Below are 72,089 nucleotides of genomic sequence, written 5' to 3'. Positions count from 1 at the left end.
ACCGAGTACAAAATTCAACATCATCGTTCTTCGCCTTATCGCCCACAAACTAATGGGGCAGTCGAAGCAGCCAACAAGAATGTCAAGACTATCATCATGAAAATGACAACCAATTACAAAGACTGGCCCCAGAAGCTACACTTCGCATTGTGGGGGTATCGAACTTCAATTCGCACTTCAACTGGTGCAACCCCATTCTCATTGGTCAATGGAATGGAGGCAGTACAACCTATCGAACTGGAGATACCTTCTCTAAGGATAGTCCTCGAAAGCAAAATCCCAGAAGCTGCATGGGTACAAGAAAGATATGATGTGCTAATCATGCTCGATGACCGTCGACTTCAAGCTGCTCACCATGTACAAGTCTATCAGCGCCGAGTGGCCAGACATTTCAACAAAAGGGTAAGAACCCGAAACATCAAAGAAGGCGAGCTTGTCCTGAAAGCCCTTCGCAAGAGCATCATGGACCCAAGGGGAAAATTCAAACCTAACTGGGCAGGACTATACATTGTCAAGAAAATCCTCTCCGGGGGAGCAGTCAAATTAATAGATGTCGATGGAACAGAATTCCGATCCCTTACAAACCTCGATCAACTCAAGAAGTTCTATGTCTAAGTTCTATGTTCAAATTCAAAATCCAATTCAAAAAGGTCATGTAAGGTTAGAACTACGTCCGGCCTGATTCCTTAACGGGACACGTAGGCAACCTCATTCTGAGGCCTGGCCACTTTAATACAAAAAGTTTATCAAAATTTCCTCAATTAAGGGCATCCTAAAAATCAAACTCAAAATTCAAAATTCAATTGTTGTTGTCTTTATTCCAAATGTGCCAATTCAACGCAAAGCATGTTCAAGCAGAATTTAACACAATAACTCTTTATTTGGCTCTAATGCCTTCAAAGTTAATTCAAATACAAGGTTGGGATCAGGTGAAGCAAAGTTCAAAAGCCTTTTCACTTCCTAAACACATTTTCTAAACACATTTTCCAAACACATTCTTAAAACACAATTCCTTCTAGTACAACTTCAAACACATTTAGCCTACAAAGATCTAGGGTCGGGAGACTATGATCTTGAGTCCTGGCACCTTGAGTACTATCCCCTGGCTCTTCCTGCAATCAATCATCAATCTTCCCCTTGCCCAAGAGGCGGGAGAAGGAACTTGCTAGTCTTCCAAGACGGGAGGATGACGAACCTCCTTTGGACTCGAATCGGTCAAGCACCGGACGGGCCACACTCCCGTCACCTTCCTCATAATCAATTGATGCAGGGCGTCTAGCCCTAGAACCTCGGACTCTAGCTGGTCCGAAGAGAGAAATGTCCCTCTGGTTTGGGCCTTTCATCCATACAATATACCCTGCAGATAGAGTAACTGGCTCAGGTGGGAACTGAATACTCAAGAATGGTTTGGCAACCCAATACCTCCTTCAAACTTCAAGTCGATCTGCATTCAGCGCAACAGGTTTCGGGTTCTCTTCAACACAATCCGGGACTTTTTATTTCAAACCATACTGTCTCATCACTCGGACAGGCGAGTAGAAGACCAACATTGTGAGGCTCGGTACCCTCAAAGTAGTAGAGCCGGGTGCATACCTCATAGCAGTAATTCCCCACCAAGGAACTACCCACTTTATACAAGATTCGATCCCAGAGAGTGCGCATCGCCACTCATCCAATGAAAGTCGGCCATACCTCATGGGCCGCACATTGAACCCTTTCCTATTATAGCTTTCCATGTTCTCCGGTGGTGCCACCAGCATGAGCCTCTCCATAAGCCAGACCTTGGGGAGCATACAAGAAAAACATTTAAAATTCAACATTCAAAATACAAGTACAAATTCAATATACAAGAAAGCTCCATATCCTTACTTGGAGTAATACCGGACTTCCCGATGGCAAAGAAGAGGAGTCCGACTTCAACATATCAAGGCCCATCAATGTTTCGCCAATCACGAGTGGCATTGGGTCCTGGCCACTAGCAAACTGCTCTACAATCACTATTAGGGAGGCATCACCGTTGCCAAACCCCTGCTTCGAAAAGAGGAAGCGAGCAAAGATACAAAAACTCAAGGCCCTCAAGTGGAAAGCCTTGGGAACATCAAGCCCAGCAAAACAATTGACAAGGAGGGACAAATCCACCCCTTTGCCATATACAACAGCACTCAAAAGTGGGGGCTTCAAGCCTAAATATCTTTCAAAACCCAAGAAAAAGTGTTCTTCAATACTAGGCATGCATGGCTCCGGCATAATGGGCCACCCCAATATGGCACTAGACTCTTCAGGGAGGGGACATACCTCATTATTTCCAAAGCGGAAGACATGATGAGTCGGATCCCAAGCCTCCGGAGCAGAAAGAATGAAGTGCACATCAAGCTTTACAAACCGGAAGGAGGCGAGCACTCCAAGATGCATGTCATCGAGCTCCCTTTTCTTTAATTTGCCTAGCGAACCAAGCCAAGAGTTCAAGGCATTTTCAAAAGACATGGCCATTTTTTTCTCTTCTTTTTCGTGAGGAAGCAATATGCAAAGGAAAGCAGGGAAGGATTGATGCAAAGAATGATCCGAAAAAATCCCTATTTATACAAAAGCCGGCTCTCATCACAGTACGCCGGCGCCAGGCGTCGAGGCCTGCGCCAAGCGCAGGGGCCTACAACGAAGGACGAGGCCACCGACCCCTTTATGATTCCAAGTACGCACTCTATAGTGCTTCGGACAGCAGAGTACAGCCTCAATTATTCGAGAGTCCAAAGCCACAAGCCGCGCAATTTCAAGCAGTCCGAATCAGCACCTCGGGTCGATGTCGGGTCAATTGTTCAAAATTCAAGCATTCTCGGCGTCCTAAGTCGAGTCTGCGTATGCATAAGCAAAACTTGAATATACTTTGACTTGCGCTTTTTCTAACCAAAAACCCTCAGTCAAAGTGGGGGCTTATAGTGGGTATGTACACCCGAAAAAATGGGCAATTTTTTTTCGAATTTTTTGCAATTTTTTCATGCGTGCATATAGCTACAAATTTCAAAGGCACACACAATGCATACAAAGTTCAATTTTCAACTATACAAAAACCAATATTCAGCCATACAAGATCCACAATTCCAAACCTTGCAAAATTCAAAGCCATACAAAAGTTCAACTTTACAATTCAACCATACAAATCCATACAAATACAATCCATACACAATCAACCAAGGCAAGCTGGAACTCGCTACCATGCAGGGTCAGTCCGAGTCATCATCAGCCGTAATGTCAACCACGGGCTCCTTGTTCCTGTTCCGCCTCCTAAGGCGCTCCAAATCCCGATCCAGCTCTGCCCTAGGGTACCAGGCTTCTGCTCCGAGATACGAAGAGCACCGGGAGAGTGATAAACTCCCTGCTGAGGGGAAAGGTACTGATAAGGCTGCGGCATCGCCATGAACTGGCGCTGCGCCTCAAACATCTGGGCCTGACGCATCCTTTCCATCTCCTGCCAGTAAGTCCAAGGATCCACACACCAAGGATGAGGGTCGCTCCCTCCGAAGTAATAACGGGAGGAGGAACAAAAGGCCTCGAACTGCTCGCACCCCCAAAAGAATGCATGGTGGGATCAACATATACAAAAGGGGCAGCTCCCCTATCAGCATCATAATGCCTCTGATAAGTACCAGCTGTTAGGTTATGATACATATGACAATTCATAAATCATGCGGAAAAACCATAAAGCCAGGAAAGCATATTATTTACACATAATCATTTAGCATAGAATAGATGCATACATGTTGTAGCGTGCCTTCCCTAGCTGCGCCCGAACCGAACAAGAACAAGTCTTTAGGACTCCAAATGTCGTCCCTCCGTAGATAGTCCACAGTACGTCCGGATCCGCCTCAAGTTAGACCAACTAGAATCGCCCTTAAGGTGCTTAGGAATTTCGGCTAGTGTTTGCAAGTGTATGGCTGATTTTTATTTCAAAAACTTACCCTTTGAATACTTCAATCGTACCCATAAATTGTGACCCTAGGCACTTATTTATAGGAGTATGGAAAAGGAATTGTAATCCTACTAGGATGTGGATTTGTTAATTAGAACTTTATTAGGACTCTAAATAACAAAGCAAATCTAATAGGATTAGGATTTTGATCTTTGCACAAATCCTAATAGGATTAGGATTTCCCGCACACGCATCGTACAAGCCGTGCACCCGCGCAGGCCTTGCGGCCCACGACAGGCGCACAGCCCATGTGCGGTGCTGCGCGCGCGCGCGCCCTTGGCTGGGCCTGGCCTTGCGCTGGGCCTGGTCGAGGCGTGCGTTGCTGCGTGCGGCTCGCTGGGCGATGGCCTGGCTTCGTGCTGGGCCTTCGTCTAGCGGGCATCGTCCGATGCTAATTCGTACGATACGCTTCCGATTAAATTCCCGATTCTGGAATTCATTTCCGATACGAACAATATTTAATATTTCCGATTCCGGAATTAATTTCCGTTTCGAACAAATATTTAATATTTCCGTTTCCGGAATTATTTTCCGATTCCGATAATATTTCCGGTTCTGACAATATTTCCGTTTCCGGCAATATTTCCGATTCCGGCATATTTCCGATTCCGGCAATATTTCCATTTCCGATAATATTTTCCGATACGTACCATATTTCCGTTTCCGGCAACATCTACGACTTGGATAATATTTATATTTCCGATACGATCCATATTTCCGTTTCCGGCAATATCATCGTTTCCGGAGTATTCATTTCTTGCTTGTGACGATCTCAGCTCCCACTGAAACCAAGATCCGTCGATTACGAATATCCATAGATATAGTATTTAATGCCATTAAATACTTGATCCGTTTACGTACTATTTGTGTGACCCTACGGGTTCAGTCAAGAGTAAGCTGTGGATTAATATCATTAATTCCACTTGAACTGAAGCGGCCTCTAGCTAGGCATTCAGCTCATTTGATCTCACTGAATTATTAACTTGTTAATTAATACTGAACCGCATTTATTAGACTTAACATAGAATGCATACTTGGACCAAGGGCATTATTTCCTTCAGTCTCCCACTTGTCCTTAGGGACAAGTGTGCATTTCCTAATTCCTTTGTCGCTCGATGCTTGCTCTTGAACATAAGGTAAGAGTTATCATCCTTATTATGTCCAGAGGTGTTTCTCGGTTTCGGAGTTCAACTGATCAAATAAACAGATAATCATAGCCTATGATTCACCCGAGCACGGCCATGCATTTCACAGTTTCTAGCTCTCCGAGTGGCCTTGTACAACTTTTAAGCATCTCATCCCGATTTATGGGAGGACAATCCCAATCTTGCGATCTTGAGATTAGACTTCGTTTGATAGGTGATTACCTGAGCGTTGCCTTTATAGCCTCCTTTTACGGTGCGACGGTTGGTCAACGTCAAAGCAACCAGTTCTCAAACAAGTAATCTCAAATCACTCAGGTATTGAGGATTTAGTGTCTAATAATTTTAATGAAATTTACTTATAACAGATTTTCATCTCTTACAGTAAAGTTTCATAGGTCTGTCCGATACTAGTCTTCCCAAAGTAAGTATCTATGCAAATGTTTATGACATTGCCATGTCCACATAGTTCAAGAAACAGAACTACTAGTCATCTTGCATTTTAGTCGTCTAACGTTTTCTATGCGTCCAATTTTATAGAAAACTCCGACCAGGGACCATTTTCAACTTTTAACATTCAAGTTCACTTGATAGACATTTCTTAGTCACAGGACTGGTCCTGACAGTCTATCTTGAATATATCGTCAAATTGAAGGGACTCATCATTTAATACTAAACCAAGATTAAATGGAATATGAAAATACATTTCATATATGATAAATGTTCAACCCCAATGTTTTACAACCATGGGCCTCTAACCCATCTTTAAAACATTTAATGGAATTCAAAGTTATGCTTGATTTCCAGTGCTACAATGTGAGTGTTGCTTTTCACTTGTTGCATAGGTTTAGTTATCATGATTTGCCAATCTTAATATCCTTTTCATCGAATGTTCTTCGAGATAGGATGATAAGATCGTTTGAGTTTGTTTATTATGTGATCTAGTCTTTCTTACTTTGATAGTGGTTCTACGCATTTTGTAATGAAGAACCATCAAATCAGCAGACAGGTGATCTACACAAGTTCAGTGAAGAACTCTTTAAAACAACTCTGTTTTATTGCTTTTTAGGCAATAAGTACTTTTACTTCAACTGTTTAGGTTGCTAGTGATGCTTTGTTTGGATTTACTTATCCAAGCAGTTCACAGATATGTGGAAGACTTTCCAGCTGTATCTTTGGAACATAGAAATTAATATTTTAATTTCCCACGCAACAACTCATGGTCTCCAACCCATGTTGCCATTTCAAAACACGATGCTCTATAGCTCGTCCTTATCAATGGTTAACTCCAAGGGAATCTTGCTTGATCCTTTGCCAGTGTTTATGCGTGTAGAATCAATATTTAGCATATCTTTATTTCCTTGAATCAAGAACTATTCCTATGTACCTTTTCAAGTACCATAAGTATTCTTGATCTCAATCTAGTTGATCTTTACTTAGATCAATAGAGATTGGTATATGTTCGTCATGCCTAAAGTCATACGATAAGTTTTTGGCGATCCTCATATTATATCATACATGATAAATTCTTTTGCAGAATAATTCCCAATTGAATTCTATTCATGTAACTTTAGCTCATTCAATTTCAGTAGATACTGAATCCAGCTAAATTCTTTGATATATAATATAGGTTAAGAATCTTACTTAGATTCTTTGATGTTTAACTTAGTAAATGCTTATACATAGTTCAAACATCCTTTACTTAGACTTATTCATATGGGTCGAATATCTCCAATGGAGTCTTTCGTGTTTGATTTAGTAAATTCCATTACTTAATCTAAAACAATATTATAAGATCTTTGTAACCAGATCTTAATACCCAGTATGTACTAAGTTTCGCCATGGTCCATCATTGATGAATAATTTCAAATCTAAGTCATTAGCATTTGAATTTCATTTCACAATAGAGAGATATGTGTGTGATACACATAGGACCAATTAAGTTTTATGTACTCCCACTAAACTTCTTATATATTTATAAGAATCATGTATATTTTATGAAACTAAAATACTTATTAGCTTCACTAAAATACAATTCCAATTCCAATTGCTTGCTTAAATCTGTACTTAGATTTCATAAGCTAGCATTTCTTTTCAAGCATTTATTTGGATCCACAAATCCTATGACATGTCATGTGCATAGTTTCTTCCAACCTTTGATTGAGGAATACGTTTTGTCATCCAATTGCCATATGTACCAATATGAAATCATTGCTTGAATTATAGACTTGAGCATTACGATTATGCATGAGGTTTCAACACAATTCATGCCAGAATTTGCTTGTAATAATCTAGCTTTGTGTGTGAACACAATTCCATGTTTGATGGTTTTATCCTTAAAACAAACTTGCAACCAATAGGTGTGAAACTATTCTTGCAAATCAAGAAAATTTCAATTTTGTCATCAAAACATTGAGTATGTTTTATGGTCTCTAACCATTTAAAACATTTGAGTCTATGTATGGCCTCTAACCATTTTAGGGAATCTATATTTCGTCATAGCTTTCTTACAAGTCACAAACTCATTAATCTACATGATAATAGTTTGACTGCAAGTTGTAGGTTTCTTTACTATCTAATAGAAGAATTGCATAGTTTCAGTGACCTGAACTCCATGTTTCTTCACTATCTAATAGAAGAATCTTATAGTTTCAGTGATTTGAATTCTATGCCTACTTGGGTATAGAACATCAAACAATAGAATATCAATAGCCACTTGAAAGTCCTTTGAATATTCTGTTCTCCTTGAAGCACTTATAAAGTCTTCTAAGAGATGTCTATTCTTTAAAGCCACTTCTAAAGTCCTTAAAGAATAAGTTCGGATTTTCTGAAGCACTTCGAAAAGCCTCCAGGAGGCCCGTTTATGTTTGTTGTTCGCCTCGAAGACTTTCGAGGTCTATTTTCTCCCACTTGTCATTTTGGAAACGAATCTCCAAAAGGACATCATTTCGAGCAAACAAACATTATGTTCTCAAAAAATTCGTGGTAGAAACAATACCCTTGTGTCTCATTTGAATAAATCACAATGAAATATATATCTATACTTGGGCCTTAGTTTGTTGAATAACAAACACTAAGCTCCCACTGAGTTTAGGAACTCTTTAGATATATTATGAAAAGATATTCTGAAATTACTTTTCAATAGCTTTGACGAATTTGGCTTAGCTTGGTGGTAGTTGACCATTTTGTTTAGAAATTATAGGAAAAGTCTTTATGATTCATCATTAATCGAATCAAGTACTAATTGACTTCGATTATTCCAACTAAGATATGCCATATCTTATGGACCTAGATTGTGAAATTACAACACACAATCATTGATGATCATATTTGGTCTCAAGTAATCATCAACATGATCTAATCCTAGATCTTTATGATTTCTTGCCAAGTGGATTTTATACTTCTGAATCTTTGAACTAGCCAGACAGATTCAACTTATATCACATTTGAGTAAATAAACCTATATTTACTCAAATCCATGTGAAATAAAGTCATAAACCTTTCTTTAGCTTTGAACTCTATTGTCTAGGCGTTCTAACAATGGTTCATATCTTTTGTTACTTTCAACAAGTAAGACTAGTTGTCTTAAATTGATCTAGAAATCAATCAACTTTCAAAAGTCTATCAAAATAGAGCTTTTGAATGTTAACTTGTTGATATGGTCTAAGCAACCGTGCCAAAGATTAGTGGAACTCAAATCAAGGGGTTGATTTGAACCTAGTAAAGTTTTTATTGTTAAAGAGTTGTTTGTTTTAATCAAGCATATTGACTCATCCCGTAAATGACCATTTCATTCAAATAAACAAACAAACAAGCATTGTTTTTGTTCTTCTGAATGTGAGTCTTTCTGTGTTTGAAGCAGAAATTTAGGTATGCTGATTATGGAACAAAATAGTCATTAAGTTCCAGCCTTGAAAGGACTTAAAACAAACTAATGTAGAATTGCCATGCTTCATTTCCCACTTGTAGGCCATTAGTGTAGCCTAGCTTCCATTGTTTGAGTTATTACCGAAGTAAGAACCTCAAGCGGTATATGATACCAAGGAAGTTTGATTGCTAGGTTACTTCTCTTTAAACATAAACTTATAGGTAGAAACGGAATCGTAAATTCCTTTCATTTGTTCCTTGTTTTCCTATTTCTTGTACCCTTTCTTATAGTCTTAAGAATTGACTTCTCTAGTGTTGACTTTTATACTTTGTTAGACATGTCCAATGTCATTTTATCAAAGTTCTTACCATTTATGTTGAATATTCTGTTTCAACTAGATGATTTTACCAGAAGCTTCTAAAGTTCTCTAAGCATCGATCTATTCGAATGTCTAGGGACTAGACTCATTCGAGAATTAAATGGAAAAAGGATTTTAGGTTGTTAACCATTGGTAAAGCTGAGCGTTTAAACTCAATGCTTTATGATCTCAAAACTACATTGTATTTTGAATTCACAAGCACCAATCGGTTTGCCATTCGACTTTGATACTCGAAAACAACCATAAAAGTCGATATAAGAAACGTACATTTTAAATTACTCACTTTCTCTCATTTCCGTGAATCGTTCTTGGATTCACTACCAATCGAGGAAATTTACTGTTACCTTTCTAAAAGGATTTACTGCAGTGCAAGATATTTAATTATAAACAATAATTAAAATATACAGTGAAGCATGCAAAGTCTAAACATTTATCATGAGTAATAACTTGAAAATTAAAGCAATCATGCAATTTAAACAAGTTATTGGCATTTTATTCGATTTTATTGTTCCGGCAGGTGTGAATAAAATGATTCCAAGATCCTAAAACCATTGAAGAATTAAGCACAGTTTGTCGACTCAATTCTAAAACATCTTAGGTAAGCAAAAACCTTTTGCTAATAGTCTAGAAACTATTCTTGGTTGATAGGCACGTCTAAGAACTTATTAGGTAAACCTATCGATTTTGCCACGACATAAAAGGACTCCTTACTTATATCGTTGAGTTTCACCAAAACTAACATGTACTCACAATTATTTGTGTACCTTGCCCCTTTAGGACCAATAAGTAACACCTCGCTGAGCGAAAACTATTACTAGATTGATGTAAAGGATATCCAAGCAAGTGTATATTTTGGCATGGCACCTTTTAACTCAATTTTTAAGTTTGGAACTTAAGGCTCTTACTATGTTGGTTAGATTTTAAGTGAACTAAAATCCTTAATCATGCAACATAATCAAGCTTTGATCTCATGCATTTTAAGACATATTTAAAAGCAATAAATAACTTAAAACATGCATAAGATAAATGTGATCTAGTATGGCCCGACTTCATTTTGAAGCTTTCAACTTCAAAGTCCGTCTTGAAAATCTCCGTGGGAGGCACCATTTTCTTCAAATAGGATAAGCTATAATTAAAACTAATTACAACTATATGATGGTACACAGACCATATTTGAATTGAAAAACAACTTTGGTACTTTAGACCAATTACATTCAAATTAATGGTACGCAGAGCATATTTTCTATCCTATTTGGGCCATACTAGTCACTTCATAACCTGCAAAACAGTACATATACAATATATACCATTCACCCATTCATTAACATGAATGGCCCACATAGCTGGTTAGTAAAACACATTATGCATCACATAAACATTTGCAGCAATTAATCAAGGGCACCAATAATCTACAAATTATTCAGTCCTTATTAATTCTAATCAAGTTGTTTTAACCTTAAAGATTTGTAGACCTAATCAAGAGTTTATGACTAAAAAGGGCTCCCACTTAAACCAATAAATTCATATGCTTTACTAATTTTAAACATATAAATGTATTTCTAGTCTAACCGGAAACATACAAATTTAATTAAAATTTAAAGCTCATATAAATTTATAATTGAATCCAAAAAATTTAATTTAATTTCAGTCGTATTTAAATTAATTCATGATTTTAATTTTAGTAAAATAATTAGAATAAATAAAATTTATTATAATTACAATATTCAAAATTAAAATCCAAGAAAATAATTTAAATTATTAATTTTAAAATTAATTAAAATTACGTAAACTGAAATTTTCAAATTAAAATTTCAAAACGATCTAATCGCAACGCCACAACCCCACGCAACGCATGCCCATGGGCCACACGCACACAGCCATCGCTGGCCATGTGCGCGCAGCGCATGCGCTGCGTCGCATCGCTGCTGCTCCCCATCGCAAGGCGCGCGCCAGCGCTCGTCGCAACAAGCACGCTGCTCACCATCGCTAAGCGCAGCGCTCGTCGCACGCACACTTGCGCTCGCTGCGCGCGAGGCTCCGCACGCTTGCGCGAGGCAGTGCGCGCTGTGGCGCAGCTCGCTTGCTGCCCACACGCGACTGCCGTGCCTTGCTTTCGCCCTTGCCCACTCGCCCATTGCACACAGCCCACGACACAAGGCAGGGCAGCTGCCTTGTGCTCGTGCACCATGCCCTTGCTCGCTGCATTCGTACCGCATGGGCGACGAGCTCCCTTGCTCGTCGTCGCATACCCGCACTATACAACACCCCTTAAGGGTAACACGTAGCGTCCATTGCTTTGTGCGTGCAAGTTATATTAGCGAATCGCATAAAAATTAAGAATTTATTTTCAAAATTAATGACAAATTAAAAAATAATATTAATTTCATAATTTTAGGGCGAAAAATCGAAAATTTATTATTTAATTGATTTCCGATTAACATGGATTCAAGTCTAGGTCATAAAAATTTAAAATTTAACATAAATTTACAATTTTTTATGGTGGTTTTTAATCATAGGTATCTAATTAAATTATAACTAATTATGAAAATCAAATTAATTCTAAATTATTCCAATTTTCAACAAATTAATCATAATTACAAATTAGATTGCATAATTAACAAGGCTAGGCATTCAAACTTGTTAAACATATACAGTAGGTCAATCAAAAATTCAAGATTTATCAACAAGAATCGCAAATATTTAATTTAACATCTTAAATTTACGAAATTTTGCATTCGAAAAACTAAAACCTCCGAAAAGTCATAGTTAGGCTTCGAATTTGAGAATTCTGGGTTCGGCCGAAAAATAAAATTTTTGTCAAAATTTTAGAATGCCTTTTACATGCGGAATTGACACAAAAATCACTCGGTTTGGATGAGTAACGAAGAAACTGCCGAAAAACTGCGTACGTATAATTAAATAAACGCAATTTGCAATTAATTAACAATTACGAAAATTAATCACCCCTTTTAATTCTTGCAAATTTGTAATATTTAACCATGTTCAGGCAATTTAGATTATGAAAATAATAAGAGGCTCGTGATACCACTGTTAGGTTATGATACATATGACAATTCATAAATCATGCGGAAAAACCATAAAGCCAGGAAAACATATTATTTACACATAATCATTTAGCATAGAATAGATGCATACATGTTGTAGCGTGCCTTACCTAGCTGCGCCCGAACCGAACAAGAACAAGTCTTTAGGAATCCAAATGTCGTCCCTCCGTAGATAGTCCACAGTACGTCCGGATCCGCCTCAAGTTAGACCAACTAGAATCGCCCTTAAGGTGCTTAGGAATTTCGGCTAGTGTTTGCAAGTGTATGGCTGATTTTTATTTCAAAAACTTACCCTTTGAATACTTCAATCGTACCCATAAATTGTGACCCTAGGCACTTATTTATAGGAGTATGGAAAAGGAATTGTAATCCTACTAGGATGTGGATTTGTTAATTAGAACTTTATTAGGACTCTAAATAACAAAGCAAATCTAATAGGATTAGGATTTTAATCTTTGCACAAATCCTAATAGGATTAGGATTTCCCGCACACGCATTGTACAAGCCGTGCACCCGCGCAGGCCTTGCGGCCCACGACAGGCGCACAGCCCATGTGCGGTGCTGCGCGCGCGCGCGCCCTTGGCTGGGCCTGGCCTTGCGCTGGGCCTGGTCGAGGCGTGCGTTGCTGCGTGCGGCTCGCTGGGCGATGGCCTGGCTTCGTGCTGGGCCTTCGTCTAGTGGGCCTCGTCCGATGCTAATTCGTACGATACGCTTCCGATTAAATTCCCGATTCCGGAATTCATTTCCGATACGAACAATATTTAATATTTCCGATTCCGGAATTAATTTCCGTTTCGAACAAATATTTAATATTTCCGTTTCCGGAATCATTTTCCGATTCCTATAATATTTCCGGTTCTGACAATATTTCCGTTTCCGGCAATATTTCCGATTCCGGCATTATTTCCATTTCCGATAATATTTTCCGATACGTACCATGTTTCCGTTTCCGGCAACATCTACGACTTGGATAATATTTATATTTCCGATACGATCCATATTTCCGTTTCCGGCAATATCATCGTTTCCGGAGTATTCATTTCTTGCTTGTGACGATCTCAGCTCCCACTGAAACCAAGATCCGTCGATTACGAATATCCATAGATAGAGTATTTAATGCCATTAAATACTTGATCCGTTTACGTAATATTTGTGTGACCCTACGGGTTCAGTCAAGAGTAAGCTGTGGATTAATATCATTAATTCCACTTGAACTGAAGCGGCCTCTAGCTAGGCATTCAGCTCACTTGATCTCACTGAATTATTAACTTGTTAATTAATACTGAACCGCATTTATTAGACTTAACATAGAATGCATACTTGGACCAAGGGCATTATTTCCTTCACCAGCACGGGAACCCTGTCCCAAATCCAAGCTCGGTCCATCCTGCCTTAACGAAGTCTCCACCTGGGGCTCCCTGTCAACGGAACCTCTGCAACCTCGACGGCGCTCCTATAAAAAATACAAGTTTCAAGAATCAGACATCCAAGTTCAAGTTTCTAGAGTACAAAATTTCGACGTCAATGAAAGCACCTCTCTGTCCCGGCCAGAAAGCTTCTGGGTCAGCTTGGCACAATGCCTCTTCGAGGAATTAATCAATCAAAAGCATCCAGCGACGCACTCTTACCCGAGGCGCCTGCATACAAAATTCAAGATCAATTTCCAGATACAAGATTACAACCAGTTTCAAGAAAATGCAACAGTTCTTGCAGATGCATAATGCTCCGGTACAGCATCATACGACCTCCGGTGCGGAGGTGAAGCTATAGGAATGGTCACCTCCACTTGCTCCCCATCCGAGTTCTCATAGCGGACAACCCTGTCAGCATAGGGAATGTCCTCGGGGTCGACCTCCTCCTCCTGCAAACATTCATACAATGATTCGAGAATACAAGAATACAAAATACAAGATACAAGAATACAAGAATACAAGAATGCAAGATACAAAATTCAAAATCTCACCGGCACTACGAAGCGTACAAGTGGAGCAAGCCTCCTCAAAAGGTCCTCATAACGGCCCCTCCTATCTACAAAGTTCCCCCAAGGGAAACAAACAGCATCGCCCCTAGCATTCAAATAGAGCTGGGCAAGTTCTTCGTCTGGCACCAACATGGACTCTGGTGGGTCCTTGGGGACAAGCCTGTCCCCCGTACTATGCTGAAGGGACACTCGCTCCCCCAAGTACCACATATGGCGATACACCCCCGGGAGCAAGACCCGCCGCCCGGACAAGAAGTGGGCACGAGTAGCCGGGACAGGTATAGGCGCGTCAGCAAAAGGACGCCAAACCACCTACAAAGAAGACAACTCAGGCAACTATACCAGTGCAAATACAAAAAGACAAAACAGTACAAAAGGTTTACCTCATCAACGGGTAAAACCCTCCAAGCTCTGCGGGAGGCCTCCAGAGGCACCCTCCTGCGCACCGCTCCTATCCAAGAGGCAGCATACGGGTAAGCCGCATCTCTAGTACAAGCCGGCGCCAAAGTCGGGAAGTGCTCGTACATCCAAATCTTTCAAGAAGCAAACAAAGCATCAGTCAAATTCAAGATACAAACATACAAGTACAAAATACAAAGTACAAGGAGTCTCAAATACCTCCAGCACACTCCACAAAGAAGCAATACTCGGGTCACTCTCCGGCGGAGTTCGGGAGGCCCACTTCATCTCATACAAAAGGTGGCTATATACCAAACCACCCCAGTTGTAGCTCGAAACGGCCCTCAAGTCCTGCAAAGCTGTCAGGAAGCCAATATGCAGCCGAATGTTCCTGCTCGGGGCCATCACTCTACTCATCAGAGCCAAGAGGAAGAGCCGAACCCTCTGCTCCACAGATACGTCCACGCTACGGATCGCAGCCATGATCACCGTCACAGAAGAGTGGGTGTCATCATTCACCAAGTCAACAACAGGGCCGAGCAAGTCCCTGACACCAATCGAGTGCCATTTCATCTCAGAATCAAAAATCATGTTCCTCTTAGAGAAAGGAAGACCCGTGATCATCGCAAACTCAAAAGGGGTGATGGTAATATCCCCCCATGCCATATGAAAGGTGTTGGTGGTATCCCACCACCGCTCCAGCAAAGCCTGTAGCCGGGGTTTGATGCCTGTTCTCCTCTGAGTATCACCCATGGCACGCCAGAAGTCGACTAGGCCCGTCTGCAACCAGATCTCCATAGCCTCCGCGTCAGCATGAACAGCCGGGAAAACTTTGTGAAGGTCCGCCAAGGACCAAAAAGTGCGCAACGGATCTCCATCGGCCTATGGATAAGCCGATCAGTTCAAAACCTATACAAGTTCAAAAATAAAGCATAGTACAAGACTCACCAAACCAGCCCGAGGCCGCTGAGACAAATGAAACTCCGGTCGAAACACTAGATCAGAAGGACTCCAGCCAGTGCCAACGAAGGTGGGTACTCTCCGGAGCACCATACCCTCCTCCGGCACGTTTGTTGCAGCTGCTTCATCATCCAAAGCATCCTCCATAGCAGCTCGAACCACCGAACGTTCGGCGAGCTTGCTTCGAGTATGATGAGGCATACTAAATCATGCAGAATACAAAATGTCAAGATTCTAAACTGGGGGCTATCTTATACTAGCCCGTACAAAAGTCAAAGATTCAAAAATCCCTAGTGGCAGTACTAATTCAGCCAGAGACCTCTAGTTCAACATACGAATTCTACACCAACGCCTAGGCTATCCATGCCAAAGCAGGTATACAAGTTCTACACCAACATATTCAAAGTTCTACAAACAACATCTAGGCATCCTAGCCTATTCTCTCCCGAGACCCCGCAAGGTCGCCAGTGAGACCACTATCTACAAATGCCAAGTACAAAGTTCAAGGAAAATTTCAAAAATTCAAATCTACAAGTTCCAACAGTTCAAGTTCAAGTGGCTATCAAACAATTTTCTACAAGATTGAAGAAGCCTAATATCATACAAGCATCATTCCAAAGTACAAGAAAAATCAAAGCTACATGCAATCCTAGAGATTATTTCATAAGCAAAACATGAAATACTTACATGGACAAGGAAAGAACAAGACCAAGGGGAGATTATTCAACCTTTGAGAGAGAATGAAGCAAGAGAATTCAAGGGAGTGTTCTTCAAATGGCACGGCAAGGGGGCTTTTTATAGCACAACCCCGCGCCGAACGCGGAGCCCAGCGCCCAGCGTTGCCCTGCTGTATGCGCAGGAATCTTCAGCGCATGGTCTTCCGTACTGATTGCATGTCCTTTGCTGCTACGGTTTTCCGCACCAGGCATCAAACATCAAATCATGCTATCCTCCGAAAATACGGGTATATACCTGTATCTCCAAACACAAACAGATGAGCACTTCAAGAATACAAAGTCCAAAAAATACAACGACTCAGGCGTTCGACTCCCAACGGACCCAAGCTCCAGGAAAGTCAGTCGAGATTTCAAAATCTTAAGAGCCAATAAAAGCTCTTATCCCCAATGTAGCACATCCCCAAGCGGATCAATTCCGAGTATTCAAAATTCAAGATTCAAAATTCAAGAAATTCAAGATTCAAAATTTTCGATGCCAAGCTCCGTCCTAAACCAAAGGCGGAAGAGCAGTACAAGTACAAATCGGAGTCGTCACAACCGCACGGAGGTAGACTCTATCCTTTTTCCTAACACCTGTTTTGTGCAGGTACCGGCGTACAATGAATGGTCTTGATTGCAGAACAACTTGACCGTTCTCCGTTCCATGTCGAAAACTTTGACTTGCGCTTTCCTAACCGAACGCTCAGTCAAAGTGGGGGCTTTTGTAGACACCTAAATCGTGTCTCCCCGTTGGGATGATGACGATACCATTATCCTTATTAGGCGGTTGGAGCAACTCCGTGCGGAAATCCCAATTGCTAAGAACATTTCCAAAATCCAAGAGCCAAAATCCAATCCCCGAGGTCGTTCCCATTCCGGAACTCGGTACAAAATACAATTTCCAAAAATCAATTTCAAAATCCAAGTACAATCTCACCCAATGGACTATCCCATTGGTTTTACAAGGCCTTTTAATTTCCAGTCAAAAAGACACTAAGCAATCCAAATTCGGGCGCCGACCCACAAAACCGAGCAAGTCGAGCCTCGTCCCGTAAAACCGAAATTCAAAAACCCGAAACGGCTTGTTTTTAGACGCAAACCAAGCCTTAATCCCCAAGCAATAACTACGTGCCAACTTCTTACAAAGGTACACCAATACAAGACAAAAGCAAGGACGTAGCCCGCGTCCTTGTTTTCGCGGCTTCTGCGCCACGTCAGCAGCGCTGGGCGCTAGCAGCTGCGCTCTGCGCTGGCGTTTAGCAGCAAACTCTCCTATTTAAACCCCTAATTCTGAGCATTATGGGGAGGCAAAAATCAAAACACAACGTCGTAATACAAAAATTGCCACTCAAATCAAAATCCAACTATCCTCCAAAATCTCATACAATATTTCAAGTTCTAAGCAATTGGGAGCTCTAAAAGGAATTCTTGCCTAAACCTAACTAGGTAATTCTGAATCCCACCCTAATCAATCATGTTTCTTTGATTTTCTCTTTCAAAAATGATTAGTAAGTTTGCATTTTTAATCTTAAAAATGTCACTTACCACAATCATACATCTCTTATAAAATATATCCAAAATTTATGTGATACAAAAGTGCAAACTTTCAAGATTCAATGATGTTTATGGTTGTTTGTAATCACTTCCTTGAATTAGAATCATCTTCAAAATATGGAGTAATCAAAGATGATACCTTTCTAATGTTTAAAGGTTTAGTCTTTGAGATTCAAGACTCCACTTTTCAAATTTCAAGTTCAAGTTTCAAGATCCAATAATGTTTAGGGTTGTTTATAATCACTTCCCTAAACTAGGATCATTTCAAAGTAAGAGCACATCAAAGATTAAGCTTTTTCAATGTTTAAAGGTGCGATCTTTGAGATTCAAGACTCTTAAGTTCAAAATTTCAAGTTCAAGTTCAATATTTCAAGTTCAAGTTCAATATTTCAAAGTTCAACATTTCAAGTTCAATATTTCAAGTTTCAAACTTTTCAAGTTCAAGTTCTATGTGCAAAATGTAGGATACTTTGGGGTGAAATACTCATCCTAAAGTTGACATTTTTTAGCTTTGAATCCGTGTCGGACGCACTTATTTTTAAGGAGTCGTTTAGCGTTTGGATCTCATGTGCTTAAGTTCAATTTCAATATTGCAATTTCAATTCTGCAATTTCAATTATGCACCTTTCAATTCCGCAATTTCAATTCCGCAATTTCAATTATGCACCTTTCAATTCCGCACCTTTCAATTACGCAATTTCAATAACGAATTTCAATTCCGCACTTTCAATTATGCAACTTTACTTGCCTAGTCCCTTCTAGGCAATGTGGTTTCCCACCTAGTCCATTTCTAGGTGGTGATGTATTTTACTAATTCCGCACTTATTTTCAATTGTGATGTTGCTTACTTGTTTATCGCTTTCATCACCTTACATGCTAAATACAACAAAATACAAGGTTACACCACGCTTAACAAAGATAATTTCTTGGACAAACCGATCTTAGGTTCCCTTAAATTAACTTTAAAGCAAAGTGGTCACAATACAAAGTAGAAATTCTATTTGTTCTAAATTCAAACCCACATAGTCTAAACTAGGGTATTTTCGAAAATGTTGTGTCACGCACTTGAATTATTTCTAAAGCTCGTGGAATAAGCATCCCGTTCCCTTGCCCGGATCTCTCCCATCCGTTTCTAAGATTCAATGCCTTATCCGAATAGAGTCAACTTTTTGGTCTTTCCAAACAAGACCCTAAACAATGTTTGGTGGCAACTCCTTCAAAATACAAAAATACAAAGGTTGTAATACCGCCCCGTAGGAAGGGAAAAAGGCAAGCGAAAAATACCCGCCTACAGGTATTCTTACATGTTCTATAGCATTTTCCATTGCCTGATCTTGATTAGTGAAGATAGTTATAGGTGCTTTTTCTCCCATAGACTCTAGAAATGCTTCCAATAGCCACACAAAAGTGTTTGATTTTTCATCAGCAATAAAGGCACATTCAAACATCACATTACTCCAGTGATTGTTGACGCCTACAAACGGTATACAAACTAAATTGTACTTGTTTGTTCTGAAAGTTGTATCAAACACACACACATCACCATAAATATCATAATCTTCTTTCATCATTCCATCTCTCCAATACATGCTTATAACTTGATTTTCCTCATTCAACTTAACACAATAAAAAAATCTGGTTCTTCTTCTCCTTTGCGAATTAACATATTCACCACAGCTTCTGAATCTTTTCTTTCTTTTGTTTTCATCTTCAATCTACTTGAAAATTTCATGTGGTCGGTTAATGTGTGGCCAAGGACTTTCGGGTCACCGGATTAATTACACATATATCTGTATGAATCTGCTGGTTGTATTCATGATAAAGCGAGCCCTTCAATTACTTGTGCCTTATCTTCATCAATTTTTCTTTGTGATCTGTAAAGGAAATAGTTAAGCAATGAATTCCCTTAGTTAAGCAGTGGAAGAAACTAGTCAAGCAATAAATTGAATTAGCTAATCCTGTAATATAATTGGTTGAACAATTTAATCAATTAGTTAATAAAAAAGATTAAATAGTACACGTTTAGAACATATTAGTTAGGAAACTGAACCAATTAGTTAAAGAGATGCATTTAATTATTTGTAACTATGAAAGTGTTGCAGTGACAATCTTGCTAAATCATGATTGTGTTCAATAAGATGATGCTTAATTTCAAACATTCCATTACTTTTAACTTCAATCTTATCTGCGCATTGCATCCCATTCTAGTAATTTCTTGCTTTCTTGTTTGGTTTGATTCTTTTTTGGTTTGCTTTCAGATGGTAAAGATAATTCCTGGTTGTTTTTTGTTTTTTCTTCCCTTCGTTTTCCTTGCTTTGAACAACAAAAGTATTGTTCCTTGAGCTCTACAGTGTTTGGAACTCTCCTTGTTGTAGCTTTCCTACTGAAAATCCGATCAGCACTTAATGTTTTTTATAAAGGGAAATATTTCATCAAGGGTCTGTGCTTCATATCCAGTCAATGATCCTCTTATTTCATCCTCTGTTAAGTTGTCAAATTTATTTTTGAAACATGTAAAATTAAAAACAAATTAGTTAAGAATGTATAGAAATTAGTTAAAATATTAAAGAAATTAGTTACACAAATAATGCAATTAGTTTTAGTTACTTAACTAGTAATCAGCTATGAAATAATTGGTTACAAATTTCAGTTATTTAGTTAAAGAAACAATATAATTAGTTAACACATTAATGAAGTTAGTGCATATTTAATTAAAAAGTAAACAGCTCTGGAGGAATTAGTTACAAAATTCTAATGTTTACTTAAATTTACATTCGAATTAGTTAACATATGAAACGAGATAGGTAAAATTAGTTTAAATTGCTTAACAAGTTAAGGGTTATACTTAGTTAAAAGTTAACAGTTTCATATACGTAGTTAAACAATTAATGTAATTAGTTAACACAAGAGAATATTTAGTTACAGATGTTTTTAAAAAAAATTTAATCATTTTAGGAGCAATTAGTTACAAAATTCATAAATTTAGTTAAAGAAAACTAAAATTATTTAACATATGAAAGTATTTAGTTAAATTTCCGATTGATTAGTTTATTACTTGAGGCGTTAGCTGATGTACTTCCAGATGTTGTGTATGACGTCGTTTCTGATGTTCTTCCAGAATTTGTGTCTAACGTGACGTTGTTTCGGTTGTTGCAGAATTTTGTGTTTCATATTCAAGTAACAAAATCACTGGTTCCGGAGCTTCAAATCTAGCCGGAGCAGGTGATTGAAATCTATCAGGGGTATTAAATTGAAGAGGATTGTTAAATCTATCAGGAGCAGCAAATCTAGGAGGAGCAACATATGTAGGAGGAGGAAAACATCGATTACCAGTAGCAAATCTAGGCGTTGCAGGTGGAGGCAGAAATTATGGAGATCGAAATCCTTGAACTGTAGAAAATCGAGGTGGAGGAAGAAATCGTGGAGAATGAAGTCGTTGAACTGTACAAAATCGAGGCGGAGGAAGAAATTCAGAACGAGGATGGTATTAATGGAGGTTTTCTCCGCTGTAGAAAGTTGACGAACTCCCTAAATTGGTGGACGGTACGGCAGAGATGTTAAAGTTATCATGTGAAAACGACGGTGAGGACTCCATGGAAATCGACTATGGCGATAAAACTAGGGTTCTCGGCAGCGGAGGAGGAGATGAGATTCACTTTTAGGAGATTAGGGTTTCGCGTTCAGAGAGAATTTTGAGAGGAGAGAAGATGAAGAAACGGGTTTGTAGAAAAAGTGAGAGGAGAGAGAGAAAACAATATTTATACCGCGCGTGGGTGAGTCACCCGGTCTTTCCTGCACGCGCCTTAAGGTGGTCCTACCGAAAAGTTGTTGTATTTATATTCATATTCTTTTATAGTGAAAAGAGAATATATATATATATATATATATATATATATATATATATATATATATATATATAGGGGAGGGATCCGGTAAGAACACTTTCACACTCTCAATGTTCTAAATTTAATCAAGCATGTTTTAAATTTAGTTAACCATGTTTTAAAATTATTCAAAAATATTTTAAATTTGTTCAACCATGTTCTAAAATTATTCAAAAATATTTAAAATTTGTTCAACCATGTTCTAAAATTATTCAAGCATGTTCTAAATTTGTTCAACCATGTTCTAAATTTATTCAACCATGTTCTAAATTCATTCAACCATGTTCTAAATTTGTAAGCTCGTGTTTTAAATTTATTCAAGCATGTTCTAAATTTATTCGACGATGTTCTAAATTTGTTCAACCATGCTCTAATTTTTTCAAACATGATCTAAATTTATCCAAGCATGTTCTAATTTTATTCAACCATGTTCTAAATTTTCAAGCTCATGTCTAAAAAATTAATTCAAGCATGTTCCAAAATTATTCAACCATGTTCTCAATTTTCAAGCTCTTGTTCTAAATTTATTCAACCATGTTCTATTTTATTCAACCATGTTCTAAATTTTTTCAACAATGTTCTAAATTTAGAACATGGAACCTAGTCAACACGTATACATATATACATGTTCTAAAATTTCAAGCTAATGTTCCAAATTAATTCAAGCATGTTCTAAAATTATTCAAGCATGTTCTAAATCCAATCAACCATGTTCTAAATTAATTCAAGCATGTCTAAAATTATTAAACATGTTATGAATTTATTCAACCATGTTATAACTTTATTCAATCGTGTTTCAAAATTTATTCAATCATGTTCTAACTTTATTCAACAATGTTCAAAATTTATTCAAGCATTTCTAAATCCATTCAAGCATGTTATAAATTTATACAACCATGTTCTAAATTTATTTAACAGTGTTCTAAATTTATTCAAGCATATTCTAACTTTATACAAGCATGTTAAAACTTTATTCAAGCATGTTCTAACTTTATTCAAGCATGTTCTAACTTAAATCAAATATGTTCTAAATTTATTCAAGCGTGTACTAGTTTTATTCAACCGTGTTCAAATTTTATTCAACCTGTTCAAATTTTATTCTAACATGTTCCAACTTCATCCAACAGTGTTCTAAATCCTGTTATACGCTCAAACGAGATCTGATGCGTGGCCACCAAAATTGAAATCGTTTTTTTATTTTTGAATTGAGAAATTGATTGATTTAAGAATCGAAGAATCGGCTGATTTTATAATCGAAAAAATCGATTAATTTTAGAATCTCAGAAAATCGAAATTGATTGATTTTAGAATCGAAGAAAGGACGAGGATGCGAGAAGGAATGGATTTTGAATTGAAAGTGCTGATTCAGGAATTGGAGAAGGAAGGAGGAGGATGCGATGTCGCCGGATTGTTGCGAGCAGCAAACTGAGAGCGGCGCCGTCAAGCTACGAGCGGCGAACGGCGAGATTGAAATCGATTTAGGCGAGATTGAATTGAGAAATCGATTTTGGCGAGATTAAAATCGATTTCTTTTAAATTCAATTTCGAAGAACTTCAGCGAGATTGAATTAAGAAATCGACTGAATTGAATTTAAACGAGATTGAATTTTTTTTTTTACCTGATTCGCGAACCACAACTACCGCCACCACCATTTTTGGTTCTTTCAAGTTCGGCGACCAACGATGGAAATGCTGGGAGCAGCGGCAACGGCGGCGGCGAGCGGTGGCGGCGAGCGGCAGCGGCGAGCAACAACGGCGAGCGGCGGCGGCGAGCAGCGAACTGAGCAGCAAGAGAAGTGTTCGAAAAGGAGAGAGAGAGGAATTGAAGAGAGAGAGAGAGAGAGAGAGAGAGAGAGAGAGAATAACAGTGAAAGAATAATTAAATTGGGATATTTGTTCATAAAAATTACAAAAATGCCATTACCATATAGTGTTCTTTCCGTAAGGAAGTGTTCTTACCTAGTAAAGTGTTCTTACGAGAGTCTTATTTATTTAGGTGGAGCAACGAGATCAAGTTCCGGAGTCTACTTAAGAGGAACGAACTAAAGTTTTTAGCATTCGAAAATATGGAAAAGGCTTCTCGAGGTGACTACATTGAACATTTTATCTAGGTAGTGAAAAGTATCATAATGAAAGAAAATATTTTGTTGAATAACAATCGTACGTTTTCACAACAATGAATATTGCCTAGAGAAATCTACCTAATAACAAAGGCCAAACCTTTCACACACTACAAAAAAAGGTTCTATTTATGACGGGAAATCCCGTCATTGACCCGTCATAAAAGACCAATTATGACGGGATTACCTGTCACAAGCCCGTCATGAAAGGGGGGCGTCGTAATTGACTACCCCGTCATGACCCCGTCGCAAAAGCTTATTGTGACAGGAAAAAATCTCGTCGCAAAAGCCTATTATGACATGGAAAAATCCCGTCACAAAAGGCCAAACATGAGGGGCTAACCTCCCGTCGCAAAAAGCTAACTATGACAGGGTCACTCCCCGTCGCAAAAGGCCATGATAATGATTCTTATAGAACCTTCTAGCTTATCATGCACCTGCTAGTTATGAATCAATACAAATGATTACTACATACATACTAATACCATCAACAGATTATAAAAGTACCATCAAGTTCATTTCACAAAATCCAAATCTACAACAATGGCCCATGATTAAAACTACCACAACCAATTGTCTGATGCCCAAGAAATCAAAAATAAGACCACAATAACACTTGGTCTGATTACTGCAATTTAAATAAAATTCAAAGTTTGCAGCAGATAGTAGAAGCAAGGCACATTAGCCCAGCAGGAAGCAAGGAAGCACATAGCAGCACCAATCTGAGAAGTAACAGCATGTCAGATACTGCATATTTTTGACAAAAAAAATCACTCAGAACATGCATTTCTGTAAATTGTCAATGATCTGTAGATATACTTCAATGTTTTCTATAAACTATAAAGTCATAAAGACAAGACGAAGTCTTCTCATCGACACTGCATTTTACACAAGCACTCCAAAACCAATACAATCTCACTATGTTAGTGTATCAAGAACAAAATATTTCAGACTTAGATTAATTAGCAATATTTTTTTTGATGGAATGACACTAATTTCATGTCAGATTGATGGAATGACACTAATTTCATGTCAGATGTTTAAGAGATTCAGAAACATTAGAGTCTAGTAAAGCCTTTTTCAAGTTTGGTTTTTTCAGCCCTATTAACTGATACATTGGTCATCAAATGTATAAGTTAAGAATGTGGTAAATAGTCCTGTTGCAGAATCAAGTATATTAGTAAAGTGAGATCGACATCTTAACAACTAAGATCCCATATACATTAATCTGTAGGCCCAACTTCTAATAACACTATACTATAGCCCTTAATCTACTGGCCCAAACTATCAGATAGACAGGACAAATAAAGCAGAGAAAAGGAAAGGGCGATTAGAGTATTCTTAACTTAGGAGGAGGCCAGGAGTGCATATTCTTAACCAACGAATACTAAAGCAGATGTTTAGATGAAGAATTCAAGAAACAAACATACTGAAATACCAACCTGAATTTACAGTTGCAGACAAAGGAACAGCAGAAAACAGGTACCACAACTCATATATAACATGTGACAGTTCTTTGTACCATAAAAAAAGTAAAGCAAAGAAATTAAACTTCACAAGATTATGGAGAAAATGCATATCGTCATCAAATTTAAAGAGGAATCAATCACTTGATTAAAAGAGGGAGATTTGTAGTATTTACCTTACTTATCTCTAAAAGCATCTAGAATGGCCTGAAGTTTTCCCTCCATCTCTGGATTTTCTTGAATTGTCTTCTTGATCATTTCCTTTAAGAATTAAAAATCAAGTTAGTTGCAATATCCCATAGGGTTTCACATTTTCAAAATCCACTTATGGAACTTAAGAAAACCCCACTTATGGAACTTAAGAAATAGAGAGGAAGGAAGATAAACTTACGTGTCTTTCCACAGTTTCGGGCTTGTCTAAGATAATTCCTGTTTTGTGAGTGTCGAACCAAAACTTGGAGGATTTCCAGAACTTCCACCCTACAAAAATTCAATAAAATATATCACACTTCTAGAAAACAAAGTAATTGATGTAAACATTATAACAACTAGTACAATTACTTGCTTATACCAACTAGTACAATTTTTTATAACTAACTCTACCTGCGGAGGAAATACCAGAATCTAGTTAGACCACACTGATCAACAGTTCAACGCCAAACTCCAAAGCAAACAATTAACTGTTTACCGTTGAGCATATGATTATCCAAATTCCTTTGGGTATATATTCAGAGACTAAATAAAACTTCTCCTCAGTCCAGCAATATCCTAATGAATGAGCGAAGTTTGGATGTGACAATCTTCCCAACAAGTTCAGCTCATCCTACATTTCCAGAGACAAGAGTATGTGATAGATTAAATCTAACTCATTCCAAGTTATTCAAAATGTAGCAGCAATCTTTAAATCACAATGCAAACCATAATATATGTAATTACCTGAATTCTTTGCTGTTCTTCAGTCATTGTAAATTGGCGAACTTTGTATTGACACTGTTACACACCAATCTACCATATGCAAAGTACTCTTACCTAAGGCCTGAAATTCCAAATCAAATTTTAATTCACCTTTCCCCGAAAGTTTTAATCGATTTAACATGTTTAATTATGTAGTATGCCCTTCAAATTCAATTCTATTTCATCCTCATTTGCATTACCAAATCTTGGAAATCTTACTGTAGTTGTAATTACGTTTTAAACGACGTTTGTAGCATATTGATTGGGTCTTTTATAAAAATACCCCTTTGTGAGCAATGCAGATAACCTGTTTGATAAAATTCCCAAGTAAATTTGGGTCAGGAATTGGGAGCATATATTATTAAACATATTGGGTTAGGAATTGGGAGCATATATTATTAAACAAAAGGTTGAGGCCGAGAGCTCAATTAGTCAATTCCCACTTCTTCTAATAATATAACTATATATCAATGTTGATTAGTCAAATTTAAAACATTACTGCAGCCATTACCAATGAATCAAGACTTTAAAATAATGCTAATTCTACACATAAATTCAAATGGAATTAGGAGAATAAGAGATTGAACATAATTCACCATACTTATAACAGAGACTCTGCTATTGTATGGTTTAGAATATTCACTATGAACATGAACATACTTTTCTGATAGAACTGATGGCCTGATAGCCGTAATTTTGTACATATCCTAAATGTTCTGATTGAGTATTGAACTAATTTACAACCATAATTACCAAACAACTTGCTGCTTAATTTCAGATAAATCCAAAAAAACCTTCTAACAACTTTAATTGCAGATTATTAAAGCTAGAATTAACCAAACATCAAATTCTAGAGCAAAACAAACCACCAGATAACTAGGAGATACTAATTCGCCACTATAATGAGAAGCAATTTAGTAAAATTTGCCGATAAATCAGATTGAAGTTACAAATTCTCGGAAAAATCAAATAAACACAAATAAAATTGGAGTGACAGATTCTCAAACAAATTCAACTGGAGAGCAAAAAAACGACCATATGAGAGAGATTATATACCTGATAATACTTGAATCATTAATTTGGAGAAAACCTAATTAAAAATGCATCCGGATTTAAACTTGATAAAGCTCGATTTTAATCAAATAATCTCTGATTTGCAGCAGAATTGGACAAATAAAACTTGAATAAGCTCGATTTTATGGAGGAATTTCAAGAAATCCTGCGATTTTCATCGGTTTCTACGGAGGAGCTTCATCGCCTTCGTCGCCTTTGTTAGAGGGAGCGAAAGGAACAAAATGAGGGAGGAGAGAAAATATGACATTGCTGTAGGTTTTTAATTATCTGCGGGTAAAACTCTATCACAAAAACGACGGGATTTGGGTCTGTCGTAAAACCCACCACAAATAGCGACGGGATTTGGGCCCTATCGTAGAACCTATCACAATAACGACGGGATTTAGGCCCTGTCATTAATGGGTTGTCGTTAATAAACTGTTTTTTTGTAGTGAGAACATATGTGCATAAGCAAAAGAACATGACACTATGGCAAAAGAACATGCGATATAATATTTCACTATTTTATTATAAAAATAATATATTATTTTACTATTTATTAAAAACCTAAATAAAAAAAATACTCGTGTTCTTTTCTCGTAACCAGATGTTCTTTCAATTATATACCAGTGTTCTTAATGTGCACCATGCTCTATGTGCATCATGGTCCACCTTCTAAATTACGGATGTCGCAATTCCAAGCCTCCAATTAATTGAACTGTATTTCGTTACCCATGTCGGTGAATATCCATAAGTAGTCTAACTTTCTTTTTCTTATACGTTTAAGGAGAGGCTGTAATTTGTTTTATTGTGCGTATGGAGAAAGGGAAATGACAAAATTAATTAGATATTTCGTTTCCAACTCTCGAGTACCTCGTAGCTTTAACCAACCAATTTAGTTCACATTTATATGAAAGGCTATAGGAATATAGGATATGAATTTTGAAGTGGGAAATCATTGAAAATTTGGAATGTACTACGTACGAGTATTAGTTTTGGACGGTTAGGACCATATAATTATGGATATGTTTGTATTTGCCGGAAAATCATATGAAGTTTTGAACCACAAAACTTACAATTCCACTTGCATGGACCCGGTCCACCATAAGATTACCATGAACCAGGGTAATTAGGTAATTTTAACAGTGAGTAAATTATAGAAACTGTAGGTTCTGTAAAGTAACTATATCTCCGGAATAATAACTATTAACATAATAATGATAAGAATAACTATTCTATCCAAAGAGTAACTATATCATATAGAAAAGTAATTTTAACTGTAAAACAATTACTACTATATATTCATTCTTGCAGACAAAAACAGTAAATTATAGAAACTATAGGTTCTGTAAATTAACTATATTTTCAGAATAGTAACTATAAAATAAAGAATAATAATAATAATAATAATAATAAATAATAATCCTCTCAAAAACAGGCGATTAGGGCACGATGTTTACGTGCGTTTAAGGCTCCCTCCTCGTCGATCATCCAGGGATCTCCGGCGTCGGCGTCGGTGTGCCGGGGTCAGGCGAGGGCGGTCAGGTGTCAGGCGACGGCGTTCAAGCGGTTTCCAGGCGGTTTCGTGGGGGTTTTCGCAGGTTGTTAGCAACGATTTTCGCAGCCTTTTCCGGTGGTTAAGCAGGCATTTCCGGTGGTTTTCAGGGGGCTTATGTGTCGGCGGTTTTCAGGCATTTCCGGTGGTTTAGCGCGGCTTCAGTTTCAGGTTCGTGGGTTCGTCAGTTCGGCAGTTCGGCAGTTTCAGTTTGGGTTTCATTTTGGGTTTTCAAACATTTCCGGTGGCTTTTCAGTTGTTCGGTGGTTTGGGTTTCAGTCTGGGTTTCAGTTCCGTTCGAGAGTTTCAAGTGCGTTTGTTCGTAAGTTCGTGGGTTGTTCCGTTTCAGTCTGGTTCGCAGGTTGGTGTTGCGTTTTGGTTTTGGTGTTGCAGTTTATGTTTTTGGTGTTGCAGTTTGTGTTTCGATCATTTCCCGGCAATTTGGAGATCACTTTGGGGTTCTGTTTCAGTCGTGGGTTTCAGTTTGGTGCTCAGCTTCATTTTGGGGTTCTCTTGGGCGTTTCGATCTTCTCTTGTGTGCAACAACCGTGATTGTTGTTCGTGAGTGTTTTGTTCACTTGGGTGTTTTGATCGTGAGTGTGCAACAACCGTGAGTGTGTTCTCTTGGGTGATTTGTCCTCTTGGGTTTGCTGTGTGGTGTTCGTTGGTGTTCGTTGGTTGAAGTTACTTTTTGGTTGAAGTGCTTTGTTATGGCGGCTTCCGTAGAGAAGTTTCATTGCCCTTTTGTGGGTCTTAGCGGGTGCCAGGATGGAGGTGGGCGTGGTTTGGTGAGGAGTTCTCTGATCACTCACTTACGTGATCGACATTGTTGCACTGGTGTGCGGGATGTAACCCGTCATTCCCTTACTACCAATTTGCAGGTTTTTACTACGGCTGAGGTGACCTTTCGTCGTATGGGAATTTGGTTATGTGGAGATTGTTTCAAGACGCATACTCATCGTATTAGGTGTCGTCATGGCAGTGGTTCTAGTACGGTTTTTGTGGACCCACCTGATTCTGGGGATGGTACTATTCGTTTTACTCTCTACGGTATTCAAAAACCGCAAGCTCCTGCTTCCGAGCTGTCTACTTCTGTTGCGCCTCGAGAACATCATTTTTCTTTTGATGTTGCTCTTCTAAACACTTTATGGTCCAAGCGGCTGCGTTCTGTGAAATCCATCCCTCCCAAATGTCGTTTGGGTTTTTCGCGAGTTCTGAAAGGGGCGCTTGATAAGGTGATTTGCAGGCCAGATGACATCGCTTGTTGGGTTCAGTTGCTCGTGTTACCTCTTTGTGTCCTCAAGACTTTTTCTCCACGAAGTAATCGTGAGTGTTCCTCCGGCGTTAGGCGGCGGCAACAGGAAGAGAGTATCACCTCTGCTATTCGTTCTTGGGGTGTGCCTGGTGGTTCTGAGCAACTTGTCATAGACACATTGGCTAGTGTGTCTCCCCCTCTATTGGATGTTGACGACGACCATGGTTTGGCGGAGCGTAATATTAAGCAATGCAAGAGAAAGATTTCTGACGGTCACTACACTGCTGCCGTTAGGGTTCTTTCTTCCTCAGGTCTTGCCCCTTACAATGATGCTACTCTTGCAGATTTGCAAGCAAAGCACCCTTCCGTTCCGGTCCCTACCTTACCGGATATCCCTGTTGATCACCACCTTATTGCTTCCTCCGCTGTTGTTTTGGAGCAGATTATGGGCTTTCCGCGTGGTACTTCGTGCGGTAGAGATGGCTTGCGTGCTCAACACCTTTTGGATTGCTTGGGTGGTGCTGCTGTAGCTGTTTCTGATGAGTTGGTGGATGCTATCACTCAGGTTGTTAATCTCTTTCTTGCTGGAAAGTGTCCCGCTGAGCTTGGAGGATACATTGCTAGTGCTCCTCTTACGCCACTTATTAAGCCTGGTGGGGGTATTCGGCCTATTGCCGTGGGCACTATTTGGAGGCGCCTTGTTTCTAAGGTCGGGGCAGCTTTGATTGGTCCGCGTTTAGAAAACTAATTTGGAGGTCTTCAGTTTGGAGTTGGGGTTCCAGCTGGTGGTGAGGCCATTCTCCATGCTGTCAATCGGTTGGTTGAGGCTCGTGGGGCTGATGTTGGCCTCTCTATGTTATTGGTGGATTTTCGGAATGCGTTCAATTTAGTTGATCGTTCGGCTTTGTTGCGTGAGGTACGGCTTCATTGTCCTGCTCTTTCGCGTTGGGTTGAATTCTGCTACTCTTCTCCAGCGCGGCTGTATTATGGGGAGCATACCTTGTGGTCTTGTCAGGGTGTACAGCAAGGGGATCCTCTCGGCCCTTTGCTTTTTTCTCTGGTTCTACATCCATTGGTGTGTCGAATCAGAGACTCATTTGATCTATCTCTTCAGGCTTGGTACTTGGACGATGGCACTATCGTTGGTGACACTTTGGTGGTTGGTCAGGTCTTGGAGTTGATTTTGGAGGAGGGTCCTCATTTAGGTCTCCATGTTAATGTTGAGAAGACGGAGGTTTTCTGGCCTTCGGAGGACCCCCGCAGTCGTCTAGAGGGTGTCTTTCCTACGGATATTGCTCGTCCTGCGCTTGGTGTTAAGTTGCTTGGTGGCCCAGTCAGTACGGATTCCTCTTTTTGTAAGGAGTTGGTTTCGCAGCGTGTGTCGAAGGCTGTTGTGTTGATGGATGCTGTAGCCAAGCTTAATGATCCCCAGTGTGAGTTGTTGCTTCTTCGTGCGTGTACTGGAGTTTCTAAACTCTACTTTGCTATGCGCACTTGTCCGCCTCATCTTTTCGAAGCGGCCCAATTATCCTTTGATGTGGCTTTGCGGGCTTCTTTAGAGCGCATCGTGACTGCTTCGGGACCTGGTTTCGGTGACTGGCAATGGCGCCTTTCCACCTTGCCTTATTCTTATGGAGGATTGGGTGTTTATTCAGCTGGTGATGTTCGGCATTATGCTTTTCTTGCATCCCGTTTGCAGTCTTCTGGTTTGCAGGATTCGCTTCTTCGGCTTTCGGGTGTTGATGGTCCGGGACCGGCCTTTGACGATGCTCTTGGTCTTTTCAATAGGACCGTGGAGACCGACCTTATGCGTAGCCCTAGTGAGATCGCTGCCCCCAGACTCATGAAGAAATTGGCAGACATATATTTCACGAAGGTTACTGCTGATGCGGAATCCGCCTTCTCCTTATCTTCGCGTCTTGTTGCCCTATGGAAATCACAGCAGGGGGATCACTCCTCGGCTTGGTTGCGGGCAGTCCCCATCTCGGGGTTAGGCCAGACTATGAACGGTAAGACTTATTGTTCGGTTCTTTGCTATCGGTTGGGTATTCCGTTGTTCTCTTATTCGACGCCGTGTTCTGCTTGCTCTCGGGTTTTCGACGGGGACATTTATGGGGATCATGCCGTGTCTTGTGCTGGGATTGTGGGTATCAAACATCGGCATAATGTTGTTCGTGATACCCTTTTGGATATTTGCTATCGGTCGGGGATTTCTGCTCGCAAGGAGGTTGATGTTGGGCTGACTAGTGAGAGTGATGGAGCTCTTCGTCCTGCAGATATACTGCTTTACTCATGGGATGGTGGTCTGGATGTGTGTGTTGACTTGACTGGGTCTTCCCCTATGACGCAATCTGGGTTGTCAGGCTTCGTTCCGGGTCGGGTTGTGGCGGTTGCAGCGCAGCGGAAGCAGAATAAGTATGGGGCACGTTGTAGGGCTTTGGGTTACGGTTTCTTCCCTTTTTCCTTCTCTTCTTTTGGGGAATTAGAGAAAGGGGCTGTTTCTTTGCTGAATCGGGTCCAGGCGTACTCCAGGGCTCAAGTCATTGGGGCACGGGCAGCTGCCCACATTTTCAGCAGGATCGGGTTCGCCATAGCTAGAGGAGTGAGGGCCCAGATTGTATCTCGGCTCCCCTCCAACTTCTTGTAGTTCATTTGATCTTTGTAGCTTGTTAAGCTTGTAACGTTTTATAATAATAATAATAATAATAATAATAATAATAATAATAATAATAATAATAATAATATAGTAATTTCGATGAGAACAATTATTCTATCCAAAGATTAACTATATTATATAGAAAAATAACTTTAGTTGTAAAACAATTACTATATTATAAAAATAAACAATATGATATAGATGGTTTAGAGGTCATATAGTAATTTTTTCTATTATATATCACATAATTACTGAAATATAAAAGAGTAACTATATCAAAAGTAACAGTAATTATAACTCTTGAACAATAATAAAGAAAACATTAACTACTTGGTTAGTTGTTTTAGCTACGACATTCTTATTCTTTGCATCTATTAAATAAACCATGTTAAACTCAAATGTTTTTTGAACTAAAAAATACTAATCGACACGTTCACGTGGACCACGTCTCTTTTTTCCACAAACACATCATGTCCTTCCTCTACCACGTTCTTGGTTTCCATTGTTGTCAGGATTTTCTTCTTCTCCTCCTGCTTTTGTTTTCCTTGCAGAATTTATTCTTTGCACGCTTTCAATTCTGGGTGCATCATCTTTGTATTTCTGAATCAATAATATTTAAACTAAGTTAATAATTTAACATTTAAATATGAAAAAATAACATAGTAACTATGTAAAACGCGTGGTTTCTATTATGCATCAGATAGTAACTCTTACAATTAACGATGGTAAAATACTTGCAGAATTGCATATATATTTATTGTTATTGTTATAGTCATATAGTTACTGTCAAAATAATATAGTCACTTTTATTAATAATAACATGGAGTACAAAGAAAGATCATAAAAAGAACATAATAATAAGATAATAACTACTTAAAATATATAGTTACTATTATACATGATATAGTAACTCTTAATATTAATGATAGTCATATACGAGCAAGGTTGTAGATATAGTTATTGTTATGATCATATAGTTGTTGTGATCATAACATAGTAACTCTTATTATTAATAACATAGAAGACAACAAAGAACATAAAAAGAACATTATAATATACATAAAAAACTATACCAAACATATTAGTTACTATAATACAAGATATAATACCTATAAATATTATTGATGGTCATTTAGTCACAGAGTTGCAGACATAGTTGATGTGATAATAATATAGTAACTCTATCCATAATACAGTAACTATATCATTAAAAATATAGAATAACATAAAAACATGCACATAACGTAATAAACTAACATAGTACCTATTTAAAAAATATAGTAACTATATAAATAATATAGTAACTATTGAAGAAAATAAACATATGGTAACAAATCATGACAAAATAAACATAGTACCTATTTCAAACATATAGTAACTATATAAGACAAAGTAACTAATATAATAATATAGTAACTATTGTACACATATAGTAACCATTATAATCACACAACAACTAGCTTAACATATAGTGACTATTATTGTAATATTACTACTATTGTACAAATATAGTAACCATTATAATCATATAGTCACTATCTAAGAAGCAGACAAAAATACACTCGAAATAACATAGTACATAATGTAATCGTATAGTAACTATTATTTATCAAAAAGTCACTATAAACTGTTCTTAACATAGTAACTATCTTAAACACATAGTTATTGTTTTAAATTTATAATAACTTTCTAAAAAATATAGTAACTATTTTAAACACATAGTTACTGTTTTAAAGTTATAGTAACTTTTTAAAAAATATAGTTACTCTAAAAACTACTACTAACATAAACACAACGAATATTACAATGACTATTAAAAACATTATTTTGCAACATAAATTAAAGGTAACTATATCATTTATATACTAACTATATGAAACACTAACCCTAATTTCACACAAACAACAAACACTATTTCTACCTCTTGTGCTTTGCTGCATCAATTCTTAAAGTTCACAGCTTTTGTCTCTTTTTTCTAAATTTAAGGCATTATTTCTTCTTATACAAATGATATTGTAAAGTATTTTTGGAGATTCGTCACTAGATAGTGCAACTTTAGGACCTGGAATAACATGTGATTAATACTTCGTATTATTTTCTTATACAAATATCAAATATATAGTAACTATATAAACCATATAGTAACTATATAAAACATATAGTGACTATTATTAAAATATAGTAACTATTGAACACATATAGTAACCATTATAATCATATAGTCACTATCTAAGAAGCGGACAAATACATACTCTAAATAACATAGTACATAATGTAATTGTATATTAACTATTATTTATCAAAAAGTCACTATAAACTGTTCATAACATAATAACTATCTTAAACACATAGTTACTGTTTTAAACTTATAATACTTTCTAAAAAATATAGTGACTATTTTAAACACATAGTTACTGTTTTAAAGTTATAGTAACTTTAAAAAAAAAAATAGTTACTCTAAAAACTACTATTAACATAAACACAACGAACATTCCAGTGACTATTAAAAACACTATTTCGCAACATAAATTAAAGGTGACTATATCATTTATATACTAACTATGTGAAACACTAACCCTAATTTCAACAAAACAACAAACATTTCGAATCACTCAACAAAATAATAACTATTGTACACATATAGTAACTGTTGTACACATATAGTAACCATTAAAATAATATAGTAACTATTGTACACATATAGTAACCATTAAAATTACATAGTACCTCTTTAAACCATATAGTTACTGTATTAATCATATAGTTACTATTTAAAATCGTGAAGTCACTGATCGAATTCGCGAAGTGAAAACGATACTTCGGTAAAACACAAACATTAATTTCTTCAAAACAACAAATATTTTCAATTTTAAATAAAAATAGGCTTAAAATTCTTTAAAAAACAACAAACCGAGATGTGATCTCTAAAAATTCTTGCGAAGATTTGTAGGCGAGCGCAAATTCTTCGATTCGATTTCGGCAACGACGAAACTCCTTCTTGATCTATTACTTCCTCCAATTTTTCCTCATCTAATAGATCCAATCATAAGAATTATAAGATAATTACGAAAAAAATCGAACAAAACATAGAAATTTGGGCTAAATTTTGAAAACCATAGAGAGAAAATGAAGAGAGAGAAAATGAAAGAGAATGAACAGAATGTAGATCTGGAAATTTGAAAAATAAAAAAGTTTAAAACGTATATAAAGTGGGCTAGACACAAATCGCATTAAAACTCTTCAAAACACATAGTAACTCTTTAAAACACATAGTTACTGTAATACGCATATAGTTATTATTTAAAATTACAAAATAACTGTCACGTGACAATTACATATATATGTTACACATACAAATTACTCCGTTGCCCTGGTCCACGCTAAGTTAGCATGGACCAGGTTTATACTTAGCGTGGACCAGGTTTATATTAGTGTAAATTCAAAACCTATATGGAGATAGAACATGAAATTTTCTTTTACATCCAAGTATCAAAATCACTATAAGTAAAAATAAAGTGTAATTTATCTTGAATATCTTGAATGGGATTAAAAAAAAGAACCCAGAAATTTGAGTTTTTATACTCGGAGCAACCATTGACAATGATGGGTACGATCCCGTTCAGGTGTTCTCGAGGTTTAGACCAGATCGAAACCCAACATTAAATTGAATAATCAGAATACTAACCAGTTCTTCTTACATAGTCCCGTACTGTCTGTTTTGACCCATACCAATATTTAAAGAGCCTTTACATAACAAATTTGATCTCTCAAATTCCTATTACTTTAGAAATAGTTTTAGTGTTAGAACTTTATAAGTACTAGTGTCACACATACTACGACATGAAATTTTATTATAAATCTGCCTTTATTGTATATATACTAAAAAAAAGTTACTTGCATTAAAAAAATATGTCAATCAATGTTTCTCTTTTCATGTCATCAATTTATATATTTTTTTGGACATGTGATTTATATAAAACTTTTTGTTTTATTTGGTGTTACCACCTGATTTACCTTTAGGGCTAATTCGGATTCGGGGCGAGTTTTGGGTGGATAGGTTCTAGTTCCCTCTCAATTGTTGTTGTGGAGATCGAATACACGGTCCTACTTACCAAGTTTAACCTCAATCACCACTAAACCAACAGACAATTGGTGATTTACATAAGACTTGAACAAAAAACCTTTTGTTCTAAACTTCTATACATTTTATGTTTCGAAACAATTGTAATGTTTACTGTTTACCTTGATTTTTCCCATTACAAGTGGATTCAAGGGAATTTGCTTATTTGCATGCCCCCACTTTTAAAAATAATAATTTAAAAAGTGAAGGATACGAGTAGTGCAAGTGTGTAGGTTAATGAAGACAAGTGATAGGAAGTATTTTGGTAAAATTAGGTAGTAAAGTTACCAAAAATAGAAATGTTATAACTATTAAAAACCAAAGGAAGGACTTATATTTCCACTAAACTATAGCAAATTTCAATCTTTAAGGATACCTCATCCACATATCACTTCTCTCTCTTTCTTAAAACCATGATCTCCATCTTGACATCTTTAAGGATCTTGTAGGATGGAATGGATTTGTCAATCATTATCTTCTATTTTATATTTCTATGCTATTTACATTTTGTTCTAGTAGATGTGATTAAATTTATCTAAACTTAATTGATGCTCATCAGTTATGATTTATTTCCCTTTACAGATCCATCAACCATCCACACATAATGAAGATTAACATTATCAAATGTGATCTTGATACATGGATCCTTTAACATACATGTACTTCATTTTAAACATATCAAAACTTTGTAATATGTATTTACTTGTAATTAAAGATACTAAATTTCAAACACCGTATAAAGTCAAACGTGACACTAACGATTTAGAATTTCAAGTATAAAGCGTGAATAAAGTATTTCCTCCGTATTTAAATAGGAGATACACTTGGCCGGGCACGTGTATTAAGGAAGAATAATTGAATGAAATAAAACAATAAAGCAAGTGGGGTTGAGGTAAATATTTTATTCAAGTAAAATAAGTAGGGACCATTAAATTTTGGAGGGGTGTGGGATGGGATTTTGTATCCTTTAGAGTTCTAAAATAACTCTACAAGATAGAGTTTGGGTAAATGGTAATATCAACCAGTGAATGACAAATCAATTGCTCATATATTATCTTTCCAAAATCTACCATATTTTTTCTCATTAATATCAACCCCCTGATTTTCCCTTCCCACTAATATGAGTCATTGATTTTAAAATGTATGGTTTAGATACAACTCTAGCTACCTTGTGAGTTTTATTAAAACTCTAGAGGAACCGGACACGTGGGGTGGGGGATTTAAGAAATTACTCTGTAACTGTTCAATGTGGTAGTGGAGTTGGAATATTATTTAATTAAATAGTGAGGTTGAAAAGTTACTAAAAATAGAAAATGTATCTTCTATTTAAATACGGCCGGAAATGGTAAGTGTATCTCCAATTTAAATAATGAGAAATACATAAAAAAAACAGGAAATAAAATACGGAGTATGAATACATGGCCCCACAAACTACATAAGAACGGAATCAAACCTTATGTATTTGTATATAAATATAAATAGACATGCCATCTTTATTAATAAGTGAGAAATATCAGTGAAAAAAAAACCATGTCTTCTGTTGATACAGTCCTGATTGCAAAACTCCACACATTAATCTTATCCATCATCATCCCCATCTTTCTTCTCCTATCGAACACAGTTGCAGTTCCCAGATCTTATTCACCGAACATACATTTCCGATCGTCACAAATTGAGAATAATGAAATACCCCATTTTCGGACGCTTAATAGACGACAATTGATCGATTGCCCTTTTCCTAATCCATACCTTGAGATTACTGTCAATACTGTTTCACCTCTCCCTGATGAAATTTACATCAATGTTACCGTTTCCGGCGTTTTGAAAACGTCCCCAAAATATTGGGTCGCCATGGTTTCGCCTTCTCATTCTAGGTATATATTTTCTTACTATTTCTCAAAAATATGTTACGCTCTCGAAAACTAATAATAAGATACCACGTTATCATGTTTAGATGGTATACAATAATGAGAATTTTCCATCATTTCATACTTTTTAGTTTTTACCACATATTTCAACAACAGGGGTAGTATAATCTGCTGTAATTGTGTTCCTCAAATTCTGACAATGCCCCGTAATCTTACAAAACCAGGTTTTTTTTCTTAGTTATACAAGAATGTTTTTGGTTGTTGGTATTAAATTCATTTAGATTAATTGACTTGTTTAAGTATGTTTGAGGGGATTGAGTTATTTAAGTTACAATTTTAATTTGTTTGAGTTTTATAAATAAGATGATTGGTGTCTGTATGTTACCACTACAATATTAGTTACTACTTGTTTATTTATTGATCATTGCTTTAAGTAAATGAATTATACTGTTTATTTTCGCGAATAAGCTAGTCATAAAGGCGATACAAATTACTAATTGGGCAGAAAACTCTAATATAAACTTATACAAATATTAACTCATTTGGTATTGGTCCATCTATTATCCGTACGTAGTACTATAAACAAAATGGAATGGATGTAGTATATGATAGGTACATATAAATATATAATTGCGAAAATGTAGAGTTTACGTGGCTATTGATCCTAATAATTTGTTGTAATATGTGTTGATTAATTTTCAGCGTCAAGTATTGCCCACTTAAGGATTTATTGTACAAGGAAACCGGGGATTTTAGTGATCTTCCTCTTCTCTGCCATTACCCTGTTAAGGTATCATTTTTATTTTTATTTTTTATGTTTTATTGCTTTTTATTTATATATGAAATGTACTTATTTTTGATATGGATGGTGTTGAATATTAAGGTTGTATTCACATTGACGAAATTATAGGAGGACATGAATTATGAATTATGAATTACTTCGTATGAATTATGAATATGATGTATGATTGAATGTGATGCATGGTAGTCACCTTTGCGGCCGGCATTTATGGATCAATTTTTGGTATAAAACTATTTAATTTATGCGAATAAAACTTAAATAAAGTTATAACAATAATTCAATAATTGATATTTGAGTTACGTAATCTAAGAGTTAAGATGATATCATGCGGTGATGGAAAACGACATACTCCAAATCATATACAACCACATACTTGGAAACCCCACGGAACAACGTACTGTATCTACTTTTATAATGTTAGGAAAACCTTATTCTGCCTAAACTTTTATATAATTGCTTTTCTTTTTAGATACCACTTGGATTTGGTTCCTTTATTATTAATTTTAAAGCTTATATCCATGGTCGATATCAAGGTGCATTGACATAGGATTGAATTCTTAACACGTTACTCTGGAGTCTGGAGTAGAGCTGTCAAAACAGATCATCGGGTCGGGTTTGGGTCGGGTCATCCCGGGTCTCGGGTCATGATCAGGTAGGGTCGTGTCGGGTTAATATTTCATCCGGGTTGAGTTCGGGTTCGGTCGGGTCGATTTCAGGTCGGGTCATGTCGGGTTTTTTCTTATCCCGGGTTCAGGTCGGGTTCGGGTCGAGTCACATTTCGGTCAGGTTTGATTTTGGGTTCGGGTCTTATCGGGTCGGGTTTAAGTCGGTTTGTAGCAGATAATTTCGGGTTCGGGTCTTATCGAGTCGGGTTTAAGTCGGTTTGCAACACAGTTATTTTCGGGTCCGGGTCTTAGTTTGGATCGGATAATAATCAAATCAAATAGAATTCAGGTCGGGTCACTCTCAGGGACTGGTCAAACTCGGGTCTGATAATTAACCTATACATTTTAATTATTTTATATTCTAAAAAAATTTGTTTAACTTATTTTAGAGCTAAATTTTTCGGTATCTAGCAATAAATAATTAAAATAGATTTATCGTTGAAGTTAATATTTGATCGTGTCATTGATAACTCGGGTAAATCGGGTAACGGTTGTCACAAGTCGGGTCAATAGCAGGTTTCATCGAGTTACAATCGGTTTCGGGTTGACATCGGGTCGGGTATCGAATTGAGTTCGGGTCATTGTTCGGTCGGGTCAGTTCGGTTATCGGTCATTTTCGGGTCGGGTGTCGGGTTCGGGTTCGGGTGTTACAACATCGGGTTAAAATCGGTTATCGGTTTTTCCGGGTCGGGTACAGGTCGGGTTTCGGGTTACCTATTTTACCGTAATTTCGGGTCATGGTCGGTTACGGGTTCGGTCGGTTCAGGTCGGGTTTTCAGGTCGGGTCAGTTTTTGACAGCTCTAGTCTGGAGTATGTCGCTCCTTACACCCATAGTTGGTGACTTGGTGGTACTGAATGATATGCTTCCGCGTTAGGTTTTGTTGCTCAATGCACCTAGCTTGGTTATAGTTACACTCATTTTGCTTATAATAAATGCTTAGTCACCTAATTACTTTTCCTATATAATTATGGATTCAAATTTTACCGTTTCCAAAATACTAGGGTCTTGAACAATATTTTGTGACTTGTAACCCAATTTATCTGAACCCCAACAATTCCAAAAGTAATGGGTCAAAACACGGCCGAACTCATTTTTTACTAGACCCATTGAAAATGTTTTATTTATAATAATAAATGAGATAATAAGAAATTTTAAGCACAATAAACACGTTTATGTTATTATTGTTGGGTGTAATATGATTTTGATTTGAATTAATACACCATTTTATGGTTGAATAAGACTGCCTATAAACTTGTGTTTGAAAATTTGCTAATTCTTGCCCCATTTTGTTATGTTTATTACACAAATTAATGAAAATATAATACGCGTTTTAAACTTTCAATCCGTTAAATCGGTCCGAAATCGAGAATTATGGATCTTAAACAAGCATTTGTAAACCTGAACCAAAAACAGACCCAAATTAATCCGAACCCGAGAATAATTTTTCCCGTTTGACAGATCTACACATGGCCTTAAAAAAGAATATATATAATGCCATTTCTTCAAAATAAATAATTTAAAGTGATAAAGACACGTCCATTTGTTTGGCTGGCTTTGTGAAAGTTAACGTATAAATTTGGCCTTTCTAAATCCACTACTTTATGTTCACACATTTTAATTTAGTTTTAGTCCACATAGCAATCAGGTGTCTTATCTTCGTAGTACCACAACAAGTTTCTTTAATCTTTATACTGTTTTTTTTGGTTCTACTACGAGGAGTTCCCACCGCCTTCGGCGAGGTAATCTCCCGTGGGAGTTTGCATGGGTACCTCGATGGGCAGCATCCCTCCCAGTTGAGATTTTTTCCATTCCTAAAGACTCGAACCCGAGACCTTGGTTAAGGAGCAAGAGACCCTTAACCATTCATGCCAACCTCAATTGGTTTAATCTTTATACTGTTGAATGTGGTGATACCTTCTTTCACTACTACGTAGTACTTTGCCATCAAATATCACAAAACTTAAATATCCATAACATTTTACGTGCATGTTCCTCATCCATAATTATTCATTATTAAACCAACCAATTACTATTGGAATCTATGAATTACTTTATTAATGTACCCGAACATAATCCTATATTTTAGTTCATTTGATGCCCGAGTTATATGTTTTATAACTTTTAAACAGTGATATTAATGTACAAGTTGAAAAAGTTGTTAACTGAATAAACAAGTGGTTCTACGCCGATGAATGAAGAGATTATTACAAATCAGGAGTGGCTGTACGAAATTGTTTATTTAGAAGACAAAAAAATAGCCATGGGAGTGACAAATGTTAATTAGCTTGTTAGCTTAAACAAGCTAATTTGCTTAAAACAATTAGCCAATGAAATAATATTAAATAAAATTATATTTAAAATATTGATTGACAAATATAACTACATTAATATCAAACTAGTAGCTAACCATTGGGATACCAAGTAGCTAAAAAGGAAAGTAGCTTGATATATAATGTGACATGACAAGCTAATTTAGCAATTAGCTTAACGTTGAAGATGCTCTTAGAAGATACTTTTTTTTTGCTAATAATAGTTATTACATTGTTTGTAATTATAGTTAATTTGGTCGAAAATTATAGGCTGCATACCTGAAAAATGATCCAGAGTTCTTACCCTGCAAAAACAAGGAATGCAAGAAGCGAGGGGTTGATGGTAATTGCATGGTCGAAACTTGCAGTGCCTCACTGACATTTCATGTGATTAACATACGAACAGACATCCAGTTCGTGTTGTTTGACAACGGTTTTAAGGCGCCTTGCATATTGAAGGGAACTACACCTTTACCTTTTGCTAATCCTAACAAGCCACTCTACGGACATATCTCAAGCGTTAACTCAGCAGCTACCTCGGTATAACATTTTTATATTCAGAGCTAAGATTTACGATGTAATTAAAAGTTAATTAGATTGTGTAGTACTCCGTACTCCGTACTCCGTACTCCGTAATTAAATTAGATAAAGTGCAGATGAGAGTAACATGGGTGAGTGGAAGCATTGAACCTCAACAAGTAGAGTATGGTAATGGAAAATCAGTAACATCAACTGTTGGAACATTCACACAAGATGATATGTGTGGTACGTAATATTACAAATATCTGCTTAATTTGTTTTATAATCCAAGATGATTGATTGATTGATTGATTGATTGATTGATTGATTGATTGGTGCACATGTATATGTACTATGTAGGTGACATTGCTGGGAAAAGTCCAGCAGAGGATTTCGGATGGCATGATCCAGGTTACATACATACAGCCGTTATAACAGGCCTTCAACCTTCAGCTAATTTCTCCTATAAATATGGAAGGTAATACAACTTCCTTGCTATCTTTGATTTGGTTCATAAGGTTACCTTAATTAAGTTGTGTTGTTAATTAAGAAGTTGGGTTTGAATATAATCATGCAGTGGTGCAGCCGGATGGAGTGATAATATCCAATTTCGAACACCACCTGCAGGAGGAGCAAATGACCTCAAGTTTTTAGCATTTGGTGATATGGGAAAGGCTCCTCGAGACTCCACATTAGAGCATTATATCCAGGTATCAACCCGTATTAATTAATATACCATTTTCAATTCCTTTTTTACAGACCACAATTTGTACCTAAAACCTTAACTATACTTAATTCAAATAGCCAGGATCACTCTCAGTGGTGGCTGCCATGGCAGAAGAAGTTGCTACAGGCAAAGTGGACTCCATATTTCACATAGGTGACATCAGTTATGCAACAGGTTTCTTAGTTGAATGGGACTACTTTCTTCACCTTATCACACCTTTGGCATCTCGAGTTTCTTACATGACCGCCATTGGGAACCATGAAAGGTTCATTCTTCAAAAACAACTATCAATTATCAATTATCAATTATCAATTATCATCGATCGTTATTAATGTTTCACTTTTCTTCTTGCGAAAACAATAGGGATTATGTTAATTCAGGATCAGTATACATAACACCAGACTCAGGTGGAGAATGTGGTGTTCCTTATGAGAGTTACTTCCAAATGCCAACCTCATTAAAGGATAAACCTTGGTATTCCATTGAACAAGGTCCTGTTCACTTCACTGTCATCTCAACTGAGAATAACTGGAGGCCAGGTTCCGAACAGGTTTCTTTTTATCATTAATTAATCCTCGTTACTTCTTTAACTTTTTCATAAATCACCCTTCTTTCTTTCTACTTACAGTACAACTGGATGAAATCAGACATGGCTTCAGTTGACAGGAGAAGAACTCCTTGGCTTGTATTTACTGGGTATGTCCATTTTTTAGCCACGATTTCGAAATCCTCTTTTATAATTACTACACTACTAGAGTTAATAACTTAAATTTTTAACATAAAAGTTATGGTTTTATTTCAGGCACAGGCCAATGTACAGTTCAGCTAAATCGGCTCTACCCAGCGTCGATCTATCATTTGTGAAATATATTGAACCACTACTAGTTCAAAACATGGTTTACAAAATTTCATCCTGTTATTGTGTTACTTCAATTTTCCCTAATATTTGATACTTTCTGTTTCATACAAAAATAGTCTGACTAAACGTGGTATTTGAATGTTGATGTGGAAGGTTGATTTGGTGTTGTTTGGTCATGTTCACAACTATGAGAGAACTTGTGCAATTTATCGAGGCAAATGCATGAGCAAGCCATTGAAAGATGAGAATGGAATCGACACTTTTGATAACTCTAAATATAAAGCTCCAGTTCAAGCTGTTATTGGGATGGCAGGGTTCAGTTTGGATGAGTTCTCAAATTTTGTAAGGCCTTGGTCATCCTTTCATAATACTCCCTCCGTATTTATTTAAGGAATACACTTGATTGGGCACGGGTATTAAGAAGAAGAATTGAATGACATAAAGTAATAAAACAAGTGGGGTTGGGTAAATATTTTAATAACTAAACAAGTGGGGACCATGTCATTTTAGGGGGTGGGAGGTGGGGGTAGGGCGTAGATAGATTATTTAATTAGATGGTGGAGTTGATAAGTTACTAAAAATAGCAAGTGTATCTCTTAAATAAATACGACCGAAAAAAAAGTCCGCAAATAATATCGTAAGTGGATGCCGACAACATTAGTTTCTAAAATCACAGGTTGGTAATTTTGATTTCGGATCGAATCTCGTCTACATTATTTATTTTTCATGAAATTTATCTAAAACAACAAAATCAATACTTCAAATTAAAATAGACTGTTATTTTTTTTTTTAAAGAGTAAATGGAGGAAAACAACAAATAATAAATTACTTCATTCAAATTAAAGAAAGGAATTTTTAAATCTTAAACTCTTTCGTTGCAGGCGCCGGATTGGAGTTTACAAAGGATCAATAAGTTTGGATTTGCAAGAATACATGTAACAAGGAAAGAATTGAAACTCGAGGTTAGTTTTGAAATTTTACTTATAAGTCATAGCACATTCATTAAAAACAAAGGATAAAAAAGATCGCCATTATGAACAACTTTTTTTCTTGCTTTCATAATTTGCAGTTTGTGAACTCAAATACAAGACAAGTTGAGGATTCATTTCGAATCATAAAGTAGAGTTGATCAAGAAAGGACAATGTTTCCGATTCTGGTTTTATTTTGAATCATAAGGAACTAACTGAAGTAGAGCCGATCAAGCAAGGACAATTCACTTCTTGTTTCATTTCGAATCAGAAAGTACAGTAAATCAAGAGTTTCTGCTTCTTGTTTCAATCCGAAACAATTCCAGTGTTTCAAAGCACAGATCCTTCAATACTACATTTACATGATTCTTGGGGTTTTGAAGAAATTATATATGGCACTTTGCCATGAAAAGAGAAGAACGTACATCATATACGAATACTCCGTACATGTAATAGCATAAGGATGATCACATTACTAAAATTTCCGTACTTTTTTTGATAAATAGTATATGAATTCAGTGTATACAGTTGAGAATCGTGAGATTGAAAGTTACATTATTAGAATTTTCTCCAACTGCCTATGGTTTAGCTCATTACTTTGTGTTTTATATTTATGTCACACAGCTAAGTTGCAGGTCGAGAAATACACATTCCAATTTCCTAAGTTCAAAATGTAGAATAATGCATTCCAAGTACAAGCAAGCACGCTATAAACAAAGCTTCCATGCACCATACCTGATACCTATGCGATTGTGAGGCCAGAAATATCAAAATTCCATGTACTTGATAGCCTTTCCTTGAAATTGAGCTTCAATTGATACGCAAACATCTTAGCTTGTATCAAAAGCAGGTCCGAACTAATCTGCCCAAACAAAGCGGAAGATATTTTTACTAGCAGATGCGTTGACAGAACCCTCGCTTTTCTTCATCAGCAACTCCTCCTGAGCAAGAGTATCCGCATCCTTCCAGAACAGAAAAAGGCTATGTTATCCATCAGCAAGCGTATTGCATTAATCACTAATGTCCATTTAAGAAATGCATCTATCACTATTTCATGGTTTCACATTTTTAGACAATATATTACATTTCATTACTCACAACTTTTTGACAATTTAATACATCATGCACGGCATAATCGAATATGGATCACAAACCAACAGAAATTTAGAAACCAACGGTAAAGGAAAGGTACTCACTAGAGCAGCATATGCATAAGCAAGAGAACAGAGGGTTGGATAACATTCCAAGACAGCCATAGCAACCTCCTCAGTAACCTGAGGAACCTGCAAAACCATACACAATTAACCCCAGATGGTTTGAAGGGCGTTTCAGTTGATGGTACCTACAAACTATGTTTCTGAAATTATAGTTCATGATATAATTCAAAGAAATCTAAATTAAAAAGGAAAAAAAAAAGGAGTTCTACGCTATAGCCAAACCACCTGCATGAGTTGGGTGGCGAAAACATCACTAACTGACATCTTATCTGCATCTTCACATTTTTTGATAAATTGATTATATTTAGGACAGGCACCCGCAGTTTTGCATCCCAAACCAGGTGATGAATTCCGTTTACAATAATCAGTAATTGCCAAACTCAAAAACGCATATCTGCGAATAGTATCACCCAGGCTACTTGTTCTTTGCACATCAAATCCCTCCACGATTTCGGTAGTAAAGCTACTGAAAATGACCACAGATAGGAAACAGTAATTAGACTAAATTTCATATACAAATAAAACACGATAAGCAAATAGACGGACCATATGATTGCAGGGACCAGTGAGTAAAACAGTTCATGAAATGAAATATCGTTTTTTTCACTCTCGACGTAACATTTGCAGTGCAATGGTGCAGTAAAATTCCTGATAATATAAAAACCGAAGCCTTCTTTACCCAAAATAAATAAATTAGAGAGGATACTCTGATTTTATTTTATCTTTGGGATAACTTACAAAGTAGCTATCCATGGTCTATCTCTACTGTTAATTTGGTTTGTATAGTGTATGTGACATCCTTTACAGTCTTCTCTATACAAGGAATTTGGCTGTTCCAAAACCCTTCATTTCTTGCTTTCCATACCTAATTATACAATACCTACACTACCCCCTTCCTACAACCGGCGAAATCACATTCAAGAATCAAGATACTTTGTAAAGCCCGTGAAAATAAACTCGGTGCAATGAAACAAACAGGTTGGTGCCTGACCAGGCAGTGAGCAGCCGCATATTTCCTCCAGAAAAGTTTCCGTTACATAGAGAGTCAGAGACCAGTATTTTTTTTCTTCTTGTTAAAGAGTGGGGGTCAGATGAGAGTCATAAATGGGCAATTCTGCTTTAAATTAGACAAACCAGGTCAATTGTCTCTCCAAGCTAAACACCAGTTTTCATTCACGATGAAAATGTCACACAGCCAAAGTGTTTCTTAAGGGATCCAATGGGACAGCCTCACAGCCCTTCCCCTCCCAAAAACATCAGGAAGGTTATTGCTAAATGCATTTTACCCTTGCCAAACCCTTATATGGCCAGAGCCTCATGTGCCAGGTAGTAGCATTCTGCTGCTAACTTATAGATAGGGAGAAGGACGATTAAGCTAAATGCATAGATGCCCATTTTAGCATGGAGCCATGGACAAATGCAACAAAGCCGATAAAATCTTACGCTGTTTTAATGCTATCAGCTCCTTCACAAGCGTTCGGATCACCTTCAACCACATACATAATCTTCTTGATTCCAGTTCTCTGAAAGAAAGTTGAGTTTTAAAAGCATGAGAACAAGATTCAAATAACACAAATACTGAAGATCATATTCATATAAATTATAATAAATATATTCTACAATGAAGTTTTATTTTATATGACATAAGCATTAGACAGGATAGTCAATCAGATTTCTTTAACAGAATCAATATGAATAATTCCAAAACCGCAAGAAAGAGAAGATTCCCATGGAGATCGATATTCGATAACAAAAGGTTCACCAGAAAATCAACTAGACTGAGGTAGAATGCTTCTGATAGAGATAAGTCCTATAGGCAAAATACATGATACCAACAAAAGCTCGCCTCTTAAGAATTGCTCTCTTATAAGTTATAAATTCTCAAAGTCCCTAAAACTGTGGTGAATGATATTTAAAAAAATTCAATGGAAAAATTTATAGGAGAAGAAGAAAATAAACCGCAGACCCCAAATTATTCAGGCCATCAATTATCATCAATTGAATAAATTAATGTATCATAATTCAGTGGAGATCTCAAACTAACAAAACTCACTGAAATAGACTACATCATGGTTCTCATCATTATAATCAGCTTGGAAGACAACTGGAAGTATGAACCCAGCTTCTGAATCTCTTTCTAAGATCCATGAAAAAAGATCTAGGTATGAAATCAAGGATCACGTTTCTCAGACAAACTGTACCGAAATTTTTGAAATATTTGATGGATAAACATATATTGCTAAAAGCATTAAAATCAACATAATTTTATGTGACCTGTAAAAAGTATTCTGCCTCTAAGTTAAATTTGGCTGTTAAAAAATATTCTTGCATTAATGTTTTTGAAATAAAGTTGTATTGCTAGATAAAAGTAAAAAAATAACTACTCCATATTTGACAAGAGCATCCATGATAAGTTCCTCAAAATTGTTACTTTGCCTCCTTTTGTTCAACTCATAAGAAAAAAGCTGAATAATACGCAACTCAGCGGTAGATTGTATTCAGTTCACGCTCTTGGAGAAGATGATGTAAAAAGCAACATTCAAAAAAAATTAGACCATCCATATTCCAAATAAAGCCAAAATGCACTTAGGAATGGCCATTTCCAGTTGAGAAACCATCCAGTAACTAAAATAAACCATTGGTTTCTATAAAGAGCACTACAAATTGGAGTAGGAAAGAGTTTAGGGGGTGTTTGGTTCGCAGGTTCTAGGTATGAGGTATGGGCTTAGAATGGTCTAAACCCATACCATGTGTTTGGATGGAAATTTTAAGAGTTTTAAACCCATACCTCAAACCCCAAGTTATGGGGCTTAGAAACCTAGGTGGGGAGGTGGGGAGGTGGGTATGATTCATACCTTTACTCCAGGTATCAAAAAAAAGGAAAAACACTCATCCCGAAATTGAACCAAACATATGGAATTAAGAATCAAGTTCCAAACCCATACCACCTCGATATCATTCCTGATTCCAACCCCATACCAGGTTGCGAACCAAACGCCAGTGACGATGATGATTGAGAGACTGGAAAAATTATACTAACAAAATATGCGTTGTCAATCTTGTCATAATTACAAACTGCCATAGAAATATGAGAACCATAAAGGGTTCTTTAGGCGGAATACCTGAAGTCTCAACTTCTGATCCCTGTAGCGGTTATCTCTAATTGAACCACGTAGGTCATCAACATTTTTCCTTTCAGCAATGAAATCAAGAACATATTCAGTGAAAAGTTGTTTATGACGTGCAATCCATATTGCATCTCCTACTGGCAAACGTCTGACCTGCGGGAAATCAGGAATAGCAAGTTAAATGAACCAGCGCCTTTTATTGTTTGCAAAGACTACATATCTATACATGTTTATGTCCAAAATTATCTCCATTGCCCACTGATTTGAAATATTGTAGGACATGCCCAGTTAAAAATAGATATTATCCAAATGCATTTCAACTTTTTAGTAAAAATTGACATGTTGACCTTTACTTTACACTAAGTTACAATGGGTAATGGTGATTTGGAAATGTGAAACAATAACAAAGATAATATTCAGGAGCACCTGAATTCTCAAAACACCAGAAATGGAAAATTGACACAAATATGGAACAGTTGGACAAAATACTATTAAAGAGCAGCAAACATTTACCTCTATAAGAATTTTAAATTCATCACAAATCTTTTCTATGAGCATTCTCGACTTTGTCCTGAAACCAGTAAAGAAAATCAGACTAACAAGCAGCATGTGACAAATTGATCCTCTTACAAACAAACATCAAGAACAGCAAATAGTCATGAATAAGCCACATAGAGCCCGATAATTTACTTGGATAATAATATTAATGAGCAATAGATCATAAGCCATGATAAATCCGTTGCGATTAGTACAACATACAATCAAAAGGAAGAGAGGAACCAAAACCTCCCCAAGGTGAAAATGGAATAAAGCTGAGACTGTACAGGAATATTGCATACGCTCAAAGTTAAGGTCACAGCCAAAAGAAAGAGATAGTAACCCACCTGATAAAGTGTTCTCGGTCATCCAAAATCAAGACAACATTATATGCATCTTCAAACTTCTGCAAATCTTCAAGTGGTGGCACTCTAAGAACAACTTGACTGGCCTGGTGAACAGATTGACTAGCCTTTTTTCCATGATAATCCTAATGCATTCTCAAATTAGAAGGTGATAAAAATCAAATGCAGCAAAAAAACCAAATTCACAATATTGGTAGGTTCCAAGATATTAACTACTAAGCACTAGATTTTTTCGTATCCAATAAGAACCAAATGCAGCAAAAAGAGAATGTCTCCTAAAATTAAGTCCACCCCAGATGTTGTCCCCCTCTATCCCACCCACCCAATAAAACCAAAAAATAAACAAAGTGCTGAATAGTGAATACTTACCGGAGTTGATGTGAAGGAAGTAAGACCATTTGGATTTATGCCACGGGTTAGATTTTGTTCACCTGCAATGAGAAAGAAAGAGGAAAAACAAAAATAAAAATAACCGTGAAGTTGGATTTCTGAATTAGCACGGACACAAAAATGATTGATGATACAAAGACCAAACCACAATATAATTTGATCAATCAAGGCACATTACCTTCAACATATCTGCTGCTAGTAGATACATCACCCGAATTCCTTCTTACTGTTGCCTGGGGATTGGAGTGAAAACAATAAACTTCATTTTCTCGCAGTTGGCAAAGAACTTGGGGCCAAAGTGTAGATATTTCTTGGGGTGATGGACAAACAGAAACTTCCGCCAGAGCATGTACAACCTGTTCTCTTGTGTAACCCAGGGTTGTGAACTACAAATAGAAAAGTATAGGAGAATGACATGAGGATCTGATTACTGGCAACAAAAAAGCAACCAGCCGTTCTTTTGGTTAGTCAGAAGGGGGGGGGGGGGGGGGGGGGGTGATGTAAAGTATCATGGTTTAAAATTGCATCCAATACTTCAAACATGAAATATCAGAATCCTTAGTACAGAGAACACATAATCAAATTCAGAAAAGTTCATGGAAAACAAAGCTATAACTGGGAATCTTCAACATTCAAGTCAACAGACGAAAATTCTCCTTTTAAAGAGAATGGTAGTATCTGATCATGGTTTACTATTACATCCAAGAATTCAACATGAATTATCATTATCCTTAGTACAAAGAGCACATAATCAAATTCAAGCAATATTCACAGAAAACAAAGCTATAACCGGGAATCTTTAACATTCAAGTCAACAGACAAAAACATAACAATTATCCTTTGCAAGAGAATGGTAGTCACTGACATATCAGAGGACGTTGGCGTATGAATATATCTAACAGAAAATTAAGAATCATTGAACAAATAATGAATTAAAGTTCTAAGGGAATACTCACACGTAAATGAATAAATTACAAAGCTATCACACTCAGATGAAATTGATGAGCCTTTAAGTATATTTTCACTTGCCAAGCGTAAGCTTTAAAAAGGCGTGCCTAGGCTCCAGGTGGTGGCCATAGCGCATCCCTCTGCCACGCGCATTCCAGAAAGTTGATTAATTGCATTCTTTATGATGCAAATTCGAGCAAAAACCCTTAATTAATTGCATTTCAACCCCTAAATTGAAACCCTAATTAAAAGAAAATTCTAATTTATAATTGGGTTGCAATTGTGGTCGGCCACTTGCCGGTGATGATAGAGAATGTCGGCGAGCGGTCATTGGTGGTAAAAAAAACTTAATTTACTAACGTTTTTTTAGTGAATTACTGGAGATAAGTCAGATAACTATAAATTTTGAGCCAAATTCTGATGAAGTATAGACAGTGACGTACGAAGTAACTTTTCTAATCACCAATGAAAACTGATTATTTATGATAATGATAACCAACCCTAGGAAATAATTGATCAAACAATTTGCACAACCAACTTTTACACATTATCTTGATATATTCTCAAACTATGATAAATAACTTATGATGATTAAATGTGGTTGATGTTTTGCAGTATTAATAAAATTAGACTATCACTGATGAGTGATGACTAGCTTGGGCGTACAAAGATGTAATATGTAATTATGTACCCAGTAATAATCATTACGTGTAATAAATAATATCACTGCTCCAATTTTTTTCATCTTAAAAAGATAAGTTCTTAACAGGTGCAGTAATTTTACTCTCTTGCTTACAATCATATTCATTGAGTTCAGTTCAAAGTCGGTGTTAAATCTTTCGGTGGTCGACTCTGGGGAAGCATTTCCAGGTTTTTGTCCTCTTTGATTGGTGTATCTTCCTCTTCTTTTCTTCGATATTTCCTTTCTCTCTCTTTCATCAGCCAATTTTTACATTTTCTTTTTTACTTTTTAATTTTACATTTACTTACTGATCCATCTTCACGTGTCTTTGCCCTTCAGTAATATTTTCATTTTCTTTTTACCCTTTTGTTTTATTTTGTGGCAGCTAAGTAATATAGTGGTCCCCTCCCCTCTTTTCATAATTTTTTCTCTAAAGCTATTATGTACAATTAACAAAGTAGAAAATGGCTTATGGGCAAAAAATTGAGGACGGAGAGAGTATAAAGAAAAAAATTAATATCACATTTAGATTCATTATACTTATAGGTGTATGTGTACATTAACCGAACTTCTACCGTTATTAGTCAAATAAAGAAAATTAGACAAAATATCTTATATTACAATTTACAACAATCAGGTCAATCACACAATCAGTAAACAAAGTCTTCTGCCCATGTCAAAGTTACAACTCGTACGACATAAACTCAAACAAGCAAGTGTGATATTCCTTGGAGAAGATTTTTAACTTTGACCACAAAACTTAGCAAGTTCGCAAAGTATTTAAGGAATTATAATCAATTAAACAAGAGCATATACACATTATCGATATTTAAACATTTTATAACCAAGCGATCACAGTTAAAGCATGCTCGGTAACCCCCTAATCCCCCCTCAGAGAGAAGGAGAGGCCGCGAAAAAAATGTTGGGAACAAAGCAAGGTCAACTAAAGCCTAAAAGGATATAATAGTATTGTGACTTGTGAGTTAAAAGGACCATGTCCAGATGTCCTGGCTTAAGTTGCAAACTTAACTTCACACAACAAATGAATTGCATGTAGATTACAGACTACCCACTCAAAGGCACAAAGTCATTATCGCAAGCCTCCCTCCAGCATGTATGGATCACATCATGGTATAAAGGTAATTCATGCAATAAAAATAGACTATGCTTTAGTTAAATGATTGGGTAATTTCAATAGAAATTTTCTCCACAAAATGCTGAGTTTGTAGGAGATGAGAAAGCAGACAACAAAATAAATGTTGGAAATGTGAAAGAAATATTACTGCATTCTCATTCACTTCAACTAGGAGAATCATCGCCTTTTAAATAGGCTACAAACTAGCTAACAATGCTAAGCAAAACCCTACCTAATTAGGTGGAATAATGGGTGATAGTGCCCCACTAATTTAGCCCACTACCACAACTAAATTTGACTAACATGACTAGTGAGTAAATAACGTTAATTTAATGAATTACATCAAAGAAATTAAGTAACTAGTTAATTACTAATTTGAAGCACTAACTTTAACAGAGTTGGTGTTCAAACCAACAATAACTAGGGTGTCACTATGCACTGTGTGATGTTATAGTCCCCAAACAAATTGGAAACCAAAGAAGAGGAAAAGGGTTATATACAAGAAATTGGAGTCGTTTTTCCATTCATAACGTCGTTCCCTTTTCATGTTTTTTATTTTTATTTTCATCGAATATAATATTAAGGTATTGTAAGGCCTTACCTTTTAGCCATTAAAGAATTTAGTTCAAAGTAAATTCTTAAAGGCCAATATTTACAAAGAAGGGGTACTCAGTTTACAACTAAAGTAAGTTCAGTTTTATAAGAAATTTTCAGGTGAAAGAATGCACCTTAAAACAACCAATCTAAATTTACTTTAGTAGTCTAGTACTCCTGCTCCCCACAATAGATTTTATTATATGAGATAGCACAATGTTTTAAGAGGATTTAAGTGAGCCATACTGTTGCCCTGTTGGTAGTATGAAAACATAGATGGATTGCAGATAGTCGGTGATTTTATGTAGAGAGCAAGTAGATGTGATTGGAAATAGTGGGTAATTTCAAATCGAGGGGCATCACATGCAGCACGCAGGGAGTTAGGTGCCTCCAAATGCAATTTAACAAATGACCACTATCAAATATTGAGTATACTTACAATTTAACATGTATCCTGAATATAATGAGCCACAACTGAGTTGACTGCAATTTCACTTCACAAGTCCACGTTCACTAATGAAAAATGCAAATTATGCTACCATATAAGTTATAGCTACCACCTTGTCAACAACTATTTACACAAAGTTGAAGAATCCTAATATCGTGGAATATACTTGTGAAAGTGATCAAAGGCTAAGTAGACACATAAGGCCACAACAATCTGTTAGATGGACGCAATGCAGCAACGACATCCCAATAATAGAAATCATATAAAAATTTAAAACTTTTGAGTAAAAGTAGAATCTAAATGAGATTTATAAGAAGTACCCTCTCAAGAAACTCCACGGAAATATCATCGTTCATGCCCTTCTTGTTTAGATCAGGAGATGTGGGTGAACCAGCAGCAACAAACTCCAAATTCTCCACATTTTGGTTATCTGAATCTGAAGCTTCTTCCCTGCTGACAACATTTGCAGTAGTATCGAGCATACCAGACCGGGATAAGCATTCTAGTGCTACTTCACGACCACCATCAGATAGCATATATCTGTAAAATAAAAACAATATATAAGCATGTACAGCCACCAGCTCTTAGCATACAAAATATACTTAATAAAGTTGCTTATCTTATTGCCATACTTTGCAGGATTACTTGTCTTATAAACAAGACCTTTGTCAATCAATGTCGACATTGCACTCCATCCGCTATACCAATCCCTAGGGGAACTACCAAATTGCTTCTGTTTACCTCTGCCCAATTCTGGCCTAAGTACATAACAAAGGAACCATAAGACTAAATCTCTTTCCTTTTAAATAAATTCAAATACAAGATAAGCAAATTCCAGACATATGGGTTAAACTGTAAAAACGCATCATGTTTCAGCAAAGCATATCAAAATAAAGGATATCTTTAGTTTAGAGTACACGGAAAACAGAAATAAGTTAATCAGATCGTCATACGCTATTGGCACTCGCGAGAGACCACTTGCTTCAGCTGTATCAATTAGCTCTTGCTTATGCATAAATTCCTTCCCATTAGCAGTTGCCCTGGTGAGGGAAAACATGTGAAATAAATCTTGTAGGATTAGATTATGAAAAGATCAATGGATTTCACGGTCCTCTATAGTGTAAAAGGAAAACCAGACAAATCTTAAGAAGAAACTGAAAATCCTTCCCAATAACAATTTGAATATAATTACATGACTTGCAAAACTTTAAATCAATCTTTTAAAACTGAAAGTTTCCATCAGCAATATTAAAGTCTCGAAATTTTGACCATACCTATGTAAAGAAATCAATAATGCGTAAGCAACAGAATTTTTCTTTGGCAGATATCTCCTGGAGCCTCTAGCCTTCTTACCTGCATCAACCAGTCTTATTAGACGTAAATATTGTACTCTGTATATAGTTAGGAACTTATGAATATAACTTGCTCCATTCTTTAACTCCTAAAGAAAATATAACAAAGACACAGAATACCTCCTTTTGCCAAATCATCATCTTGAGATTCAGAAGCACCAGAATTGCTGCTGAAAAATTCTCGCATCTCAGTCACGAACCATTTCCCAATACCCCTAGCCAAAGTTTTAAACAAATTACCACAAAAGTATAAGAGGGATAAAAACAAACAAAGTATTTTTCCCGCTTTTCACAAGGGTAACTAATAACTTCTCTTGGGTTCCAAATTGTTGCAAGTGAAGAATTTCATGTTACGGTCAATAATCATCAATTGAAGTATGATAAAGTTTAAGGTAATATATCTTCTTATCACAAAGTAAAGCGGAGAAAAACTAAGGAATACAGACTTGTATTAGGATTTAAGCACCAAGCAATCTCAATCCAAAAGCAACCTCAATAATTTAGCATACGAAACGATAAGTGAACGGAAAAAGAGAAAAATTGAATATTTCATCAAAGTATAAAAAAACAAAAATCTTAAGAGACAACTTCAAAGGCCTAAGGCTCAATTCTCACTAATTCATCTAAAGCTTTCACAATATTCTCCTAGATACATAATGCAGAGAAGCACCCCTTAAACCTTATAAAACCTAGTTAAGACATATAAATCTTAAAAGGCAAAATTGAAAGCCAAGAATATAGCATGACATAAACAAATAACATTCTCAGCATGACTATGCACATGTACATGATGCCTACACATGTACATGTGTACTTGTGCCAATAGCTTTTCCAAGGATGCAAAAGCTTATTAAAACAATCTAAATTATAGATAATAATCAACTAAAATCAAGCCAATGAAATCTAAATTTCCACCAAAAGATTAATTGGGAAATTTTAACCTCGTTAACACGGAAATTGGAAGGGATGCTCTCACATCAGTACCTACAAAGGAATTTTCCTCAATTCTTTACGGAAAAACCAAGGCAACAACAACCAATGGAAGTGATGACACAATTATTATAAGCAATAGAATATTCCCTTTAGCAAATGAACCCACCCGAATCAACACCTTGATCATAAATCTTCTTACATAATAAAGATTAACCATCAGAACAATTGCACTAACAACCCTCAATCAGTGTTGGGACTTGGAAGTAAAATAAAATCCCTCAAAACAACTTGAAACCATTAGTTTAACAGACAAACTACGTGGGAAAATATACCTTCCTTTGACACTAAGATCCTCAATAAGAAGTGTCTAGCCTTTGACGTCATTTTGTCCGAATATTGAATCTCTAACCCTAATCACTCATATAGTTTACAGTTTTCAGCCTAACTTAGACAAACTTCTCTTCATCACCTTGTTAAATGCTCCATGCCCCAAGTCTCCAACACATATAGGGACACTTGGATACTTAAATAAAGAAGAAGATCACGGAAAATATCAACAAAAAGTAGATGAGTCTAACACTTGGAGATGTACTTTTCCCTCAAAAATCATATCCGAATCAGAAAAATATATACTTCCTCCATTTCCCAAATACCATACCACATTGATTTTACACTATTCACACTATTATTACTTTTATGTTTTTCCATCTTTTGTGGTTTACACGTAAGAAAAAATGTAGCCATGTGATACCTTGTGAGATTCGTATCAACATATACTTTCTAAAAATCAATTTTTTATAACTTTTTACTTATAATTCAAAATATTAAGTGTCAAAGTCATGCATTGGAAAACGTAAAATTCTACATGGTGCAATATTTAGGGAACGAATACATTAATAATTTGCTATTCACATGTAAGCAATTCCAACATTTTTCAGAAATTACTTTAAATCCCGAAGTCACCAAATGGCAGGAGACACTACCCTCATTGTTCAACTTTCACAAGAACATAACTGAATAAACATCACCCTAACCAAAACAATTTACAAAATTAAACCCTAACTAAAACAATTTATGAAATTAAACATCACCCACTTCCGAAATACACCCTTACTACATCCATTCATGAAATCAAACAGGTAAATTTCACCCTGCACCCAAACTAAAAACCATTCACCAAATTAAACTTCACCAGTTCACCCACCTCCAAATTCACCAACAACTCCATCCTACATTTTAAGTAACGCCCCCGAATACTTTAACCAACTAAGTTAGTGGACCACTCTCCAAACTCGGCTTCCAGTCATCCACAACAGTACAAAAACCATTATAACAAGAATAAAGGAGACGGAATTGAGGGTGAAAAAGAAGTGTTAAACTCACTTGATTTCTTTGAATTCCTTGAGAGTAGTAATGGGAGTTTTGTGTTTACAGATATTAGTGAAAGCTTTAAGAACGGTTTTCTCAGTGTTGTGAGTAAAAGTTGGTTTATCCTCCGCCTTCTTTTCTGTCCACCATTTTCGCATGTATTCTACCAAATCGTCGTTCTCTGGACACACTGCTCTCTGCTCGCTCACCATTTTCGCATGTGGAATTTGATCAGAAATGTGACGGAGACATGTTAATTTTTAGGGGTTTTCTGGAATTTTGATTGGGAATTTTGTGTTTAATTTGGGGAAAAGACCCGCTACTTTCTCTCATTTTCAGGTTTAATATTTTGTTATATATATTAATATGATTTATTCTTACAACCAAGTCTGGGTGGTGTAGTCGGTTATCACGCTAGTCTCACACACTAGAGGTCCCCGGTTCGAACCCGGGCTCAGACATTTTTTCGTTCTTTTTTTTGGACCAAAAGGGAGGAAAAAGTTAGGGATGTCAACGAGCCGAGCCGAGCCGAGCCGAGCCGAGTATTTGGTTGTTCGAGTTAGGCTTGATAAGAAATTTCCGAGCTCGAGCTCGAGCCGAGCTTAACCGAGCTTTCATTTTCCCTGTTCGAGCTTGGCTCATTTAAGTTTTTCGTTGTTCGAGCTTAGCTCACGAGTAGCTTGTTTAAGTTCAAGCTCGAGCCGAGCCGAGCCGAGCTATTAACAAACGAGCCTTGATAAACAAGCTTTTAACAAACGAGCCTTAACATTATGAAATATTATTTTTTAAGAAATTATAAAACATAAAAAAATAACCAAACCCAAAGAAAAAGTTAATATCGTATACTTGCTAATACTATTTTATTAATTAGAATCTCCTAAAATCAAAATACTCTAAAAATCAAAATCTAACAAAATAATTGCTACATATGGATGATTGAGAGGCAGAGAGTGAGAGAGGCAGAGAGCCGTATTTCTACTTTTTAGGGGTTTGAGTCTTTTGACCTTTAAGAATTTTGATATATCCTTGATTGAAGTATATCCTTGATTAAAGAAATAAGAATGGTAAACATATATGACTCTTGGTAGCTAGTTTCGGTAGTATATTAGTATATAATTGATTTCTTACCCTTAATTTTAGCATAATTATATGAATAGTATCTTTAATATGTTGTTTGTTAATATTTTATTCTATTTAATATAAATATATTTTTTAGAAATTTAATATAAACGAGCTTGAACGGGCTTTTAAACGAGCTTATGAACGAACACGAACGAGCTTGGAAACGAACATGAACGAGTTGTTTGCGAGCCTAAACGAGTCGAACACTAGGCTATTCGAGCTAGTATCATTTATTAAACGAGCTTAATATTTTTGTTCAAGCTCGTTTATTTATTTATTGAACGAGCTTTGACCGAGCTTGTTCACGAGCTGTTCACGAGCGTATCGGCTCATTGACATCCCTAGAAAGAGTAACAGGCAACCGCCTTTATATCATTGGGGGTAGATGTTACTCTTATCTATATTAGCTTCAAGTCCTGAAGCGTGAGAGAACACCTAAAACTTCTAAAACATCATTGAAGCAGAAATAAGGTCACCTGTGCAGAATATGAATAAGTCATTAGCAAACATCATGTGAGTGATGTCTAACTTCTCACATCTGGGGTGATAATTGAAGTTTGGATCAATCTTGAGCTGTTGCATATTTTTTTGACAAATACTCCATCCCCATAGCAAACAAGAAGGTAGATAGGGGATCTCCTTGCCTTAAACCTTTCTTAGCAAGGAAAGGGGGCTAGGTTTCCCATTAATGAGAACACTATAATGGCCTGTTTGGGAACAAGAAATTCATTTCAAATGTTGGAACTGGCCCAAGTCTCCAAGGAAATACATCCAATAAGTGAAATTTCAAATACATACTCAAATAAAGTCATTTGAAATCCCATCTTACTGCCTCTCTTCTCCTTTCTCTCTCCTCTGCTCCCCCAACTCATCAATGTCATTGATAGCCTTCTTCCAACCTTAGATCTGGAAGATATGGATTGGCTCTCTTCTCTTAACCTCCATTAATTATCTCTCGTCCCATCTTAATTCTTTCTCTCCTCCCAAACCGACTGTCTCCCCACCGTCGCCTCAAGCCTTCAAGCACCAATTCACCACCAATCTTTTTCAGTTTTCCATCACTACCACCACCGTTCTATTGCAACCACCAACAATTGCTTGATTTCCTTCACTGTCGGTAAGGTCGCCATTCCTTCAACCATTAAAGGAAGCCTTAAATCTCGAGGTGGTTTTTTCACAAATTGCATTGAAGTGTTGACGGTGAAATCATTCTAGATTTCAATTTCTACGGGGATGGACTATAAATTCTAAGAACTCTTCATAAATCTAAATCTATGTATTTAGAAATTTGATCGACCTGGTATTTTCTAACTTAGGTTTGGTGTTTTTTCCAGTTTTTCGGTAAAGACTATTCAGGAGAAAGTTCATTCAGTCAAATTCCTAAATTTTAGGGTTTATACTTTTATTTTTTGGGTATTCCTTGTGGCAAGTTTTGATTTCCTCTGAATCTAATTGAGATGTTGATGCTTAGCCAAATGTCTTTTTTTTTTGTATCCTTTAATTCATTATTAATTAATCATTAATAAAATAATTCCATTCTCTGGAAAAAAAAAATCAACTCCATGATTAAAATTTCACTCACCTTCAAAGATCACGTAGAATTTGAAATTCCGGAATTGAAATTCTCATGTTTCCCAAACATAGATTTTGGAATTGAATTACAAGATTTCAAATTCTGGAATTGAACTCAATCATTTTAAATGAATTCCACGTTTCCAAACACTACCTAAGAGACAGAAGTGAGGCAAGCAAAAATCTAATCAAAAAACAGTGTAGGGAACCCCAACTTTGTCATTACATTTATGAGAAAACTCAATTCAATGGAGTCATCTGCCTTTTTAAGTTCTACTTTGATCATACACCTTGGGGAGAGATTCTTCCTATTATACCCTTTAACTAAATCTGTAGCTAGCAGAATATTATCAGAAATGTGTCTAGCATGAATAAACCCAGCCTAACACTCACTGACAACTACACCAACCACATTTTGAAGTCTAGAAGTCAAAATCTTGGAGATTATCTTGTACACAACAGTACAACATGCAATTGGCCTAAATTCTTTAACCTTAGAGGGGTTGGGGGCCTTAGGGACAAAAGTCACTAAAGTGCAATTGACTTGCTTGAGAAGTTTCTTCTGGACAAAAACCCCTTTTATACATGTCATGCTTACTCATTGGCCATGTTTTCTTAAAGAAAACAACATTTAGTCCATCAGTCCCTGAAGCTTTGCAATCATGAATACCTTTGAGAGCCACATCAATTTCAACATTAGTAATTGGTTGACATAAAATAACTTTATCCTCATAACTCAGCTTAGGGCCACTTCTCATTATGGGAACATCAATCATAGGCAACTGAGTAGCACAAGAACCAAGAAGAGAGGTGTAAAACTGTAAAATTTTAGCCTGAATATCCTCAGGTTTCACAACTTTTTATTATTAGCATCAAACAAGACGGATATTATATTAACCCTATGTCTCTCCTTTACTGCTGCAAAGAAGAACTTGTTGTTAGAGTCTCCATTATGCAACCACTACAGTCTAGATTTCTGCCTCAAAGTTGACTCTTCAACCTTTAACCACTTTATGAGACTTGCAGAACAAAGCTGTTCATGCACTAATAGAAAGCCATCAGTGGTATGAGATTGAAGTTGAGTCTGAATTATCTCAAGTTGTTGCCTAGCTTGATCAATCTTATCCCGAATCCCCTTAAACTCTCTGTGATTAATGTGTTTAATCTTGTTTTTTTGTTAACTTTAACCTTTCCCATAGTGAAAACATAGCACTGCCCTTGTATTTGTGCTACCAACTATGCTCAGCAATACGCAAGAACTCGTGATGGTCCACTAGAAAATTAAAGAATTTAAAGGTTTTCCACCTCCTTCATCCTCTGGTAGGCAGTTGATAAGAATTGGGTTGTGATCAGAGATACCAGGATTCAAATACTTTGTACACACTACTCCTTTCTTATTCATCCATTCATAACTCCCAAGGTACATATCAATCCTGCAGTTTTAGTGCAATCCCCACCTTTATGCCAAGAGTTGAACTGACCACTACTATTAAGCTAAAAAAGAATGCATTTATCCACAAATTATGTGAAGTCCTTGATACTAGACAATGAAACTGATGCCTCATTAATTCTATCATGAGCATCAAGAATAGTGTTGAAATCTCTAGAGAACATCCAAGGAGTGTTACAGCTGTTAAGTACACCTAAATCAACCTACAATAATTGACTTTTGTCATCATTAGTATGAAGCCCATAAACAGCTGTAAAGAAGAATTCAAAAAGACCTTGATGATTATGGACTGCACAATGAGTAAACTATTCATGAATATGTTCAATCTTGACTGTAACTGAACCAGGGTTCCAGCCAAGCCATATCCTCCCTTTGTCACTAACACTGTAATTGTTTTCCAAACACCAATGCATGAGAACTTATTGAGAATAGCTTAACTGTTCTACTTTTTACTTTTTACCTCAGTAACTTTAGAGGGGTCATTCAACCCTCTAGTATTCCAAGTGCATAAGCTAACCATCAGAGGATAAGGGGAGGTGGTTACGTGTTCACCTTGTGAGAGATCTCCATGGTGTTATTAACATCCTCTTCATCTGTAGCCTCCTCATCAAGAGCGTTAAAGTTGTTACTAGTAGAAGCTGGAACACCCTAATTTCTAGTTTTCTTAGTAGCCACTCTCCACCCTGCATTAACACCAGATTGAGTCATAGGCATGGCTTGATGTACAGGTGTAGCCATAGGTGTAACATGTGTTGAGAGAACCTGAGAAACCACAGGCTACTTTTAGGGACCCAAACCTTCTTAACCACTGGTGGCCCCTTCTTCTGAACCCGGTCTTTCTTGTGAACTAATGTAGAGAAATCATGACCTAACATTTGACACTTATTGCAGTAGGAAGGCTTCCAATCATACAAAACATGTTGCTTGAATTCTCTACCATTAATGTCCTCAATCCACATATGATCAGGAAGAGCTTCAGTGACATCCATCTTAACTATAACTCTAGCAAAGAAAATTAACTCCATGTTGCCTTGTAGTACAATCATCAACACAAAAAGGATTACCCAACAAACTGGCTATTCTACTTAATGATTCACTACTCTAACAATTCAGAGGTAGATTAGGTAGTTTAATCCACAAGGGGATGACCCTAAGAACTTCCTCATAGAAATTAAAATCAGTTGCCCAGTGTTTAAGAATAACATGCCTGGTAAAGAAAGTACAAGGGCCACCACACATGACAACATCCCTATGAGCACTGAAAATTGAATGACAAAATAGCCATCATCATATAAAAACACATTATGGGACCCAACTTGGGTCCAATTAGAAGAAATATATTGTTTTACAGAAGCAATAGTAGGTACTTCACCCACAACATATAGTACAAGGGGAGTAAGCCATTTATAAGTCAATTTATCAACCAAGGATTTATGCAATTGCGCCAATTTCTTTCCATCCTTAACAGTGGGAGAAACAAAATGGAGTGATGCCCCCTTACCTGTTAGAGGAGGGCGTTGGAATATGTTGGTCCAAGAGGTCCCATTCTTAGCTGGTGGTACAGTTGTAGCTACACCAGGAGCATCATTGCTATAGGCACAATGGTCGGGTTCCAAAATGCCAGAGCTGAAGGAAATAATTGCATTGGCCAAGTTTGCATTTAATGCATTTAATGCTAAGTCTAATAAATGCGGTTTAGTATTAATTAAACAAGTTAATTATTTAGTGAGATCAAGTGATCTGAATGCCTAGCTAGAGGTCGCTTCAGTTCAAGTGGAATTAATAATATTAATGCCACAACTTACTCTTGATAGAACCCGTAGGGTCACACAAATTGTAGGGGTTTACAGTTAAATACATAACATGATAGCAGAATAACCACAAAGCCAGGAAGCATGTATAAAGTACAAATTAAGCAATACTTACGTTTGTAGTGTGTTTTCCCTAGTTCAACGAATCACGAACACGAACAAGAACTCAAGATGTCGTTCCTCTACTTGGTTCACCGACACGTTCAGATCCGTCTTGAGATCGATGGCTTAGAAGTCACTCAAGATTGTTTGCTTTCTGGGAAGAACACTTCTAACCGGAGGAACAAAGAGATTTTAGGTTTTCTCTGTGTTTAGGTTAGAAACAGATTAGGTTACAAAATTGTATGGAAAAACATAAGGGTGGATTAGTGTTATAACCTTTCGGTTATAAAACCAACCGACCAAGGCACAAGGCCAAGACCGGCCAACACTTACTTGTAAGCCCATACACGCACAACCACACAGGCGCTGGGCCTTGGGCCGCCCTGTGTGCGCTGCTGCTGATCCGCGCACGCCCAGCCAAAGGCTTTGGGCCTTGCTCGTTGCGCTGGCTCGTCGGGCCGGCAGCGTTGCCTTCTCGTATTCGCGTCCAATGCCTTACGACGAATGTTTATCGTATAGTACTTGACTATTCATCGTTGTACGATACGATTATTCGTTTCTCCTAGCTTACTAATATTCGCAATATGATATATGATTCCGATCCAGCGCCATATCGTATATTTATGTTTTTCCGAACTATATTCCCGAAAAGCTATTAAATGAATTTCCGATTCATTTAATCCGGTGATCTGTTACATGCCAATGGTGTGACCTTATAGGATCAGTCAAAAGTAAGTTGTGAGCCTAATATAGATTAGAACTCACTTATCGGGAGCATTGCTCCATCCAGCTGTTCCCATCACTTGATCTCACTGAATTAATTAAACGGTTATGATACAAATAATCTATGATCCGTGTATTAACAAAAATCTGCAAGATACAACAAGTTAGTGATAATAAACATCCATGATTAATACACGAATTCACACATTGAAACCTACAAAGAAAGGTGTTAGTATGTAATTAAATAATCAAATTGTACCTACACCATAATACACAAGTTAGACAATTAGTGGAATAAACACCAATTAATTAATGAAAAGAAAATGATAATTACGAAATTAAATGGATTTAATAAGTTTTTTTGGTTCTTAGGGATTTACGAGTGTTCAATAGGGCACAATCACGTAAGGGGCCGAATTGTGGTTAAATTTGATGAGCGATTATGAGATGATTAATGCAATTTTTAGCATGTAATAATGAAAATGAGATTCTTTAAGAGCTTAAAGTTGAAAAGAGTCTCTTTAGTGCGTGATTAAGCTGTGATTAATGACCTAATTTCTTCGCTATTTATAGGAAATGCGTAGAAATTAGGTCAAAGAAATGTAATAGCCGTCTAGGCCAACAGTTAGCGCTGGGTCAAGCGTGGACCGCCAGGTCCAGTGGATTGCGCTGCTAGCAGCGCTGACCCCTGGCTTTGATTTGAGATAATTTGAAAGATATTGAGAATATTTATGACGGCAGATTAGTTAGGTTAATCTGTGTCATTAATGGGATGGACTTTTAGGGCATTTGGTACAGACTGAGCCCAAAAGCAATTGAAAGATGTTTGTAATTGCTTTTTGATTTTTGTTTTGAAGATGTGTAAAGACGTTTTTGGCCACTACAAAAAAACGTTATATATTTAGACGGATTAGTTTCGACGTTGTGTGGAATAGTCGCAATGGGTTATGGAGCGCGAATTCAGAATTTGCAAATTTCGACGCTTTATACTGTCGAAATATTTTTCGACATCATAAAGCGTCGATATTTGCAAAATGAAGACACGAGGAACCCACGTGTCTGTTACCAAGTGAATTTCGGCCAAAATATCTCCCGCCGAAGTCTCTAAAATTTGGGAGAATCCCGCTTTACACTCACTCCACCTCCCACGTTTCTCTCAACCTCCTCAAGGACCTTGCTAGCTGCAAAACCTAACCACCCTCATCAGATTTTCCCGTCTTCACTCCTCCTCACCTTCAGCAACATTAACGAATTCCTTGGATTTCGTCTTCAACCTGTACGTTAGCCCAACAGAGTCCCTCAATTCTCTCAGTTCACCCACTTTTATCTCACTCTTCATTCTATATATTTATGGAAAATCCCAACTGAATTCACAATTCTACCATCAAATTCGAAAATAAATTTGCTGCTGTTATTTCTAATTGGAGATTTTTTGTGGAGAACTTCGAGCATCCTCTGGTTGATTTGGGGCTGTTTCCTTGGTGTACGGGATAATTTCGCTCAATTATTGACAGTAATTAGATCTTCCAGGTTAGTTTTTTTTAAAACTTTTGTTGCCCATATTTGTTTGTTGCCGTAATTGCAAAAAGAATTGCCTACATATCGTGGTAGATATTTGGTTAGTGAGATAAATTCGTCCAATTCACTCCAATAAATTCTTCAAGGTTTTTTTTTTTTGTTATATTTTTACACTTTTGTTGCAAAATTTGTGTGTTTGAACGTTGTTTTTTATCTTAGGTGTTTTATGATGTTTATGGTTTTGTCATGTCATCTCAGTATCCCCTATTGCACAATGTGTTGTCAGTTTCATTTGGAAGTCGAAAGTTTCTCTTTAAAGGGAGAGATTTCAACTGGAAGCTATCTTTGACCGGGATTAGTTATAATGATTTTCTCTAGAATAGAAGGCTAAGCTATCATGTGACTTTGTAGAGAGACTTTTGAAGGGTCTACCTAAGCTTGTTGAGGAGTTGTGTTGTTTGATTTTGTTGCAGCTTAAGTGTTATTAACAGGACTCTTCTTTTTATTGTTATTTATTAAACAGAATTAGGTCTTCCAGAAAGATGGGGAGGGAAGGTTGTTGGGGGGATGTTAACTAACTTTGATTTGTAATAAAACTGAAACTAGGAATATAGTCGAGGCATATTATATTTTAGATGCTTTCTTGTCACTCGACATGACATTAGATTTTGATGATAACACTCAAATGATGAAATTTAAAAACTGAAGATTTTGATGATAACACTCAAATGATGAAATTTAAAAACTGAAGATTTTGATCATACCAGTAATATGGAGCCCATGTATCTTCCTTCAAACCAAAAGGTATTGGGCAAAATTTGATTTTTTTTCTTTTCCATCCTTATTATGGTAATACAAAGCACGGAGGATGTATGTAAATGGTTTTTATGTAGGAATGCGTTTCATGAAATCTGTTGAAATATGGGGTAGCTCTGGAAAATTCTGTTTAAGCATGTAATTGTCATTTAGGTGCTTTTGCCGAAACGATTAGGGTTGAGATGCAAGGCAGTTAGATGAGACAGTGATTTACTGTTGGAGAGGGGTTGGGGAAGAGAGAAATCTGCATATTAGCCTATTAGGTGCCTCTTTTAACTAATAAAAATTTGTCAGTTTCATTTGGAAGTCGAAAGTTTCTCTTTAAATGGAGAGCTTTCAACTGGAAGCTATCTTTGACCGGGATATAATGATTTTCTCTAGAATAGAAGGCTAGGCTCACTATTCCACTGAATATCTGTTTGCCCTGTCATGCTCATAGCAAATCTTGTTCGCATGTCTCCTTTCATTGTTAAGTGCCTCAATCTCTGTGAGAAAGTTATTTGCAATTTTGGCACTCTTCCTTACAAAGACCTATGATTTTTTGCATTCTTTATAATTAGGCTAACATAATCAAATGAACTAGACATTCATGCTTTCAGAAGCTTCAAGTCTTTTTTACTACGAGTGCAGGAATAGAGGCTTTCTTTCCTAGTGTTTGTTTTGCTATAGCAGCTTTCTAGGTTGTTGAAATAGCCGAGGCTCAATGGTACTGTTGAGTGAGTTTGCATTTTGCTTGTTAATCATGTGACTTTTTATTCCTTTCTATCTTTCTTGTTTTGAGTTATTATTCGTCTTTGTTGTTGTCGATTTTCGGTTAGTTGTTTTGTCTTTTTGGTTGCTTCTTGTTTTGATTACAAGCTGTATTTGGCAGCAGACTCTATAGATTGGTGCTCTGTGCTTATTTCCTATTTGAGATGCTTGCAGAAGACTCTCCTTGCTGGTTTAGGTCCTTAGGTGTTTTTTTTATCCTGTTTTGCATGACTGTTGGATGCAGGCTGTTACATCTGTTGCTGTTGTTTAGCTTTTGTGTTGGTTGCTTGCCGTGCATCCGTTTCTGCACTCTAATCTGAATTTTATATTTGGTATGTTGTTGGAATTGTTGTACAATATGATTAGTGTTTTTGGATGTAGGAGTTGACACCGGATTGATGATTCTGTGATGAATTTTCTGCATTATCAAATATTGTTTTCATTTGTGCTTTGAGCGTGATGCATATGGTCTCTGTTTGATATTTGCAGAATTATTGAATTTTGAACTCAATAAGTCTTAAAGCGTGTTATGCAATATTTTACGAGTAGTATACTGTAGTTTCTAGTAGAGCAGCTAATGCAGCACGAGTAGCAGCTGTAAAAGCTGTTCAAACGAGAATGCATGAAGGAATCAGCAGTAAAGCACTACTTCAAAGTGTCTGATTTCAGGATGATCAAAAGATTCCTTCTAGCTTATCAAATGTTTCTGGAACAGGAACTATATATTATTTATCAATATAGCTTGCTTCAATCTATAAAAATACTGCCTGTGTATTCAATCTTATGTTTCCAGCATTCAATCTTGTTTCCATCTTATTTAAGCGAAAAGCTGTTTATAAATCAGCTAGTCAAAGTCCACCTTTATATTTAGCCAGAAAACAGTTCATAAATCAACTAGTTAAGTTGCTTTATTCTTTAGTTATTCCAGAAGATTGTTCACTGATCTCCTGGTGCTGTCATTATAGTCATTACAGTACTCGTACAGACTAGAGATGGTAAAGGGTCGTCGGATTGGTTAATTTGGTTTACCTAACTCTGAACTAATTTCTGCTCATTATAATCTTGTGTATCTGAAATTCTTAAACTGATTTTCATTATGAGCGAACACCTATATCCTATTTAGTGTCGCATTCTTACAACAATTGAGTTTGTTTTATCACTGATTGTGTTTTTTACTTGTTGAACAAGAACTTTAATTTGTTAAACCTTTTTTTTTGTGTGCGTAGCTCATCAGAAGGTTTGTAAGGACTAGTGGACCAAGCTGATTAGTATTGCCTTCTCTTCTCACAGGTGCATAAATCTTTCTCTTCTAATTTTTTTTAGCTAAGTTTCAGTTAATGTGATGTACTACTTGTTGGTGATGTTCAACTTCTATTGCTTGATCGTGATATTAAACTACTACTACTATTGCTACTGCTTGCTGCTGTTTCTTCGCTTTGATTTTTTGATGATGGTGATGTTACTGGTTGTTTGTCGATGTTATTACTGCTACAACTTGCTTCTGTTTCTATTGCTTGATGGTGATATTGAACTACTACTGCTACTGCTACTAGTGTATTGTTCTCCTGATCTAGCTGATCTGTTGTTTCTTCGCTTTGATTTTTTGTTTGGTTATGTTCTACCTGATTTACTACCTGAGTTGCTGCCAATATGTAATGCATTCAATTTATTTTAATTTTGTATTTGGTGCTAAGTATGCATTCATTTTATTTAAAACTAGCGTATGCCCGTGCTAATGCACGTGATAAATAAAATGTAAAAAAGTTTAATTAAACAAATGCGTTATGAAAAATTCAAAGTTATAAATTATAATCACATTTTACTACTCCCTCCATTTCTTTTTGTTGTATCCGTTTCCATTTTAAGCGTTTCTTTTTGTTGTATCCGTTTCTATTTTTGGACATACATTTTATCCTAAAATACCCTTATATTTCTATCTAATTACCAAAATACCTAAAGATTCTACCCATATTCCCACCTAAATTTCCCCACCCCTATTATTTAATTCTTTTCCCTTCCCCATATACCCACTCTCTCACCTCCTTTATCACCCATCATTATCACTCCTCTTCTCTTACCTTATTTCTTTATTATTTTCTCTCTTTTTTTTTTTTATTATAATCTCTTACATACAATCATTTTTCTTACACCCAATCATTACACTTATACCAATACAAACCAAGATTCCAATTTTCTTAAAAACTCCCCACTTTCTGAAATGGATACATCAAAAAGAAATGGAGGGAGTACTACCTAATATCTCTGACCTAAAATTTTCTTTAATGTTTAAATATTATTTAGTACTTTTATTTTTGTTTTGATTTTGAGAAAATAAATAAATACTGGACTAAAAGAAAATTAATATTTAGTACTCCGTATTATATTGCAAGACACCATCATTTTGATAGAAATTAATTCGTGTGTGAAACATTTCCAAACAAATCAAACTTATGCTAAGACTAAACTCAGTTATGCTTATAACCAAAAACAACCCAAAATATTAAGAAATACCCAATTTGACAAATAATTTATCTCTAATTTTGATTCATTAGACATAATTAGCATACCCAGGGATACACTATTTACATAACACCTTATACCATTAATTAAAAAAAAAAGACTAACCCACACCTTCATCTTCTTCTTTCTCAGGAAACACCTATAAATTACAAATTATAACTACATTAAATTAAATGATTGTAAATTATAGGGTTACATTTACAAAATAGAAGAACATCAAAATAAGATAGGTTATAAATTTGACGAACTGTAGAAAGAGAAAACCTCATCGAAGGGAAGAATTTCAATGGCGATGAAGAACGACGGACATCATAATTTTAATATTTCACTTAATTAATCTCCTATGTAAATTATATTTTTAACTATTTCATATTTGAATTATATGCTATATGAAGGTTCTAAGGAAGATCATAACGTTCTAGTAAGCACTTATAAAATATTTCCTATTACATGAATTATATTATTACTTATTTATCTTATTACTAAATTTATTTCATATAGATATGGATACAAGTTGGATCGATCTACCCACTAGCCACCCTAAATATATTGATGGATGTATGCAATTCATTGAGTTTGCCAAGCAAGATCTAGTCCTAGGAAAAATTAGATGCCCATGTAAGAATTGTAAGGTGGATAAATGGTTTCCGATAAATGAAGTAGAGAGACATATTTTGTTTAAAGGGTTTTATAAGTCTTATAAGAATTGGATCTTTCATGGGAAAGGGGATATGGCTCAGCGTATGTTTGAGAGTGATGGAGGGAGTACTAGTGAAGGATTCCCCGGTCAAATACTC

At 36.5% G+C, this 72,089-nt stretch overlaps 2 protein-coding genes, 1 long non-coding RNA gene and 1 other non-coding gene across 6 annotated transcripts; 2 read left to right on the top strand and 2 right to left on the bottom strand.

The window, feature by feature from the left end:
- Window positions 1-24,527: 24,527 nt before the first annotated feature.
- Window positions 24,528-27,816, bottom strand: LOC110791978 (uncharacterized). Of its 3 annotated transcripts, none has more exons than XR_002534265.2 (7): window positions 27,509-27,816; window positions 26,672-26,759; window positions 26,435-26,534; window positions 26,102-26,321; window positions 25,890-25,978; window positions 25,675-25,759; window positions 24,528-24,754 (listed from the first exon to the last, which is right to left on the bottom strand). It is a non-coding gene; the product is annotated as an uncharacterized lncRNA (long non-coding RNA). The 3 variants fall into 3 exon arrangements; XR_002534264.2 differs by having other exon boundaries at window positions 26,687-26,759; window positions 27,509-27,815; XR_002534263.2 differs by lacking the exon at window positions 26,672-26,759 and having other exon boundaries at window positions 27,509-27,811.
- Window positions 27,817-38,581: 10,765 nt separating this feature from the next.
- On the top strand, window positions 38,582-46,385 carry LOC110791981 (probable inactive purple acid phosphatase 27). The gene is made up of 13 exons (XM_021996761.2): window positions 38,582-38,965; window positions 39,662-39,749; window positions 43,008-43,277; window positions 43,394-43,502; window positions 43,617-43,734; window positions 43,834-43,966; window positions 44,061-44,248; window positions 44,347-44,533; window positions 44,612-44,679; window positions 44,786-44,879; window positions 44,996-45,184; window positions 45,724-45,804; window positions 45,912-46,385. Exons 1-13 carry the CDS (start codon window positions 38,622-38,624, stop codon window positions 45,963-45,965), a joined length of 1,923 nt encoding a protein of 640 aa, XP_021852453.1. The 5' UTR covers window positions 38,582-38,621; the 3' UTR covers window positions 45,966-46,385.
- LOC110791979 (crossover junction endonuclease MUS81) lies at window positions 46,284-59,199 on the bottom strand. Its single transcript, XM_021996760.2, has 15 exons — window positions 58,924-59,199; window positions 56,728-56,822; window positions 56,530-56,608; window positions 56,209-56,295; window positions 55,888-56,013; window positions 55,576-55,795; window positions 51,627-51,834; window positions 51,428-51,489; window positions 51,041-51,183; window positions 50,670-50,727; window positions 50,151-50,309; window positions 48,472-48,551; window positions 47,254-47,494; window positions 47,008-47,094; window positions 46,284-46,773 (listed from the first exon to the last, which is right to left on the bottom strand). Exons 1-15 carry the CDS (start codon window positions 59,118-59,120, stop codon window positions 46,669-46,671), a joined length of 1,947 nt encoding a protein of 648 aa, XP_021852452.1. The 5' UTR covers window positions 59,121-59,199; the 3' UTR covers window positions 46,284-46,668.
- Window positions 59,200-59,295: 96 nt separating this feature from the next.
- TRNAV-CAC (transfer RNA valine (anticodon CAC)) lies at window positions 59,296-59,369 on the top strand. The gene has a single exon. It is a non-coding gene; the product is annotated as a tRNA-Val (tRNA).
- The last annotated feature ends 12,720 nt before the right edge of the window (window positions 59,370-72,089 follow it).

Source organism: Spinacia oleracea, chromosome 1 (genome assembly GCF_020520425.1).
Source record: "Spinacia oleracea cultivar Varoflay chromosome 1, BTI_SOV_V1, whole genome shotgun sequence".
In the NCBI taxonomy this organism is placed as follows: domain Eukaryota; kingdom Viridiplantae; phylum Streptophyta; class Magnoliopsida; order Caryophyllales; family Amaranthaceae; genus Spinacia; species Spinacia oleracea.
This window is presented reverse-complemented; position numbering and strand designations above follow the sequence as displayed.

Coding starts and splice junctions, on each gene's coding strand:
- LOC110791981 (XM_021996761.2), top strand. CDS start 38,622: ATGTCTTCTGTTGATACAGTCCTGATTGCAAAACTCCACACATTAATC. Junction 43,967..44,060: donor CATTAGAGCATTATATCCAG/GTATCAACCCGT, acceptor TAATTCAAATAG/CCAGGATCACTCTCAGTGGT. Junction 44,534..44,611: donor GGAGGCCAGGTTCCGAACAG/GTTTCTTTTTAT, acceptor TTCTACTTACAG/TACAACTGGATGAAATCAGA.
- LOC110791979 (XM_021996760.2), bottom strand. CDS start 59,120: ATGGTGAGCGAGCAGAGAGCAGTGTGTCCAGAGAACGACGATTTGGTA. Junction 50,728..51,040: donor GACCGAGAACACTTTATCAG/GTGGGTTACTAT, acceptor TACTGGTTTCAG/GACAAAGTCGAGAATGCTCA. Junction 48,552..50,150: donor ATCAGAAGTTGAGACTTCAG/GTATTCCGCCTA, acceptor ACTTTCTTTCAG/AGAACTGGAATCAAGAAGAT.